The sequence below is a fragment of the Nerophis lumbriciformis genome, linkage group LG36 (assembly GCF_033978685.3).
Source record: "Nerophis lumbriciformis linkage group LG36, RoL_Nlum_v2.1, whole genome shotgun sequence".
In the NCBI taxonomy this organism is placed as follows: Eukaryota; Metazoa; Chordata; class Actinopteri; order Syngnathiformes; family Syngnathidae; genus Nerophis; species Nerophis lumbriciformis.
The window spans coordinates 8,041,544-8,113,632 of record NC_084583.2 but is presented as its reverse complement, the minus strand read 5'-3'; the positions used below and the strand labels follow the sequence as shown (position 1 = coordinate 8,113,632).

General features: G+C 39.4%; 1 protein-coding gene across 2 annotated transcripts; it reads left to right on the top strand.

The window, feature by feature from the left end:
* Positions 1-20,821: 20,821 nt before the first annotated feature.
* On the top strand, positions 20,822-62,142 carry fibpa (fibroblast growth factor (acidic) intracellular binding protein a). 2 transcript variants are annotated; one of them, XM_061930111.1, is made up of 11 exons: positions 20,822-21,104; positions 21,187-21,271; positions 32,727-32,925; positions 40,969-41,095; positions 45,162-45,262; positions 45,377-45,510; positions 57,381-57,489; positions 57,561-57,624; positions 57,808-57,894; positions 58,004-58,101; positions 61,846-62,142. In XM_061930111.1, exons 2-11 carry the CDS (start codon positions 21,187-21,189, stop codon positions 61,913-61,915), a joined length of 1,074 nt encoding a protein of 357 aa, XP_061786095.1. In that variant the 5' UTR covers positions 20,822-21,104; the 3' UTR covers positions 61,916-62,142. The 2 variants fall into 2 exon arrangements, with proteins under 2 accessions (XP_061786095.1, XP_061786093.1); XM_061930109.1 differs by lacking the exon at positions 20,822-21,104 and having other exon boundaries at positions 21,181-21,271.
* The last annotated feature ends 9,947 nt before the right edge of the window (positions 62,143-72,089 follow it).

Below are 72,089 nucleotides of genomic sequence, written 5' to 3'. Positions count from 1 at the left end.
TTATTTTGAGTAACTTCTACATTTCTAAAAGGGGAGGAATGTAATAGAGTGATCTATGTTTGTCTGTTGCCATCTCCTGGTGAATGTTGGCTATAGCGTACTGGGGTTACTTTTTGGTTGGTCAACGATTTACGTGGTGTTGCGCACCTGACGTCAAGTGTGCGAGTCTGTTCTGAAGTCTACAGTAAAGAGACGTACTTCATCACCTCGCCTGGTTATTGCCTCCAACTCAATATATTACAACAACATTGCTGTTTACGGCAGACGAACTGCTTTACGGTAGAATAAAACATGACTGCTGTTGTTGTGTGTTGTTACCGCGCTGGGAGGACGTTAATGAAACTGCCTAACAATAAACCCACATAAGAAACCAATTGTGGGAAAGCGGACGTGAATACAGGCTGTTGACACGTCACTCAGGTCCGCATGGAGCTGGAGGGGGCGTGGCTTCCAGCTCCGCCTGAATTTCGGGAGAAAATTTCTCCCGGAAGGTTTTCGGGAGAGTTGGCAAGTATGGCTTACGGACTGTATCCCTTGCAGACTGTATTGATATATATGGATATATAATGTAAGAACCAGAATATTAATAACAGAAAGAAACAACCCTTTTGTGTGAATGAGTGTGAATGGGGGAGGGAGTTTTTTTGGGTTGGTGTACTAATTGTAAGTGTATCTTGTGTTTTTTATGTGGATTTAATTAAAAAAAACAAAAAAAGATACCGATAATGAAAAAAACGATACCGATAATTTCCGATATTACATTTTAACGCATTTATCGGCCAATACGGACATCTCTAATCACAACCACTGAAGGGAAACACAGGCCCATTTCCAAGGAAATGCCTCTGAAACCACTTCCTCTAATAAGGATCTTGCAAATGGAGGCAATAACATGCAATGTGCTTTTTAAGGTTATCAGTAAGTAAAAGGCATCATGTTTGTAGGGCTGCTAGTTTATTGCATGGAAAGAGTGGCATACAATGAAAAAACAAGCACATTTCCAAGGAAACATCTCTGCAATCACTCAATTCCTCTATAAAGATCTTCCTGATGGAGGCAAGTGTGCTTTTTAGGGTAAGTAAAATGCATCAACTTTTTGTAGGACTGCTACAGTTTATTTTCAATCATAACAATAGTGCATGGAAAGAGTGCCATACGATGAAGAAAGACGCACATTTCTGTAACCACTTCCTCTATAAGGATCTTCCTTGCAGAGGAATAATGGAGGCGATAACATGCAGTGTGCTATTTGAGGTCATCAGGAAGGTAAATGCATCATGTCTGTAGGGCTGCTGTGGTTTATTTGCAATAATAACAATAGTGCATGGAAAGCCCAGCAGGCACAAGACATTAAAATAACCTTGAGAACTTGTAGAATTAGGTCATGACGTTGAGCAACTCAAGCATAACGTTGAAACAACATGCTTTTTGACAACCTTTAATCAACGTCGGGCTCTGAAGTTGATTTGACCATTTAGTTTTGGTCATTTCCCAACCAATATTCTACAACAAAAATACAACGTTGAAACAACATACTTTTTGACGACATTTAATCAACGTTGGCTCTGAATTTGGTTTAACCATTGAATTTTGGCCATTTCCCAACCTATATTGTACAAAACAAATACAATGTTGTGTGAATGTGTGTGTGAATGGGTAAATGTGGAAGTAGTGTCAAAGCGCTTTGAGTACCTTGAAGGTAGAAAAGCGCTATACAAGTACAACCCATTTATCATTTATTTATAATGTTGAAACAACATGCTTTTTGACGACGTTTATTCAATGTCAGGTTTTGCTGTTGATTTGACCATTGAATTTTGGTTATTTCCCAACCATTATTCTACAACACAAATACAACAATGAAACAACATGCTTTTGACGACGTTTAATCAATGTCAGGTTCTGACGTTGATTTGACCATTGAATTTTGGTCATTTTCCAATCAGTATGCTACAACACAAATACAACGTTGAAACGACATACTTTTTGACAACGTTTAATCAATGTTGAGTTCTGGCGTTGATTTGATCATTGAATTTTGGTCAATTCCCAACCAATATTCTACAACACAAACACAACGTTGAAACGACATGTTTTTTGACAACGTTTAATCAATGTTGGGTTGTGACGTTGATTTAACATTGAATTTTAGCCATTTCCCAACCAATATTCTACAACAAAAATATAACGTTAAAACAACATGCTTTTTGACAATGTTTATTCAATGTTGGGTTCTGACGTTGATTTGACCATTGAATTTTGGTCAATTCCCAACCAATATTCTACAACACAAATACAACATTGAAACAACATACTTTTTGATGATGTTTATTCAATGTCAGATTGGGAGGTGGATTCGACCATTGAATTTTGGTCATTTCCCAACCAACATTCTACAACACAAATAAAACATTGAAACAACATGCTTTTTGACGACGTTTATTAAATGTCAGGTTTTGACGTTGATTTGACCATTGAAATTGGGTCATTTCACAACCATCATTCTACAACACAAATACAACAATGAAACAACATGCTTTTGACGACGTTTAATCAATGTCAGGTTCTGATGTTGATTTGACCATTGAATTTTGGTCATTTTCCAATCAGTATGCTACAACACAAATACAACGTTGAAACGACATGCTTTTTGACGACGTTTAATCAATGTCAGTTTCTAAAGTTGATTTGAACATTGACATTTGGTAATTTCCCAACCAATATTTAACATGCTTTTTGGTGACGTTTATTCAATGTCAGGTTGAGACGTTGATTTAACCATTGAAATTTGGTCATTTCCCAACCATTATTCTACAACACAAATACAACATTGAAACAACATACTTTTTGAAGACGTTTAATCAAAGTTGGGCTCTGAATTTGGTTCGACCATTGAATTTTGGCCATTTCCCAACCTATATTGTACAAAACAAATACAATGTTGTGTGAATGTGTGTGTGAATGGGTAAATGTGGAAGTAGTGTCAAAGCGCTTTGAGTACCTTGAAGGTAGAAAAGCGCTATACAAGTACAACCCATTTATCATTTATTTATAATGTTGAAACAACATGCTTTTTGACGACGTTTATTCAATGTCAGGTTTTGCTGTTGATTTGACCATTGAATTTTGGTTATTTCCCAACCATTATTCTACAACACAAATACAACAATGAAACAACATGCTTTTGACGACGTTTAATCAATGTCAGGTTCTGACGTTGATTTGACCATTGAATTTTGGTCATTTTCCAATCAGTATGCTACAACACAAATACAACGTTGAAACGACATACTTTTTGACAACGTTTAATCAATGTTGAGTTCTGGCGTTGATTTGATCATTGAATTTTGGTCAATTCCCAACCAATATTCTACAACACAAACACAACGTTGAAACGACATGTTTTTTGACAACGTTTAATCAATGTTGGGTTGTGACGTTGATTTAACATTGAATTTTAGCCATTTCCCAACCAATATTCTACAACAAAAATATAACGTTAAAACAACATGCTTTTTGACAATGTTTATTCAATGTTGGGTTCTGACGTTGATTTGACCATTGAATTTTGGTCAATTCCCAACCAATATTCTACAACACAAATACAACATTGAAACAACATACTTTTTGATGATGTTTATTCAATGTCAGATTGGGAGGTGGATTCGACCATTGAATTTTGGTCATTTCCCAACCAACATTCTACAACACAAATAAAACATTGAAACAACATGCTTTTTGACGACGTTTATTAAATGTCAGGTTTTGACGTTGATTTGACCATTGAAATTGGGTCATTTCACAACCATCATTCTACAACACAAATACAACAATGAAACAACATGCTTTTGACGACGTTTAATCAATGTCAGGTTCTGATGTTGATTTGACCATTGAATTTTGGTCATTTTCCAATCAGTATGCTACAACACAAATACAACGTTGAAACGACATGCTTTTTGACGACGTTTAATCAATGTCAGTTTCTAAAGTTGATTTGAACATTGACATTTGGTAATTTCCCAACCAATATTTAACATGCTTTTTGGTGACGTTTATTCAATGTCAGGTTGAGACGTTGATTTAACCATTGAAATTTGGTCATTTCCCAACCATTATTCTACAACACAAATACAACATTGAAACAACATGCTTTTTGAAGACGTTTAATCAAAGTTGGGCTCTGAATTTGGTTCGACCATTGAATTTTGGTCATTTCCCAACCAATATTCTACAACACAAATACAACGTTGAAACAACATACTTTTTGACAACGTTTAATCAATGTTGGGTTGTGACGTTGTTTTAACATTGAATTTTAGCCATTTCCCAACCAATATTCAACAACAAAAATATAACGTTAAAACAACATGCTTTTTGACAATGTTTATTCAATGTCAAGTTCTGACGTTGATTTGACCATTGAATTTTGGTCAATTCCCAACCAATATTCTACAACACAAATACAACATTGAAAAACATACTTTTTGATGACGTTTATTCAATGTCAGATTGTGAGGTGGATTCGACCATTGAATTTTGGTCGTTTCCCAACCAACATTCTACAACACAAATACAACGTTGAAACAACATACTTTTTGACGACGTTTAATCAATGTCAGGTTCTAAAGTTGATTTGACCATTGAAATTTGGTAATTTCCCAACCAATATTCTACAACACAAATACAACGTTGAAACAACATGCTTTTTGATGACGTTTATTCAGTGTCAGGTTTTGACGTTGATTTAACCATTGAAATTTGGTCATTTCACAACCATTATTCTACAACACAAATACAACATTGAAACAACATACTTTTTGACAATGTTTAATCAACGTTGGGCTCTGAATTTGGTTCGACCATTGACTTTTGGTCATTTCCCAAACCAATAATCTACAACACAAATACAACGTTGAATTAAAGTGCTTTTAGACAACGTTTGTTCAATGTCAGGTTGAGACGTTGATTTGACCATTGAAATTTGGTTATTTCCCAACCAATATTCTACAACACAAATACAACGTTGAAACAATATACTTTTTGACCACGTTTAGTCAACGTTGGGCTCTGAATTTGGTTTGACCATTGAATTTTGGTCATTTCCCAACCAATATTCTACAACACAAATACAATGTTGAAACAACATACTTTTTGGCAAGGTTTAATCAATATCAGGTTGGGACATTGATTTAACATTGAATTGTGGTAATTTCCCAACCAATATTCTACAACAAAAATATAACGTTAAAACAAAATGCTTTTTGACAATGTTTATTCAATGTTGGGTTCTGACGTTGATTTGACCATTGAATTTTGGTCAATTCCCAACCAATATTCTACAACACAAATACAACATTGAAACAACATACTTTTTGATGATGTTTATTCAATGTCAGATTGGGAGGTGGATTCGACCATTGAATTTTGGTCATTTCCCAACCAACATTCTACAACACAAATAAAACATTGAAACAACATGCTTTTTGACGACGTTTATTAAATGTCAGGTTTTGACGTTGTTTTGACCATTGAAATTGGGTCATTTCACAACCATCATTCTACAACACAAATACAACAATGAAACAACATGCTTTTGACGACGTTTAATCAATGTCAGGTTCTGATGTTGATTTGACCATTGAATTTTGGTCATTTTCCAATCAGTATGCTACAACACAAATACAACGTTGAAACGACATGCTTTTTGACAACGTTTAATCAATGTCAGGTTGTGACGTTGATTTAACATTGAATTTTAGCCATTTCCCAACCAATATTCTACAACACAAATACAACGTTGAAACAACATACTTTTTGACAACGTTTATTCAATGTCAGATTGTGAGGTGGATTCGACCATTGAATTTTGGTCGTTTCCCAACCAACATTCTCCAACACAAATACAACGTTAAAACAACATGCTTTTTGACGACGTTTAATCAATGTCAGTTTCTAAAGTTGATTTGAACATTGACATTTGGTAATTTCCCAACCAATATTTAACATGCTTTTTGGTGACGTTTATTCAATGTCAGGTTGAGACGTTGATTTAACCATTGAAATTTGGTCATTTCCCAACCATTATTCTACAACACAAATACAACATTGAAACAACATGCTTTTTGAAGACGTTTAATCAAAGTTGGGCTCTGAATTTGGTTCGACCATTGAATTTTGGTCATTTCCCAACTAATATTCTACAACACAAATACAACGTTGAAACAACATACTTTTTGACAACGTTTAATCAATGTTGGGTTGTGACGTTGTTTTAACATTGAATTTTAGCCATTTCCCAACCAATATTCAACAACAAAAATATAACGTTAAAACAACATGCTTTTTGACAATGTTTATTCAATGTCAAGTTCTGACGTTGATTTGACCATTGAATTTTGGTCAATTCCCAACCAATATTCTACAACACAAATACAACATTGAAAAACATACTTTTTGATGACGTTTATTCAATGTCAGATTGTGAGGTGGATTCGACCATTGAATTTTGGTCGTTTCCCAACCAACATTCTACAACACAAATACAACGTTGAAACAACATACTTTTTGACGACGTTTAATCAATGTCAGGTTCTAAAGTTGATTTGACCATTGAAATTTGGTAATTTCCCAACCAATATTCTACAACACAAATACAACGTTGAAACAACATGCTTTTTGATGACGTTTATTCAGTGTCAGGTTTTGACGTTGATTTAACCATTGAAATTTGGTCATTTCACAACCATTATTCTACAACACAAATACAACATTGAAACAACATACTTTTTGACAATGTTTAATCAACGTTGGGCTCTGAATTTGGTTCGACCATTGACTTTTGGTCATTTCCCAAACCAATAATCTACAACACAAATACAACGTTGAATTAAAGTGCTTTTAGACAACGTTTGTTCAATGTCAGGTTGAGACGTTGATTTGACCATTGAAATTTGGTTATTTCCCAACCAATATTCTACAACACAAATACAACGTTGAAACAATATACTTTTTGACCACGTTTAGTCAACGTTGGGCTCTGAATTTGGTTTGACCATTGAATTTTGGTCATTTCCCAACAAATATTCTACAACACAAATACAATGTTGAAACAACATACTTTTTGGCAAGGTTGAATCAATATCAGGTTGGGACATTGATTTAACATTGAATTGTGGTCATTTCCCAACCAATATTCTACAACAAAAATATAACGTTAAAACAAAATGCTTTTTGACAATGTTTATTCAATGTTGGGTTCTGACGTTGATTTGACCATTGAATTTTGGTCAATTCCCAACCAATATTCTACAACACAAATACAACATTGAAACAACATACTTTTTGATGATGTTTATTCAATGTCAGATTGGGAGGTGGATTCGACCATTGAATTTTGGTCATTTCCCAACCAACATTCTACAACACAAATAAAACATTGAAACAACATGCTTTTTGACGACGTTTATTAAATGTCAGGTTTTGACGTTGATTTGACCATTGAAATTGGGTCATTTCACAACCATCATTCTACAACACAAATACAACAATGAAACAACATGCTTTTGACGACGTTTAATCAATGTCAGGTTCTGATGTTGATTTGACCATTGAATTTTGGTCATTTTCCAATCAGTATGCTACAACACAAATACAACGTTGAAACGACATGCTTTTTGACAACGTTTAATCAATGTCAGGTTGTGACGTTGATTTAACATTGAATTTTAGCCATTTCCCAACCAATATTCTACAACACAAATACAACGTTGAAACAACATACTTTTTGACAACGTTTATTCAATGTCAGATTGTGAGGTGGATTCGACCATTGAATTTTGGTCGTTTCCCAACCAACATTCTCCAACACAAATACAACGTTAAAACAACATGCTTTTTGACGACGTTTAATCAATGTCAGTTTCTAAAGTTGATTTGAACATTGACATTTGGTAATTTCCCAACCAATATTTAACATGCTTTTTGGTGACGTTTATTCAATGTCAGGTTGAGACGTTGATTTAACCATTGAAATTTGGTCATTTCCCAACCATTATTCTACAACACAAATACAACATTGAAACAACATGCTTTTTGAAGACGTTTAATCAAAGTTGGGCTCTGAATTTGGTTCGACCATTGAATTTTGGTCATTTCCCAACCAATATTCTACAACACAAATACAACGTTGAAACAACATACTTTTTGACAACGTTTAATCAATGTTGGGTTGTGACGTTGTTTTAACATTGAATTTTAGCCATTTCCCAACCAATATTCAACAACAAAAATATAACGTTAAAACAACATGCTTTTTGACAATGTTTATTCAATGTCAAGTTCTGACGTTGATTTGACCATTGCATTTTGGTCAATTCCCAACCAATATTCTACAACACAAATACAACATTGAAAAACATACTTTTTGATGACGTTTATTCAATGTCAGATTGTAAGGTGGATTCGACCATTGAATTTTGGTCGTTTCCCAACCAACATTCTACAACACAAATACAACGTTGAAACAACATACTTTTTGACGACGTTTAATCAATGTCAGGTTCTAAAGTTGATTTGAACATTGAAATTTGGTAATTTCCCAACCAATATTCTACAACACAAATACAACGTTGAAACAACATGCTTTTTGATGACGTTTATTCAGTGTCAGGTTTTGACGTTGATTTTAACCATTGAAATTTGGTCATTTCACAACCATTATTCTACAACACAAATACAACATTGAAACAACATACTTTTTGACAATGTTTAATCAACGTTGGGCTCTGAATTTGGTTCGACCATTGACTTTTGGTCATTTCCCAAACCAATAATCTACAACACAAATACAACGTTGAATTAAAGTGCTTTTAGACAACGTTTGTTCAATGTCAGGTTGAGACGTTGATTTGACCATTGAAATTTGGTTATTTCCCAACCAATATTCTACAACACAAATACAACGTTGAAACAATATACTTTTTGACCACGTTTAGTCAACGTTGGGCTCTGAATTTGGTTTGACCATTGAATTTTGGTCATTTCCCAACCAATATTCTACAACACAAATACAATGTTGAAACAACATACTTTTTGGCAAGGTTTAATCAATATCAGGTTGGGACATTGATTTAACATTGAATTGTGGTCATTTCCCAACCAACAACGTGGATCCTACGTTGGCATCAACAGTGTCTCAATTTACAAATACATTTATTTTGCAATTTTGTTTCAGAGTCAGTTTTAAAGGACATGTATGTACAAACCCCGTTTCCATATGAGTTGGGAAATTGTGTTAGATGTAAATATAAATGGAATATAATGATTTGCAAATCATTTTCAACCCATATTCAATTGAATATGCTACAAAGACAACATATTTGATGTTCAAACTGATAAACTTTTTTTTTTTTTTGCAAATAATCATTAACTTTAGAATTTGATGCCAGCAACACGTGACAAAGAAGTTGGGAAAGGTGGCAATAAATACTGATAAAGGTGAGGAATGCTCATCAAACACTTATTTGGAACATCCCACAGATGTGCAGGCTAATTGGGAACAGGTGGGTGCCATGATTGGGTATAAAAGTAGATTCCATGAAATGCTCAGTCATTCACAAACAAGGATGGGGCGAGGGTCACCACTTTGTCAACAAATGCGTGAGCAAATTGTTGAACAGTTTAAGAAAAACCTTTCTCAACCAGCTATTGCAAGGAATTTAGATTTCACCATCTACGGTCCGTAAAATCATCAAAGGGTTCAGAGAATCTGGAGAAATCACTGCACGTAAGCAGCTAAGCCCGTGACCTTCGATCCCTCAGGCTATACTGCATCAACAAGGGACATCAGTGTGTAAAGGATATCACCACATGGGCTCAGGAACACTTCAGAAACCCACTGTCAGTAACTACAGCTGGTCGCTACATCTGTAAGTGCAAGTTAAAACTCTCCTATGCAAGGCGAAAACCGTTTATCAACAACACCCAGAAACGCCGTCGGCTTCGCTGGGCTTGAGCTCATCTAAGATGGACTGATACAAAGTGGAAAAGGGTTCTGTGGTCTGACGAGTCCACATTTCAAATTGTTTTTGGAAACTGTGGACGTCGTGTCCTCCGGACCAAAGAGGAAAAGAACCATCCGGATTGTTATAGGCGCAAAGTTGAAAAGCCAGCATCTGTGATGGTATGGGGGTGTATTAGTGTCCAAGACATGGGTAACTTACACATCTGTGAAGGCGCCATTAATGCTGAAAGGTACATACAGGTTTTGGAGCAACATATGTTGCCATCCAAGCAACGTTACCATGGACGCCCCTGCTTATTTCAGCAAGACAATGCCAAGCTACGTGTTACATCACCGTGGCTTCATAATAAAAGAGTGCGGGTACTAGACTGGCCTGCCTGTAGTCCAGACCTGTCTCCCATTGAAAATGTGTGGCGCATTATGAAGCCTAAAATACCACAACGGACACCCCCGAACTGTTGAACAACTTAAGCTGTACATCAAGCAAGAATGGGAAAGAATTCTACCTGAGAAGCTTAAAAAATGTGTCTCCTCAGTTCCCAAACATTTACTGAGTGTTGTTAAAAGGAAAGGCCATGTAACACAGTGGTGAACATGCCCTTTCCCAACTACTTTGGCACGTGTTGCAGCCATGAAATTCTGAGTTAATTATTATTTGCAAAAAAAAATAAAGTTTATGAGTTTGAACATCAAATATGTTGTCTTTGTAGTGCATTCAATTGAATATGGGTTGAAAAGGATTTGCAAATCATTGTATTCCGTTTATATTTACATCTAACACAATTTCCCAACTCATATGGAAACGGGGTTTGTATTTTAAAATAAGAAAACAATCTGAAGTTGTCTTTATTTTGAAGTTGTCATGCCATGATTTTACCAGTCCGGCCCACTTGGGAATAGATATTCCTCCACGTGGCCCCCGAGCTAAAATGAGTTTGACACCTCTGCTCTGTTAGGATCTTCCTTGCAGGCAGTTTGAAGGAAAATGCCACACACCATCGCAGGGCCGCCGCTTTCTTTTCAACAACAACAATGGTGGAAAGTGTGACTGCAGGCCCTTTTTTTTTTTTCCCCAATAGTGCTGAGGCATTGACACACATCCTTCCGCCCTATTGTTACGCCGGGACCAGAACAATGCGGGGTGTTAACCCGCCAAAGGGGGTTGGCCGGTGACATAATCGAGAGATTGTCATGTGAGTTTAGCGATCAAATGTGCATGCGGCCGAGGGATATCCGACAAGCGAGAGCGTTCACCCCTCTCCATGTCGTCGCTCTGAAGGACACATGCAGAAAAGGGAGGGTGAGACCAGGGATTTGCAGGGATTTATTTAGATTAATCGCCGGCGGAAAAGGGAGCAGATTGTGTATTTCATGCGGCGTGCCGGAGTGTCCCAGCTGGCAGGCGGATGTGCTGTGAATATTTGAAGGAACTGGCAAATAATGCATAGGCGTCGACGTTTGAACATACTGCAGGAATGCAGGGGGACGTGGTCATTTATAATAATGACATTTCCACTACAATATTCAATATCTTGCAGGAGTTTGTGAACACACCTTCTTGTACATGCTGAGAAACATCACATTTGAACATGGTGCTTATGATAGATAAGCTCTTAAAAGAGCCGTCTGGAGCAAAAATCCCGGCAGTAGACATGATTATGTAAAGTACTTTGGACTTATATAAGGGACACACATTTAGCGGAAAGAACCTATTCATTTTTTTTTTTCAACACAAATGCTATTTTTATAACGTGGTTTGGACATTACATTGCGCATGCTGCTGGTTTTATTTATTTTATTTTATTTTTTTTTAAATTTTATAAACCTTTATTTATAAATTGCAACATTTGCAAACAATTGAGAAATAATAATATTCAAAAACAGTAAAAAAACTAACAAAATAACAGTGCAAAACAGAGCCAGGGGGTTGTAAACTCAATAAAGTAACTCAAATAAAATGTGTATGCTAATGGTGTGTTGCATAGACATCTTATAAGTAGACGCAGCATTGGCTGCTGTGACGCGACAAATTGGGCCGCCATCTTGAAGTGGTGATGAGGAGCCGGCGAGCAGCCTAAACCATACTTGCCAACCCTCCTGAATTTTCCGGGAGACTCCCGGATTTCAGTGCCTCTCCCGAAAATCTCCCGGGACAACCATTCTCCCGATTTTCTCCCAATTTCCAGCCTGTAGTCACGTCCACTTTTCCTCCATATAAACAGCGTGCCGGCCCAGTCACGTTATAACATCTACAGCTTTTGGAGGTCAGTGCGCAACTGCACACACAACAAGAAGGAGACTATTATATATGTATGTCTCCGTTATCCGAACCTATTCATTTTTTTTTTTAACACAAATGCTATTTTTATAACGTGGTTTGGACATTACATTGCGTACGCTGCTGGTTTTATTTATTTTATTTTTTGAATTTTATAAACCTTTATTTATAAATTGCAACATTTACAAACAATTGAGAAATAATAATATTCAAAATAAGTACAAAAACAGTAAAAAACTAACAAAAAAACAGTGCAAAACAGAGCCAGGGGGTTGTAAACTCAATAAAGTAACTCAAATAGAATGTGTATGCTGCTGGTGTGTAGCATAGACATCTTATAAGTAGACGCAGCGTTGGCTGCTGTGACGCGAGAAATTGGGCCGCCATCTTGAAGTGGTGATGAGGAGCCGGCGAGCAGCCTAAACCATACTTGCCAACCCTCTCGAATTTTCCGGGAGACTCCCGGATTTCAGTGCCTCTCCCGAAAATCTCCCGGGACAACCATTCTCCCGATTTTCTCCCGATTTCCAGCCGGACCTGAGTGAGAACAGCCTGTCGTCACGTCCACTTTTCCTCCATATAAACAGCGTGCCAGCCCAGTCACATTATAACATCTACAGCTTTTGGAGCTCGATGCGCAACTGCACACACAACAAGAAGGAGACTATTATATATGTATGTCTCCGTTATCCGAACCTATTCATTTTTTTTAACACAAATGCTATTTTTATAACATGGTTTGGACATTACATTGCGTATGCTGCTGGTTTTATTTATTTTATTTTTTTATTTTTTGAATTTTATAAACCTTTATTTATAAATTGCAACATTTACAAACAATTGAGAAATAATAACAATCAAAATAAGTACAAAAACAGTAAAAAACAACAACAAAAAAACTGTACGAAACAGAGCCAGGGGGTTGTAAACTTAATAAAGTAATTAAAATAGAATGTGTATGCTGCTGGTGTGTAGCATAGACATCTTATAAGTAGACGCAGCGTTGGCTGCTGTGACGCGAGAAATTGGGCCGCCATCTTGAAGTGGTGATGAGGAGCCGGCGAGCAGCCTAAACCATACTTGCCAACCCTCCCGAATTTTCCGGGAGACTCCCGGATTTCAGTGCCTCTCCCGAAAATCTCCCAGGACAACCATTCTCCCGATTTTCTCCCGATTTCCAGCCGGACCTGAGTGAGAACAGCCTGTGGTCACATCCACTTTTCCTCCATATAAACAGCGTGCCGGCCCAGTCACGTTATAACATCTACAGCTTTTGGAGGTCAGTGCGCAACTGCACACACAATAAGAAGGAGACTATTATATATGTATGTCTCCGTTATCCGTACCTATTCATTTTTTTTTAACACAAATGCTATTTTTATAACGTGGTTTGGACATTACATTGCGTATGCTGCTGGTTTTATTTAATTCATTTTTTTATTTTTTTGAATTTTATAAACCTTTATTTATAAATTGCAACATTTGCAAACAATTGAGAAATAATAATAATCAAAATAAGTACAAAAACAGTAAAAAAAACAAAACAAAAAAAACAGTGCAAAACAGAGCCAGAAGGTTGTAAACTCAATAAAGTAACTAAAATAGAATGTGTATGCTGTTGGTGTGTTGCATAGACATCTTATAAGTAGACGCAGCATTGGCTGTTGTGACGCGAGAAATTGGGCCGCCATCTTGAAGTGGTGATGAGGAGCCGGCGAGCAGCCTAAACCATACTTGCCAACACTCCCGAATTTTCCGGGAGACTCCTTGATTTCAGTGCCTCTCCCGAAAATCTCCCGGGACAACCATTCTCCCGATTTTCTCCCGATTTCCAGCCGGACCTGAATGAGAACAGCCTGTCGTCACGTCCACTTTTCCTCCATATAAACAGCGTGCCGGCCCAGTCACGTTATAACATCTACAGCTTTTGGAGGTCAGTGCGCAACTGCACACACAACAAGAAGGAGACTATTATATATGTATGTCTCCGTTATCCATACACTGTAAAAAAAAAAAAATGTAAAAAAACGGTCATCTGCTGGCAGCTACGGCTGCCAAACGAAAACCATGAAATTAAAGTAAAACATTGTAAACCAAATAATGATCAAAACATTATATTTACAGAAATGTTCATGAAACGTTTTGTGTAAAAATATCGTAATTTTACAGATTTTTACAAAATTATTAAGATGCAAACAGTTCTACAGAAAAATACCTTTATTCTACAGAGTTTTTCCCAAATTATTACGATCAAACACCTTTAATGAAGTGACAATGCTGGCAGTTCCACAGAAAAATACCATTATTTTACAGATTTTTTCTGAATTGTTAAGATCAACCACCTTTAATAAAGTGACGATGCAAACAGTTCTGCAGAAAAATACCTTTATTCTACAGAGTTTTTCCAAATTATTACGATCAAACACCTTTAATGAAGGGACAATGCTGGCAGTTCCACAGAAAAATACCATTATTTTACAGATTTCTTCTGAAGTGTTAAGATCAACCACCTTTAATAAAGTGACGATGCAAACAGTTCTGCAGAAAAATACCTTTATTCTACAGCACGGGTGTCAAACTCTGGCCCGCGGGCCAAATTTAGCCCGCCGTGTAATTTCACTTGGCCCTTGAGGCGATATCAAATTAACACTAAAGCTGGCCCACAGATCCTCTTGGTAGTCTTCCAAACGCCTGCCCGCCCGCCCTTGGCCCGCGGCTTTGTTCAGTTTTAAATATTGGCCCACTCTGTATTTGAGTTTGACACCCCTGTGTTAGATTGTTAGTATGGACATATAATTTTATATAACAAGCTACATATTTAATGAAAGATAATTACTGTAATTTTACATGAATTTGAAAGTAATTTAAGAAAACAGAAAATGCCATGTATAATTAATTTGGTATTTTTCTGTAAAAAAAAAAAAGAAATATACATACTTTGTCATTACTGGCATATTACTTAAAATAACAGGCGGGTTGTTTATTTACAGATAATGTCTTAAATTTTACAGTTTTATAAACTATTTAAAAAAAAAAAAAAAAATTACAGTAGACATTTAGAGTAAATTAACCATAAAAATAGGATTTTTTTTTTACAGTCTAGGACTATCTATAACCCATAAAGTAGGCAAGCACGGAGCTGTTGCTCAGCGTGTGTTTATTCCAGCTGGCACGCTAATACACTGACACACAACATCCGGATTCCCATCATGCATTGCTTCAAAACTACGGCAAGTAGTAGAAAGGAGTGCTATGTGTGTGTATATGTGTAAATAAATTAACACTGAAATTCAGTGAATTCTAGCTATAAATATACTCCCCCCCTCCCCACCCCCACGCCCCATCTCCCGAATTCGGAGGTCTCAAGGTTGGCAAGTATGGCCTAAACTGACAGTTGACAGATAGAAAACAAAGATGCTAAACTGACAGTTGACAGGTAGAAAACAAATATGCTAAACTGACAGTTGACAGGTAGAAAACAAAGATGCTAAACTTACAGTTGACAGGTAGAAAACAAATATGCTAAACTGACAGTTGACAGGTAGAAAACAAAGATGCTAAACTGACAGTTGACAGGTAGAAAACAAAGATGCTAAACTGACAGTTGACAGGTAGAAAACAAAGATGCCAAACTGACAGTTGACAGGTAGAAAACAAAGATGCTAAACTGACAGTTGACAGGTAGAAAACAAAAATGCTAAACTGACAGTTGACAGGTAGAAAACAAAGATGCTAAACTGACAGTTGACAGGTAGAAAACAAAGATGCCAAACTGACAGTTGACAGGTAGAAAACAAAGATGCTAAACTGACAGTTGACAGGTAGAAAACAAAGATGCTAAACTGATAGTTGACAGGTAGAAAACAAAGATGCTAAACTGACAGTTGACAGGTAGAAAACAAAGATGCTAAACTGACAGTTGACAGGTAGAAAACAAAGATGCTAAACTGACAGTTGACAGGTAGAAAACAAAGATGCTAAACTGACAGTTGACAGGTAGAAAACAAAGATGCTAAACTGACAGTTGACAGGTAGAAAACAAAGATGCTAAACTGACAGTTGACAGGTAGAAAACAAAGATGCTAAACTGACAGTTGACAGGTAGAAAACAAAGATGCTAAACTGACAGTTGACAGGTAGAAAACAAAGATGCTAAACTGACAGTTGACAGGTAGAAAACAAAAATGGTGTTCAGCGTTTTCCTGCTCAAACGAGCGGACTGTTGAAAATTGGAATCGGGGAGATTACTTTTCACAAGTAAGATTTAACATTAACGTACTATTGGTTGTATTTTGTGAAGAGAACATTACCACAGAGTTGAGAAGGAGCAAAGATCTTCAATAGTACTGAAATCGTAGCCGCTAGCAAACAAGAGTATGACCATAATAGAATTGCTTGTCAATGAAATTAATTACATTTAAAAATGTCATACTTCATAAATGATGAAGATAAAGATTGTAAAAGCCAACAGGGGTAAAAGTTAGGACCACAGTCCAGATTGTGTAGGGGGGGTAATATGTTAGCTAACTAGACAATCAGATGGACAATGGCTATACAGTATTATACAAGTCTAAATTTAAATAATTTGTTTACATAAAAAATACATATAAAACAATCAATGTATACATGATCATTTAAGGGAAGAATGTAATACAAAATATAAATGCAAAGTGTCAAGACAGAATAAACTCTCTGCTGCTGCAGCAACAGAGATACAGTCTGTAAGATATATAGATATCTAATGTATTCATACATTGTTTATGTAGCATGTATATATAACCTAATCATATTCTTCAACTTCAAAATAGCTGACCGTTTTTTCCCCCTTCTCTGGGATTATATTCCCAGTTTTGATCTCGGACGTCTGGTCACTTATAGCATATAAGAATATTCTATTACTGTTAAGCAAACTATGAATAACAAAACATGTGTCCTTTATCATAGCTACACGTATGACAAAAAAGCGTGTGAAAATCAGTGGTATTCAGTGAGGTAAGATGATATAAATGCGCTGACAGTTCATTGCTCCTGCCAAATGAATTGCACTGAGTGGAGAAGGATCACCACTCCAAGATGGCGGCACCGCGTCTCGTCAGCGCCAGTAGGCAGTAGCGCTCCATGCTGCGTACCCTTAGAAGATGTCTATGATGTGAACTGTCAACATCAACAATAGCCACTCATCTACTTCCGGGTTTATATATATTATTATTTAAACTTTTTTTTGATTGATTGAGAGTTTTATTAGTAGATTGCACAGTACAGTACATATTCTGTACAATTGACCACTAAATGGTAACACCCCAATAAGTTTTTCAACATGTTAAAGACGGGGTCCACGTGAATCAATTCATGGTAAAGCATGGTCTAGCAGCGTCTTTACGCTACACAACAGCAGTTTTAGTGAAAGAATATTTTCACAGTTCATAGACAATATATCCTGAAGGAGTTTACAAAAGTTGAGCTAAGGAAAATAAGGACAAGATATATTACATACCCAATTCTTCACAAAATTAAAGAAATACAATTTAAAATTATTAATGGATATTAATGGAAAATGTGATACTGTGCATGTGTGAGTGGAATGTGAGACTGTACGTGTGTGTGTGTGTGTGTGTGTGTGTGTGGAATGTGAGAGTGTACGTGTGTGTGGAATGTGAGAGTGTACATGTGTGTGTGGAATGTGAGAGTGTACGTGTGTGTGGAATGTGAGAGTGTACATGTGTGTGTGGAATGTGAGAGTGTACGTGTGTGTGGAATGTGAGAGTGTACATGTGTGTGTGGAATGTGAGAGTGTACGTGTGTGTGGAATGTGAGAGTGTACATGTGTGTGTGGAATGTGAGAGTGTACATGTGTGTGTGTGATACTGTACGTGTGTGTGTGGAATGTGAGAATGTACAAGTGTGTGTTTGAGAGTGTACGTGTGTGGAATGTGAGAGTGTACATGTGTGTGTGTGAGAGTGTACATGTGTGTGTAGAATGTGAGAGTGTACATGTGTGGAATGTGAGAGTGTACGTGTGTGTGGGGAATGTGAGAGTGTACATGTGTGTGTGTGTGAGAGTGTGCATGTGTGTGTGGAATGTGAGAGTGTACATTTGTGTGTGGAATGTGAGAGTGTACATGTGTGTGTGGAATGTGAGAGTGTACATGTGTGTGTGGAATGTGAGAGTGTACATGTGCGCGTGTGAGACTGTATGTGTGTGTGTGGAATGTGAGAGTGTACATGTGTGTGTGTGAGAGTGTATGTGTGTGTGTGGAATGTGAGAGAGTGTACATGTGTGTGTGAGAGTGTACATGTGTGTGTGGAATGTGAGAGTGTACATGTGTGGAATGTGAGAGTGTACATGTGTGTGTGGAATGTGAAAGTGTACATGTGCGTGTGGAATGTGAGAGTGTACACGTGTGTGTGTGTGAGAGAGTGTACATGCGTGTGTGTGAGAGTGTACATGTGTGTGTGGAATGTGAGAGTGTGCATGTGTGTGTGGAATGTGAGAGTGTACAGGTGTGTTTGTGTGAGAGTGTACATGTGTGTGTGTGAGAGTGTACATGTGTGTGTGGAATGTGAGAGTGTACATGTGTGTGTGGAATGTGAGAGTGTACATGTGTGTGTGTGAGAGTGTACATGTGTGTGTGGAATGTGAGGGTGTACATGTGTGTGTGGAATGTGAGAGTGTACATTTGTGTGTGGAATGTGAGAGTGTACATGTGTGTGTGGAATGTGAGAGTGTACATGTGTGTGTGGAATGTGAGAGTGTACATGTGTGTGTGTGAGAGTGTGCGTGTGTGTGTGGAATGTGAGAGTGTACATGTGTGGAATGTGAGAGTGTACATGTGTGTGTGGAATGTGAGAGTGTACATGTTTGTGTGTGAGAGTGTACATGTGTGTGTGTGAGAGTGTACATGTGTGTGTGGAATGTGAGAGTGTACATTTGTGTGTGGAATGTGAGAGTGTACGTGTGTGTGGAATGTGAGAGTGTACATGTGTGTGTGGAATGTGAGAGTGTACATGTGTGTGTGTGTGAGAGTGTACATGTGTGTGTGGAATGTGAGCGTGTACATGTGCGCGTGTGAGACTGTACGTGTGTGTGTGGAATGTGAGAGTGTACATGTGTGTGTGTGAGAGTGTACGTGTGTGTGTGGAATGTGAGAGTGTACATGTGTGTGTGGAATGTGAGAGTGTGTGTGTGTGTGGAATGTGAGCGTGTACATGTGTGTGTGGAATGTGAGAGCGTACGTGTGTGTGTGTGAGAGTGTACATGTGTGTGTGTGAGAGTGTACATGTTTGTGTGGAATGTGAGAGTGTACATGTGCGCGTGTGAGAGTGTATGTGTGTGTGTGGAATGTGAGAGTGTACATGTGTGTGTGAGAGAGTGTACATGTGTGTGTGGAATGTGAGAGTGTACATGTGTGTGTGTGTGAGTGTGTGTGTGAGAGTGTACATGTGTGTGTGTGAGAGTGTACATGTGTGTGCGTGAGAGTGTACATGTGTGTGTGTGAGAGTGTACATGTGTGTGCGTGAGAGTGTACATGTGTGTGTGTGAGCGTGTGTGTGTGTGTGTGAGAGTGTACATGTGTGTGTGTGAGAGTGTACATGTGTGTGCGTGAGAGTGTACATGTGTGTGTGTGAGAGTGTACATGTGTGTGCGTGAGAGTGTACATGTGTGTGTGTGAGCGTGTGTGTGTGTGTGTGAGAGTGTACATGTGTGTGCGTGAGAGTGTACATGTGTGTGTGTGAGCGTGTGTGTGTGTGTGTGAGAGTGTACATGTGTGTGTGTGAGAGTGTACATGTGTGTGCGTGAGAGTGTACATGTGTGTGTGTGAGAGTGTACATGTGTGTGCGTGAGAGTGTACATGTGTGTGTGTGAGCGTGTGTGTGTGTGTGTGAGAGTGTACATGTGTGTGCGTGAGAGTGTACATGTGTGTGTGTGAGAGTGTACATGTGTGTGCGTGAGAGTGTACATGTGTGTGTGTGAGCGTGTGTGTGTGTGTGAGAGTGTACATGTGTGTGTGTGAGAGTGTACGTGTGTGCGTGTGAGAGTGTACATGTGTTTTGGGAGGACATGAGAGATTGGCAGAGAAACAAGGGTGTGGAGATGTCCCCATTCTCTAGAGAAGAGATCACATTTGGTATTTTTTATAAACGACTGTGACATTGTTTGTCAACATTATTATGCTCCAGGCAACACATTTTCTACATAAATGTCAATTTATGAAAGTAAGGCCCATATTTTCTAATTGGTTTAATGGTTTACAATTTTCAATCAAATCTTGGAGAATGATTAAGAGTACAAAAGCCCTTAAATGTATATCTTTTTTAAACATTTTTTTTAAATGTATTTTATCATTATTTTTATTTATCAATATTTATTACTCCATCTGTATTTGCTTTTGTTTTCTTTCCTTGATGTTGAAAGTGCCTTGACTGTTGAGTGAGTTATAAATGTATGTTTGTTGTTCAATTAAAAAAAAATAAAAAAAATAAAAAGACGCTGGTAAAAAAACTATTTTCGGTGACGTCATAAACCCGGAAGTAGATGAGTGGCTCCCGCTGTTGTTGACAGTTCACATCCCCAACATTGACAAACATCGACCTAAAGCAAAGTAGTTTTTATTTAAAGCTTATTGTCGCACCGTACATCTCCTGTTGTACTGGTGCAGTTGTTTGGTGTGCGTTTATTGCCATTGACGCGACAAACTTTGCGACGTAGCATGGGAAGCTAGCATGTAGCAAACAGTTGAGCTAACTAGAGAGTTAGCATCGTGGTTTGCCGCCTCAAAGTGTGCGTGAGGACATTATAACAAGGTAGTGTGTCACCGTTACTAAATGTGTAACACTGTAACATACACAACTCTTTATTGTTGCTTTTGGCGTGTTCTCAATGCAGATGGCGGTCGAGCTGGATGTGTTTGTGGGTAACACCACTATCATGGATGAGGAGGTTTATCAGCTCTGGTTGGATGGATACACAGGTAATGTATGACGTCATCCATTGGCCGGTTACAGGTGAGCTGGGGCCTTTCCCCATACTGCACATGTAAATGTGCAGTATGCATTAGGACTGCAATGAACAACTATTTTGATATTCGACTAGTCATCGACTATCTTAACAATTAGTCAGATTATAGAATAGAAAGTACTTTATTGATCCCTGGGGGAGATTCAGCACCAGAGTTCGCTCACAATAAACAATAAACACTTAGGTATTTTTCACATGTGAATAATATAAATACAGTCTATTATACAGCATTATTCACATGTGAATAATATAAATACAGTCTATTATACAGCATTATTCACATGTGAATAACATAAATACAGTCTATTATACAGCATTATTCACATGTGAATAATATAAATACAGTCTATTATAGAGCATTATTCACATTTTGAATAATATAAATACACTCCATTATACGGCATTATTCACATGTGAATAATATAAATACAGTCTATGATACAGCAATATTCACATGTGAGTAATATGAATACAGTCTATTATACAGCAGTGAATAATATAATTGCAGTCTATTATACAGCATTATTCACATGTGAATAATATAAATACAGTCCATTATACAGCATTATTCACATGTGAATAATATAAATACAGTCTATTATACAGCATTATTCACATGTGAATAATATAAATACAGTCCATTATACAGCATTATTCACATGTGAATAATATCAATCAATGTTTATTTATATGGCCCTAAATCACAAGTGTCTCAAAGGGCTGCACAAGCCACAACGACATCCTCGGTTCAGAGCCCACATAAGGGCAAGGAAAAACTCACAACCCAGTGGGATGTCAATATGAATGACTATGAGAAACCTTGGAGACGACCGCAGATGTGGGTGACCCCGCACCCCCCAAACCCCTCTAGGGGAGACCGGATGCAATGGACGTCGAGTGGGTCTAAGCATAATTTTGTGAAAGTCCAGTCCATAGTGAATAAATAAATGGGTTATACTTGTATAGCGCTTTTCTACCTTCAAGGTACTCAAAGCGCTTTGACAGTATTTCCACATTTACCCATTCACACACACATTCACACACTGATGGCGAGAGCTGCCATGCAAGGCGCTAACCAACAGCCATCAGGAGCAAGGGGTGAAGTGTCTTGCCCAAGGACACAACGGTCGTGACTAGGATGGTAGAAGGTGGGGATTGAACCCCAGTAACCAGCAACCCTCCGATTGCTGGCACGGCCACTCGACCAACTTCGCCACGCCGTCCCCATAATAGTGAGAGTCCAGTCCATAGTGGGGACAACAGGAGACCATCCCGAGCGGAGACGAGTCAGCAGCGCAGAGATGTCCCCAACCGATGCACAGGCGAGCGGTCCACCCCGGGTCCTGACTCTGGACAGCCAGCACTTCATCCATGGCCACCGGACCTGTGCCCCCCCCTTCCCTCCCACAAGGGAGAGGGGGGCAGAGGAGAAAAGAAATAAACGGCAGATCAACTGGTCTAAAAAGGGAGTCTATTTAAAGGCTAGAGTATATAAATAAGTTTTAAGATGGGACTTAAATGCTTCTACTGAGGTAGCATCTCTAACTGTTACCGGGAGGGCATTCCAGAGTACTGGAGCCCCAATAGAAAACGCTCTATAGCCCGCAGACTTTTTTTTAAATACAGTCTATTATACAGCATTATTCACATGTGAATAATATAAATACAGTCTATTATACAGCATTATTCACATGTGAATAATATAAATACAGTCTATTATACATTCAAGTACAGTCAAAAAGGAACATATGCATTATACAGTCTGATGGCTGTCGGTATGAAGGACTTCCTGTGTCGTACCGTGTTGCATTTTGAATGACCGTGCTCATTCTCTCCGCCAGGTGTAGTGGGTGGGAGGTGTTGTCCATAATGGCTAGGCGCTTTGCTAGACTTCTTCTCTCTGACAGAGAGTCTAGCTCCACTCCCACCACGTTACTGGCCTTCCTTACCAGCTTGTCCAGCCTGTTTGCGTCTCCAAGCTCTCAGTCAGCTGCTCCAGCAGGCCACGGCGTGCAAGAAGGCGCCCGCCACCACCGACTCGTAGAACATCTTCATCATCTTTGTACAGACGTTGAAGGATCCTAGCCTCCTGAGGCCTCTTGTAGAGTGCCTCAGCGTGTTTTGACCCATTCAGCTTGTTGTCGATGTGTACTCCCAAGTATTTATAATCCTCAACCATGTCCACATCGACCCCCCTGATGGAAACAGGGGTCGCTGGAGTACTCCTTCTCCTTCCCAGGTCCACAACCAGATCCTTTGTCTTCGTCACATTGAGCTGGAGGTGGTTCTTTCCACACCATGTGACAAAGTCCTCCACCAGTGCCCTGTATTCCTTCTCAACACCATCTTTAATACACCCCACTATCGCAGAGTCATCAGAAAACTTCTGAAGGTGGCAAGACTCTGACTGATAGTGGAAATCGGTGGTGTAGATGGTGAAGAGGAAGGGGGAGAGGCCTGTGCCCTGCGGGGCCCCGGTGTTGCTGACCAGTCTGTCAGACACACAGTCCTGCAGTCGCACGTACTGTGGTCTGTGAGTCAGGTAATCAACAACCCAGGACACCAAGGGGGCCTCCACCTGCATCGTCTCCAACTTCACACCCAGTAGCCCGGGCAGTATGGTATCGAAAGCACTGGAGAAGTAAAAAAACATGACCCTCACACACTGCTCGCAGGCTTGTCTAGGTGGGTGTGGGCTCGGTTCAGCAGGTACTGTAGATCAGTGTTTTTCAACCACTGTGCCGTGGCACACTAGTGTGCCGTGAGTTACAGTTTGGTGTGCCATGGGAGATTGAGTGTCTGTACTGTCTAGAGCTTGGCAAAGTAACCGTGTAATACTCTTCCATATCAGTAGGTGGCATCAGGTAGCTAATTGCTTTGTAGATGTCAGGAACATGGTTTGTCTTGATCACAATATGCGGGAGGCAGCGTGTAGGTAAAAAGGTATCTGACATTTCAACCAAAAATAAATAAAAGGCGAGTGCCGCTAAGAAAAGGCATTGAAGCTCAGGGATGGCTATGCAAACGAAACTAAAACTGAACTGGCTGCAAAGTAAACAAAAACAGAACGCTGGACGACAGCAAAGACTTACAGCGTTTGGAGCAGACGGTGTCCAAAAAGTGTACCCGTACATGACATGACAATCAACAATGTCCCCACAAAGAAGGACAGCGTCCGCACAACTTAAATAAACTTGATTGCTAAAACAAAGCAGGTGCGGGGAATAGCGTTCAAGGAAGACATCAAACTGCTACAGGAAAATGCCAACAAAAGAGGAAAAACCACCAAAATAGGAGCGCAAGACAAGAACTAAATCACGACACAGGAAAACAGCAAAACACTCAAAATAAGTCATGGCGTGATGTGACAGGTGGTGACAGTACACCTACTTTGAGACAAGAGCTATAGTGATGCATGCTTGGTTATGGTTTAAAGTCATATCCAACAATTGCGAGAACGACTTTTTATTGTCAATATCGAGTTTCAGTGTGCCTTGGGATTTTTTCAACGAAAAAAATGTGCCTTGGCTCAGAAAAGGTTGAAAAGCATTGCTGTAGATGACCGCGTCCTCCACTTCCAGTCGGGGCTGGTAGGCGAACTACGGTGGGGCTTGATAAAGCATACACATATTCAGTGGCTCTAATTTAGCCATCAACTTTTAAATTCAGCTTGAGATACTTTTAAGCATGTGCTTACGAACAACAAAGATGGATAATTCATTCATAAATATAATTGTATACTGTAACTACAGTCGTGATCAAAAGTTTACATACACTTGTAAAGAACATAATGTCATGGCTGTCTTGAGTTTCCACTACTTTCTACAACTCTTATTTTTTTTGTGATAGAGTGATTGGAGCACATACTTGTTGGTCACAAATAGGGATGTCCCGATCCAGGTTTTTGCACTTCCGATACCGATATTGTTTTTGCACTTCCGATCCGATACTGACCGATACCGATACTGACCGATACTGGCCTATCCGAGCATGTATTGAAGTTTAAAGTTATTTAGCCTACTTAGTTGTCAGAATCATGTTGAAAAGGGTTTTAGTACTCTTGATAACAACTAGCCAGCTGAATTAGGGGAGTTTGAATAATACACAATGGTTGGTAACAAGAAACTGACCTGTTTATTCATGGATAAACACAAAATAGACAAAATTATACATGACAAACAGAAATGGCATCATTGAACTAGGGCTGGGCGATATGGCCTTTTTTTAATATTGCGATATTTTAAGGCCATGATACACCATATATATGTGGATATGTTTAGTCCATGTCACGATACACCATATATATGTGGATATGTTTAGTCCATGTCACGATACACCATATATATGTGGATATTTTGCCTTAGCCTTGAATGAACACTTGATGCATATAATCACAGCAGTATGATGATTCTATGTGTCTACATTAAAACATTCTTCTTCATACTGCATTAATATATGCTACTTTTAAACTTTCATGCAGAGAAGGAAATCACAACTAAAAAAATCACTAATTTTTTCATATGGTGTTGATCTGGAAATGTTTGCCTCTGCATTTTGATGGTGTGGACGTGTGGCACCGAATGGAGATAAGCGTCTCGACGTCACAATATTTGAACAATGATGACGAAAACTGTTTTCTCTGTCGTGTCCGTGTGTCGAAAATTGTTATGCGCTTATTTTTAGGGCCCGCATGGCCCATTGTATAAGGACTCACAAAGGGAGTCCTTCTGCAATGGGACATAAGGACCTATTGAATTTCTAAGGTTTTATTATTTTATTTTATTTTGTGCGTGGCATAGATTTGCCGTGCGCAATTGCACAGGCGCGCACCTTAGAGGGAGCGTTGCTAGCACGGCTGCGCTAGCATCACAGCTAACGTTAGCCATGCTACCTCTCTGCTCGGGGAGGGCGTATACGTATGTGACGTATGTCGTGACAGTATGTGACATGTGTAAGAAGGTGCGCTTTATGTCTGTGAGAGGAAGACACAGGAAAGAGTGAGAAGAGCCTATCGTGTAATGCCAGCAGCTAAAAGCAACTGCGTGAGAATCCACATACCTGTGGATGTGTTGAAGGTGTGCTGGAAAATGCGGAACGGAAAGTAGGGCGCAGCAGAAAAGTGGAATGTATTATTTAGATAGGTGTGTTGGAAAACACGGACCGGAGTTTTTTTAAAAACTGGATCTGGATCGGCATTTTCCCATGCCTTGCCGATACGCATTTTTTGGCAAATATCGGCGGCTGATCCGATACAAATATCAGATCGGGACATCCCTAGTCACAAATAACATTCATGAAGTTTGCTTCTTTTATAAATTTATTATGGGTCTACTGAAAATGTGAGCAAATCTGCTGGGTCAAAAGTATACATACAGCAATGTTAATATTTGCTTACATGTCCCTTAGCAAGTTTTTGGTAGCCATCCACAAGCTTCTGGCAAGATTCTGCTCTAATTTTTGACCACTCCTCTTGACAAAATTGGTGCAGTTCAGCTAAATGTGTTGGTTTTCTGACATGGACTTGTTTCTTCAGCATTGTCCACACATTTAAGTCAGGGCTTTGGGAAGGTCATTCTAAAACCTTCATTCTAGCCTGAATTAGCCATTCCTTTACCATTTTTGACGTGTGTTTGGAGTAGGGCTGGGCGATATGGCCTTCTATTAATTTCTCGATATTTTTAGGCCATGTCACGATACACGATATATATCTGGATATTTTGCCTTAGCCTTGAATGAACACTTGATGCATATAATCACAGCAGTATGATGATTCTATGTGTCTACATTAAAACATTCTTCTTCATACTGCATTAATATATGCTACTTTTAAACTTTCATGCAGAGAGGGAAATCACAACTAAGTCAATTTAGCAAAAGTGTATTTATTAAACAGTTATTAAGCAGTGGCACAAACATTCATGTCATTTCCAAAACAGAAAGTGCAAGATTGTCAGAGACATTTTAAAACAAGCTATGAGTGCACTTTTGTGCATGATGTCACTAAGATGACATATCAAAACAACACTAAATTAAAGTGCACTTTTTGTACAGAACGCCACTACAATAGTTTAAAACAAATAAAGTGCACTTTTGTGCATGATGTCACACAAGATATTTCAATAAGTGTCAAATAAAAATGAGCTGTATAATAGGAAATCAAATAGTGTATGTCCTTCGCTATGTGGTAGGTTCCTCCGGACGTTATCTCCTTCTGTTGTTGACTATTTTTTTCATACGGTGTTGATGTGGAAATGGTTGCTTGGGCATTTTGTGGGTGTGGCATGCGGAGTTTCAAGCACTCTTCATTCTCTAGCGGGTGACTTTTCAAATGATGCTACACATTAGCAGTCGTGCTACATTTTATAGCAATGCTTTTGCCGCATACTTGACATATTACAGATGTCTGTTCAACATTTTCCCGCTTGAAGCCAAACCACCGCCAGACAATGGACCCCGTGCTGTTTTTCTTGGGAATTAATTATTCCTTCATTAGCACCACTGCTAATGTTACCATGCCGCTACCTCTCTGCTCCGTGAGGGCGTATGACGTTGCACGCGCGACAGTATGTGACGTATGTAAGAAGGTGCGCTTGTTTTATGTCTCTGTGAGAAGGAGAGACAAGAAAGAGTGGGAAAAGCCTGTAGTGTAATGCCCGCAGCTAAAAGAAACTGCGTGAGAACGTATACTCCAATATCACCATATAGTAATTTTCTATATCGCACAGAGACAAACCCGCGATATATAGAGTATATCCCATATATCGAGTATATTTGATATATCGCCCAGCCCTAGTTTGGGGTCATTGTCCTGTTGGAACACCCAACTGCGCCCAAGACCCAACCTCCGGGCTGATGATTTTAGGTTGACCTGAAGAATTTGGAGGTAATCCTCCTTTTTCATTGTCCCATTTACTCTCTGTAAAGCACCAGTTCCATTGGCAGCAAAACAGGCCCAGAGCATAATATTACTACCACCATGCTTGGCGGTAGGTATGGTGTTCCTGGGATTAAAGGCCTCACATTTTCCCCTCCAAACATATTGCTGGGTATTTTGGCCAAACAGCTCCATTTTTGTTTCATCTGACATCACATGGACAAAGATAAGACCTTCTGGAGGAAAGTTCTGTGGTCAGATGACACAAAAAATGAGCTGTTTGGCCACAATACCAAGCAATATGTCGGGTATTGTGACCAACAAGTATGTGCTCCAATCACTCTATCACAAAAAAATAAGACTTGTAGAAATGATTGGAAACTCAAGACAGCCATGATATTATGTTCTTTACAAGTGTATGTCAACTTTTGACCGCGACTATATGCTGCTCATTCGGCAGTTACAAAGGTTTTAATAACTGTTTAACTTCTGTCAATTTAAAACTAAGGACAGGAAAAGTGCTAAATAAAACAAGTATATTTTTTTATCTAAAAAAATGACAGTTAAAATAATGACAACAAACGATAAGACAACAAAACTAACTTGCTCAAAAAAGAAACAAGTATTTTGTGATGATGTGTTTAAAAAAGCTGCACACTGATATATTATTGTTTAGTGATTATCTCCTGGAATTTTTAGCTATCTAACAGACTCAATGCATATCATTGATTAATTGTAAACAGTTTATCTACCTAACACATTGTATGTTTAATCTTACGATACCAGCGCATTGGCGCTTTATTTTAAGTGTGTGTAAGTAAGTCAGTAAGTACATTTTATTTATAAAGCGCTTTTCACAGATAAACTCACAAATTGCTGTACAAAACATAGGTGAATTAAAACAATTCAATCAAAACAACATCATGTAAAGTGGATTAAAAATTATAGTTAAAAGCTTTACTAAAAAGAGAAGTCTTCAAATGGCGGACTTTGGCTAAAATGATAGTTACATCCATCGACCTTTTATAAGTAGACGCAGCATTGGCTTCTGTGACGCGAGAAATTCGTCCGCCATCTAGAAGTGGTGTTGAGGAGCCGGCGAGCAGTCTAAATTGACAGTTGACAGGTAGAAAACAAAGATGGTGTTCAGCGTTTTCCTGCTCAAATGAGCGGACTGTTGAAAATAGGAATCGGGGGATTACTTTTCACAAGTAAAATTTAACATTAACGTACTATTGGTTGTATTTCTATCCATCCATCCATCTATCCATCTTCTTCCGCTTATCCGAGGTCGGGTCGCAAGGGCAGCAGCCTAAGCAGGGAAGCCCAGACTTCCCTAGGATCCCGAGGCGTTCCCAGGCCAGCCGGGAGACATAGTCTTCCCAACGTGTCCTGGGTCTTCCCCATGGCCTCCTACCGGTCGGACGTGCTCTAAACACCTCCCTAGGGAGGCGTTCGGGTGGCATCCTGACCAGATGCCCGAACCACCTCATCTGGCTCCTCTCGATGTGGAGGAGCAGCGGCTTTACTTTGAGCTCCCCCTGGATGGCAGCGCTTCTCACCCTATCTCTAAGGCAAAGCCCCGCCACCCGGCGGAGTAAACTCATTTCGGCCGCTTGTACCCGTGATCTTGTCCTTTCGGTCATAACCCAAATCTCATGACCATTGGTGACTCACGGGTGGGAACGTAGATCGACGGGTAAATTGAGAGTTTTGCCTTCCGGCTCAGCTCCTTCTTCACCACAACGGATCGATACAGCGTCCGCATTACTGAAGAAGCCGCACCGATCCGCCTGTCGATCTCACTATCCACTCTTCCCTCACTCGTGAACAAGACTCCGAGATACTTGAACTCCTCCACTTGGGGCAGGGTCTCCTCCGCAACCCGGGTTGTATTTTGTGAAAAGAATATTACCACAGAGTTGAGAAGGAGCAAATATCTTCAATAGTACTGAAATCGTAGCCGCTAGCAAACAAAAGTATGACCATAATAGAATTGCTTGTCAATTAAATAAATTACATGTAAAAATGTCATACTTGAATACAGAATTTGGTTTTATTCTGAATCCAGTGAAACAGATTGGTGGTTTTAGCTGATATAAAGACTTCCAGGTGTTTATGTATGTTTATGTTTAAGTATTTGGCAGATGCTTTTATCCAAAGCGACATACATAAAAATACATATCAAACTATCACTGTACACATGATCATTTAAGGGAAGAATGTAATACAAAATATAAATACAAAGTGTCAAGACAGAATAAACTCTCTGCTGCTGCAGCAACAGAGATACAGTCTATAGATGTATAGATATCTAATGTATTCATACATTGTTTATGTAGGATATACGCATGTATATATAACCTAATCATATTGTTTCTTCAATTTAAAAATAGCTGACCATTTTTTTCCCCCTTCTCTGGGATTATATTCCCAGTTTTGATCTCGGACGTCTGGTCACTTATAGCATATAAGAATATTCTATTACTGTTAAGCAAACTATGAATAATAAAACATGTGTCCTTTATCATAGCTACACGTATGACAAAAAAACGCGTGAAAATCAGTGGTTTTCAGTGAGGTAAGATAAATGAAATGCACTGACAGTTCATTGCTCCTACCAAATGAATTGCACTGAATGGAGCAGATCACCACTCCAAGATGGCGGCCCCGCGTCTCGTCAACGCCAGTAGGCAGTAGCGCTCCATGCTGCGTACCCTTAGAAGATGTCTATAGTTACATCTATTTTTCACGCAACTTCGTCTCACACTTGTTAGCTAGCTAGCAAGGTACAGGCTAACTATCTTACCGAGTTGAGACCGCATCCTCCAGATGTTCGATATTCCTCCGCTTTTAATACTCCCGTATCATTGATATTGCGTCATTAATTCAAGACTTGCTTTGCAAAATGAGCAAGTTATTCATCTTTTTCACCAGAATAGGAGAAAATATTCCCACACTTTACATGTTTTACATGGTGATGCGAGCGGCGGTGCTGACTGGAAAAACACGAGTGATGACGTCACGACTATGTCGACAAATTTATTAGTCGCCGACAAATTTTATAGTCGACGAATCATTGCACTCCTAGTATGTATAGATGTATATGCCCTATATACTGTAAATATGAATATGTTTGTTAAAGGCCTACTGAAACCCACTACTACCGACCACGCAGTCTGATAGTTTATACATCAATGATGAAATCTTAACATTGCAACACATGCCAATACGGCTGGGTTAGTTTACTAAAGTGCAATTTTAAATTTCGCGCAACATATCCTGCTGAAAACGTCTCGGTATGATGACGTCAGCGCGTGACGTCGCGGATTGTAGAGGACATTTTGAGAAAGCATGGTGGCCAGCTATTAAGTTGTCTGTTTTCATCGCAAAATTCCACAGTATTCTGGACATTTGTGTTGGTGAATCTTTTGCAATTTGTTCAATGAACAATGGAGACAGCAAAGAAGAAAGCTGTAGGAGGGAAGCGGTGTATTGCGGCCGACTTCAGCAACACAAACACGGCCGGTGTTTCATTGTTTACATTCCCGAAAGATGACAGTCAATCTTTACCATTGGCCTGTGGAGAACTGGGACAACAGAGACTCTTACCAGGAGGACTTTGAGTTGGATGCGCAGACGCGGTACCGTGAGTACGCATGCAGCTGCGGCTTCCAAACATTTGATCGCTTGCCCGTACGTGCGTGCCGCTATGTGCATGTCACGTACGTAACTTTGGGGACTTTGGGGAAATATATGTGCTGTATGAACTTTGGGGAGTTGAACGGTACTTTGGGCTGTGGGATTGAGTGTGTTGTGCAGGTGTTTGAGTTGTATTGGCGGGTTATATGGACGGGAGGGGGGAGGTGTTTGTTATGCGGGATTAATTTGTGGCATATTAAATATAAGCCTGGTTGTGTTGTGGCTAATAGAGTAAATATATATCTTGTGTTTATTTACTGTTTTAGTCATTCCCAGCTGAATATCAGGTCCCACCCGCCTCTCACAGCATCTTCTCTATCTGAATCGCTCCCACTGCCCTCTAGTCCTTCACTCTCACTTTCCTCATCCACAAATCTTTCATCCTCGCTCAAATTAATGGGGAAATCGTCGCTTTCTCGGTCCGAATCGCTCTCGCTGCTGGTGGCCATGATTGTAAACAATGTGCAAATGTGAGGAGCTCCACAACCTGTGACGTCACGCTACTCGTCTGCTACTTCCGGTACAGGCAAGGCTTTTTTATCAGCGACCAAAAGTTGCAAACTTTATCGTCGATGTTCTCTACTAAATCCTTTCAGCAAAAATATGGCAGTATCGCGAAATGATCAAGTATGACACATAGAATGGACCTGCTATCCCCGTTTAAATAAGAAAATCGCATTTCAGTAGGCCTTTAAGGTAGAGAACCTTTGGCGACCGGTTGAGGTTGTCGTCGACCTGTCATCCAAGTCAACTGGGATAGGCTCCAGCTCCCTGCAACCAGCGATACAGAAAATGAATTAAGTATTCACGACTGATTTGTTCACTTTCACAGTGAATGATGCGGTAAAGGTGAGAATGGAGGGCGGAGTGCTGGAAGAGTGTGAAGCCAGTGCGGAGGTTCTGCTGAGTGACACTATGGACCAGTACAGAACTTTCCAGATGTGCGAGCGTCTTCTGCACAGTCCAGCCAAACTGGCCAACCAGCTGCTGTTCCAGATCCCACCTCATCGACAAGCCATGCTCATAGAGAGGTGAAGAAACACAAAGTTACAGTGGAACGTTTGAGGTTTTTCCATTTTTTTTATTGGATTTGGAAACTTTTTTTTTTCACACTCTTGCCATCCTAAAAACTTTAATAGCGTTTATAAAGGGGCTGTTTGCAACTTGCTCACGGTTACATTTTTTAAACCCAAAAATATAACAAGAACATCACTGGCTAGCTTATTATACCATGAGTGGTTTAACAGAATATTTTTTTAAATGCCTGTATTCAGGATTTTCCACAGGTCATTAAAAAGCATTAAAAGTTATGAAATGGATTTGGTTAAAATTGAGGCCTTAAATGGCTGTAAAAAGCATTAAAGACAGATGTGCCAGATGCATTATTGTATTTTCCGGACCATAGGGCGCACCAGATTATAAGGCACACTGTCGATGAGCGGGTCTATTCAGGTCTTTTTTCATACAAAAGGCGCACCGGAATATAAGGCGCATTAAAGGGGTCATATTATGATTATTTTCTAAATTTAAAATACTTCCTTGTGGTCTACATAAGATGTAATGGCGGTTTTGTGGGCGGTCTTATTTACGTGGCTCACCTTCGACAGCGTCTTCTCCCCGTCATCTTTGTTGTAGCGGTGTAGCGTGCAAGGACGGGGGTGGAAGAAGTGTCAAAAGATGGCGCTAACTGTTTTAATGACATTCAGACTTTACTTCAATCAATAACAGAGCAGCATCTCCTCATCCGTGGCTCACTAGTACAACGACAATGCCGGAAGTGTGTCCCGTGAAAAACCGTCCGACCGGAACTCTAGTAACTAAAGTTCCTTGGGTGAATAATGTAAACCCACTACACCGGTATGTTTTAACGCTTTCGTGGTGAGTCTACTGACTAGAACTTTATACTACTTTATATTAGAAATGGCAACAGCAGACGATGAATGTCCCATAACAAGAAGATAGAGAAAAATAAGGAGTTTATCGACTGCGGCATCGGTACGGACTACAAAGGCAAAGGTGCGCAAATTTTCAGGACTTATGCAGATCTCAAATACACATCAGCACGTACCAGAAGGTAAGAAAAGTTGCTATTGCATAGTATTGTGAAACAAAACGCCAGATAATGTCTGCTAATGGAGGCCATTTTGCTGTCCTTATACACACACCATAGTAATACTTGTATCTCTGACTACAGTAGCGGCAATGGGCCGACAATCCATCAAGCGGTGCGGCTTCAAAGTCGTACTAATACATTTTGACAGATTTTTGAGTGCCGTGTGTAATGTTCTTTATTTTCAATGGAACATTTAAAGTTTTGGTGTTGTTTACTGCCATACAAGTATCTCTTATGCGTGACTGTCATCATACTGCAGTCTACACTTATCTCTTATGTGTGACTGCCATCTACTGGTCACACTTATCATTACACCGTGTACCAAATAAAATTGCTTCGAGGTCGGTAAGCACAACCAGAATTATTCCGTACATTAGGCGCATCGGTTTAAAAGGCGCACTGTCGATTTTTGAGAAAATTAAAAGATTTTAAGTGCGCCTTATAGTCAGACAAATACAGTACTTTAAAGAATTCATACAATGGTTAGCAATAGTCAATAAGTCAATTAATGCAAGGATAAATGTAAATGAACTTGATATTGTGTTTTTGGCTTTCAAAATGGAAAATAAACGGTCTCACTGTGTGCTTGCACCTGAGCATGATAAATTCTTTCTTTCTTTTTTTTAGTTTATTTCAAACATGAACACACTTACAGTATAATACATCACACAATTTCATGTTATTTCACTTTACATCATGTCTGAAAAGGAGTAGGAAGAAGCAAAAGCTTATTTAATCCTACCCCTTTCCCACTTCAGAGCGCTTACAATTATATAAAATAATTTACTGACCTTTTTATATAATAAAATAACATCTGTGGATTAGTATACACAACAGTTTTGTAATTAATAATTAATTAATTCAGTCATTATTAACATACTGAGATGAAGAATATCTTACTTTCAATAAGGTTGAAAGTATTTCTCATAATTCTTCTTTGTACTTTGTAAGCACTATTATTTTGAACAACCTCTTAAACTGGATCATATCAGTACAATGTTTAACTTCTTTACTCAATCCATTCCATAATTTAATTCCACATACAGATATGCTAAAGGTTTTAAGTGTTGTACGTGCATACAAATGTTTTGAATTATTTTTTCCTCTAAGGTTATATTTCTCCTCTTTAGTTGAGAAGAATTGTTGTACATTCTTTGGTAGCAGGTTATATAGTTTGCTTTGTACATCATTTTAGCTGTTTGCAATTTTACCAAATCACCGAACTTTAATATTTTTGACTCAATAAATAAAGGGTTTGTATGTTCTCTATATCCAACATTATCTATTACTCTAACTGATCTTTTTTGTAACACGGTTAACGAATGTAGTGCACATTTGTAGTTATTTCCCCATATTTCTACACAATAACTCAGATATGGTAACACTAGCGAGCAGTAGAGAATATGAAGTGATTTTTGGCCCTGGACGTATTTTGCTTTATTTATTGAAATGTTTTTTGCCACCTTATGTTGTATGTTTTGTATATGAGATTTCCAGTTCATTTGATCATCTGTTAATACTCCCCAAAATCTTGTTTCTTTTACCCTTTCAATGTCTACTCCGTCTATTTGTATTTGTGTAAGATGCTCTTTTCTACTGTTACCAAATATCATTATTTAAATTGACAGTAGAATCAAATGAACAGGGTGAAGCCTCTTCTTAGTCATCCACAATCTTTGATTCGGTACGAGCAGGCGAGACCGCGAGTTTACACACACAGAAGACACGGACATCGCCTCGCTAGTCGCCACTCACTAGTGACAAGCGCCGCTAAGTCACAAAAATGATGACAAAGTAAATGTCCCTGTGAGGGAATATTTCATCTTCAAACTGAATGAGCAACACGAGCCCATCAGCACGGACAAAGCATGTCGTGATGGCTCTGGCAACAAAAAAGACGACAAAACAAACCAGCCGACCCAGTTTTTCGAATTGAGGAGAAAACTGCACTTCAAGATTTGTTGAAGTGCAGTTTTTGCTGACAGAGATGAGTAGTCTGTCTTATTTTTGTGTTTGTTTACCTATTTATAATCATTAAGTAATGACCTTCCAATTACAATGGTAAAAAATACAACAGTAATGAAAAATATGTTTAGTATGTTTGAAAGAGTTACTTACATCAGGGGTTCTTAATCGTTTGAACCTCAGGGTCCAACGTTTCCACTACAGAGGGGCCCAGGACCCACACTTTAATATTAAATTAGTAATCTTACTCTTGATTTTAATCATTGTCAAAAATGATATCTAACCTACTTACAGTTTACAGCCTGATATGAATGATATGAAAGCATGTGTTAATCACAAAGATGATTATTCATCGAACACATAAACATTAGGCTTATGTCAGGCTGATTAGAAAAATAAGTACTAATCAAATATACAGCATACGAATAAAATAATAAATAACTGACAAAAATAAATGTAGGCTGCATAGTCTACAATTACTGTTCAAGAATAAATCAAGTTTAACAAAATGAATAATAAATATGTTTCTTAAATAAACTGTCAATAAAATTTAAGTGCAAATAAAAATACAGCTTAACCGCTTTAGTCATCATTTTTGCGCTGAAGAATCTTCTCTATGACTTTAGCTCCAGACTTCTGTATTTTGATGTTGTCATTACTGCCACAAGTGGTGGAAAAGTGTATTACAACTGAGTACTGCTGCGGCCCATACGGACCACAGCTGAGAAACATATTTTTTGGTGGCCCTCAAAGCAGGGGTCCCCAAACTACGGCCCTCTTTTGTTTTTTTAAATTATAATTTTTTTTAATCTGTCTTTTCTAATCCATTTTCTACCGCTTGTTACTCTCGGTGTCTCCTAGCCGCTCAGGAAAATCATATTGTCTAAAAATGCATTTTTCCATCGATAACGTGACATCAAGTGCGCACTCTTTCAGTCAATTAGTGCGCGAGGAATATATATATACATGTTTCAACCCAATGCGGGCCCCGAGTGAAAATGTTTGGGGACCCCTGCTCTAGAGGGTGCTCGCGACCCAACAACGGTTAGGAAAACATTGTTACTATTATATATTATGATTACATTAGTGCTTAATTTGTCAATAGTTGATGTAAACTGTTCAGCTATTCAACATTATCATTGTCAAATGCTTACAATTTTGTCTATACAAACAATTGTATGCTTTTGACTGTATATAACGATGATGTGCCATAGGACATGGGCATACAATTTGATTTCAGTTGCATTAAAAAGGCATTAAATTGAATTAAATCAGATTTGCTGATATCTGCAGAAACCCTGATATTTTTCACAACGACTAATTATATTGACGTACACCAGTGCTTCTCTATTATGTTCTGTTACGCTTATCCTAGGAAGAAGAAAACATTTCGCGCCCAGCCCCCCACTCTCCGCCGCAATTATAAATAATTTAGTTTGTCAATGAAATTGTTGTAGGTACACCACACTGCTCCTCAAGAGAGGATGGGTCAAAGGCAGAGACTGCATTTTGCTGTACACACATTATACATGAGACAGTAAAGATTGTATTATTATTAACATTAAAGCAAACAAAAAATACATAATTATAGATCAAATGACAACTTTTTTAACAATGTTTTTTAGTCTGTAACAGAAAATATATTTTTTAAATTCTTACATAAACTATGGACATTTTTTTACCGACTTGAACCATTTGATAAAAGATACAATTAAATAAACTATTGGCCCTGCGATGAGGTGGCGACTTGTCCAGGGTGTACACCGCCTTCCGCCCGAATGCAGCTGAGATAGGCTCCAGGACCCCCGCGATCCCGAACGGGACAAGCGGTAGGAAATGGATGGATGGATGGATGGAAATAAATAATACATTGAAATTAATCAGCAACATTAACTCAGGAGCACCATCCATCCATTCATCTTCTTCCGCTTATCCGAGGTGGGGTCGCGGGGGCAGCAGCCTAAGCAGGGAAGCCCAGACTTCCCTCTCCCCAGCCACTTCTTCCAGCTCCTCCCGGGGGATCCCGAGGCGTTCCCAGGCCAGCCGGGAGAGATAGTCTTCCCAACGTGTCCTGGGTTTTCCCCGTGCCCGAAACACCTCCATAGGGAGGCGTTCGGGTGTCATCCTGACCAGATGCCCGAACCACCTCATCTGGCTCCTCTCCATGTGGAGGAGTAGCGGCTTTACTTTGAGCTCATCCAGGATTGCAGAGCTTCTCACCCTATATCTAAGGGAGAGCCCCGCCACCCGGTGGAGGAAACTCATTTCGGCCGCTTGTACCCGTGATCTTGTCCTTTCGGTCATAACCCAAAGCTCATGACCATAGGTGAGGATGGGAACGTAGGTCGACTGGTAAATTGAGAGCTTTGCCTTCCGGCTCATCTCCTTCTTTGCCACAACGGATCGATACAGCGTCCGCATTACTGAAGACGCCGCACCGATCCGCTTGTCGATCTCACCATCCACTCTTCCCTCACTCATGAACAAGTACTTGAACTCCTCCACTTGGGGCAAGATCTCCTCCCCAACTGGAGATGGCTCTCCACACTTTTCCGGGCGAGAACCATGGACTCGGACATGGAGGTGCTGATTCTCATCCCAGTCGCTTCACACTCGAACCGATCCAGTTGGAGCTGAAGATCCTGGCCAGGTGAAGCCATCAGGACCACATCATCTGCAAAAAGCAGATACCTAATCCTGCAGCCACCAAACCAGATACCCTCAACGCCCTCACTGCACCTAGAAATTCTGTCCATAAAAGTTATGAACAGAATTGGTGACAAAGGGCAGCCTTGGCGGAGTCCAACCCTCACTGGAAACGTGTCCGACTTACTGCCGGCAATGCGGACCAAGCTCTGACACTGATCATACAGGGAGCGGACCGCCACAATCAGACAGTCCGCTACCCCATACTCTCTGAGCACTCTCCACAGGACTTCCCGGGGTACACGGTCGAATGCCTTCTCCAAGTCCACAAAGCACATGTAGACTGGTTGGGCAAACTCCCATTCACCCTCAAGGACCCTACCGAGACTATAGAGCTGGTCCACAGTTCCACGACCAGGACGAAAACCACACTGTTCCTCCTGAATCCGAGGTTCGACTATCCGGCGTAGCCTCCTCTCCAGTACACCTGAATAGATTTTACCAGGAAGGCTGAGGAGTGTGATCCCACAATAGTTGGAACACACCCTCCGGTTCCCCTTCTTTAAGAGAGGAACCACCACCCAGGTCTGCCAATCCAGAGGTACCACCCCCGATGTCCACGCGATGCTGCAGAGTCTTGTCAACCAAGACAGCCCCACATTATCCAGAGCCTTAAGGAACTACCTCGGCAACCTCAGCTCAAGAAATAGGAGAGCCCACCACAGGTTCTTTAGGCACTGCTTCCTCATAGGAAGATGTGTTGGTAGGATTGAGGAGGTCTTTGAAGTATTCCCTCCACCGATCCACAACATCCACAGTCGAGGTCAGCAGAACACCATTCCCACCGTGGTCCCCACATCCCACAACTCAGGAGCACAATATATAAAATGGTTCTGACTTAAAAAAACAAAAATGAATGAAACATTTTTTAAAAATGAAAATAAAGTCAGGATTAATGGCTACCATGCGCACGTTTTGCAATGCATAGCTTTTCACAGCGGGGTTTGAAGCATGATACTGATAAAGCATGTTTGCCGCCATCGCACCGCGCCTCCCCTATTTGCGAAGGACATCCACATCCACAAAAGCAGTTTCAGGAAAAGAAACTAACAATTTGCAGTCATGTTGTTGTTATGATAGAATTTATAAACAACGATAGCTAACACGAACGATCTAAATTGCTATCATTAGCTAACGATACACACAGCCAATGTGCGTGCATGTGATATGTTTGTACGTACCTAGTCTACGTCATTACGTCCTAAAAGCCGTAAGTGGGCGAGACATCAATCAATCAATCAATGTTTATTTATATAGCCCTAAATCACAAGTGTCTCAAAGGGCTGCACAAGCCACAACGACATCCTCGGTACAGAGCCCACATAAGGGGAGACCGAATGCAATGGATGTCGAGTGGGTCTGACATAATATTGTGAGAGTCCAGTCCATAGTGGTTCCAACATAATAGTAAGAGTCCAGTCCATAGTGGGGCCAGCAGGACACCATACCGAGCGGAGACAGGTCAGCAGCGCAGACATGTTCCCAACCGATGCACAGGCGAGCGGTCCACCCCGCCCACTTACGTCCTAAAAGCCGTAAGTGGGCGAGACATCATTCTTAAAACACATAGGAATGCTAAATCATTTTCCAAATTCAATTAAATTCAAAATAGGGATAGCACATATTAATGAGCATATAAATATAATGTAAATATGTCAGATTTGTGTGTACTTATTATCAAATAACAATAAAAACACACCAAAAAGTCAGGATTACCACAACAGACTCAATAAAATGCAGGTAAGTGAATGAGAGTTAAAAAAAAAGGTAATAACTTTAACAATGATAATAAAATGAAATAAAAAAGGGATGTATTGCATTGCACACAGCCCAAATAAAGTGCCATAAAAAGTCATACAAGTGTAAAAAGAAGCTAACCACTGCTTTTAGTTAAGTGGAAAAACAATGAACGTGTTTTTTTAATTTGAGTCATGGATGATGAAGATATCACGTGTGGTGTAATGAGATTTATGCTGCATATGCGCCTTATCCATTTCACAAGTGTAAACTAAGGTAATGTACAAAAGGTAGGGTAATGCTTACTGTGCTGACATCTTGTGAGGTTTGCTTAAGTTTCACATGATGTCCCCTGCATAATATTCTGTGAGAACATACAGGGTGACTTGTCAAAATGACAAATTGAGAAGCTCGAGACTTCAGAGGTTTTCTCATCGCCTCTTTCTAAGAATTTCTGCATTTACAGTCAAATATTTAATTGTTTCTTCCCTGATGTAGTAATTGAGAGTCTAACTTTAGCTGCCTCTTTTTCAATCTGCCTTTCCTGAATTAGATACTACGCCTTTAAAGATCAATTTGTGCGTGAAGTTCTGGGAAAGAAGCTGTCAAAAGGAACCAAGAAAGACCTGGACGACATCAGTGCCAAGACAGGTGTGACTCTGAAAAGCTGCCGACGTCAGGTAAGTCTAATTTTAATTTATGACCGGTTAGTTCAGTTTCATGTGCGTAAGTGATTGATTGACATAGTTGACAGTGTTTTTTCATGCGTTGACCTACTCGTGTGGCTAAATAAGGTCATGAATGTATAGCTACATTTCTGCAGAGCACAGTAATAAACATTGTTTAAAGGGGAACATTATCACAATTTCAGAAGGGTTAAAACCATTAAAAATCAGTTCCCAGTGGCTTTTTTTATTTTTCGAAGTTTTTTTCAAAATTTTACCCATCACGCAATATCCCTAAAAAAAGCTTCAAAGTGCCTGATTTTAACCATCGTTATATACACCCGTCCATTTTCCTGTGACGTCACATAGTGATGCCAATATAAACAAACATGGCGGATAGAACAGCAAGGTATAGCGACATTAGCTCGGATTCAGACTCGGATTTCAGCGGCTTAAGCGATTCAACAGATTACGCATGTATTGAAACGGATGGTTGTAGTGTGGAGGCAGGTAGCGAAAACGAAATTGAAGAAGAAACTGAAGCTATTGAGCCATATCGGTTTGAACCGTATGCAAGCGAAACCGCCGAAAACGACACGACAGCCAGCGACACGGGAGAAAGCGAGGACGAATTTGGCGATCGCCTTCTAACCAACGATTGGTATGTATTTGTTTGGCATTAAAGGAAACTAACAACTATGAACTAGGTTTACAGCATATGAAATACATTTGGCAACAACATGCACTTTGAGAGTGCAGACAGCCCATTTCAAGCGCGCTAAGAACATATATTTTTCCACGATTTCAGCACTCAGGTTAACCATACCTAAATAGACACAAAATACTGCATTACACAAGACTACCCGAATGTACTCGAATGATTGAAAAAAATTAATGTTTTTAAGCTAAATTATTGGTAAACACAGTTTATGTAAAATAATTTACGTAAAATCGCAAGTAATGAATAAGGTTTTCATCAATTAATATATTCTGTAGACATACCTTCATCCGCTCTCTTTTCCTGAAAGCTGATCTGTCCAGTTTTGGAGTTGATGTCAGCATCTGCTTTGAGTGTCGCAGGATATCAACACATTCTTGCCATCTCTGTCGTAGCATAGCTTTCGTCGGTAAAGTGTGCGGAACAAACGACTGACCATTTCGTCGGCTTTCCCCACAGCCTCGTATTTTGAACAAATTTCGTCCAATTTCTTGCCACTTTCGCATCTTTGGGCCACTGGTGCAACTTGAATCCGTCCCTGTTCGTGTTGTTACACCCTCCGACAACACACCGACGAAAGTGAGAAAATGGCGGATTGCTTCCCGTTGTGACGTCATCGCTCCGACAGTGAATAATAGAAAGGCGTTTAATTCGCCAAAATTCACCCATTTAGAATTCTGAAATCGGTTAAAAAAATATATGGTCTTTTTTCTGCAACATCAAGGTATATATTGACGCTTACATAGGTCTGGTGATAATGTTCCCCTTTAAAACAATCTGGTTAGTTCAGTTTCATGTGTGTCAGTGATTGATTGACATAGTTGACAGTGTTTTTTTATGTTGACCTGCTCGTGTAGCTAAATAAGGTCATGCAGAGTAATAAACATTCTTTAAAATAATCTGGTTAGTTCAGTTTCATGTGTCAGTAGTTGATTGTCATAGTTGACAGTGTTTTTTCATCGTTGACCTACTTGTGTAGCTAAATAAGGTCGTGAATGTATTGGCAACATTTCTGCAGTGCACAGTAATAAACACTCTTTGAAATAATCTGGTTAGTTCAGTTTCATGTGCGTCAGTGATTGACTGACATAGCTGACAGAGTTTTTCATGTATTGACCTACTTATGTGGCTAAATAAGGTTGTGAAAGTATTAGCAACAATTCTGCAGTGCAGAGTAATCAACATTGTTTAAAATAATCTGGTTAGTTCAGTTTCATGTGTGTCAGTGGTGGATTGACATAATTGACAGTGATTTTTTATGCGTTGACCTACAAACCCTGTTTCCATATGAGTTGGGAAATTGTGTCAAATGTAAATATAAACGGAATACAATGATTTGCAAATCCTTTTCAACCCATATTCAGTTGAATATGCTACAAAGACAACATATTTGATGTTCAAACTGATAAACATTTTTTTTTGTGCAAATAATCATTAACCAAAGAATTTGATGCCAGCAACACGTGACAAAGAAGTTGGGAAAGGTGGCAATAAATACTGATAAAGTTGAGGAATGCTCATCAAACACTTATTTGGAACATCCCACAGTTGAACAGGCAAATTGGGAACAGGTGGGTGCCATGGTTGGGTATAAAAGTAGATTCCATGAAATGCTCAGTCATTCACAAACAAGGATGGGGCGAGGGTCACCACTTTGTCAACAAATGTGTGAGGAAATTGTTGAACAGTTTAAGAAAAACCTTTCTCAAGCAGCTATTGCAAGGAATTTAGGGATTTCACCATCTACGGTCCGTAAAATCATCAAAGGGTTCAGAGAATCTGGAGAAATCACTGCACGTAAGCAGCTGAGCCCGTGACCTTCGATCCCTCAGGCTGTACTGCATCAACAAGCGACATCAGTGTGTAAAGGATATCACCACATGGGCTCAGGAACACTTCAGAAACCCACTGTCAGTAACTACAGTTGGTCGCTACATCTGTAAGTGCAAGTTAAAACTCTCTTATGCAAGGCGAAAACCGTTTATCAACAACACCCAGAAACGCCGTCGGCTTCGCTGGGCCTGAGCTCATCTAAGATGGACTGATACAAAGTGGAAAAGTGTTCTGTGGTCTGACGAGTCCATATTTCAAATTGTTTTTGGAAACTGTGGACGTTGTGTCCTCCGGACCAAAGAGGAAAAGAACCATCCGAATTGTTATAGGCGCAAAGTTGAAAAGCCAGCATGTGTGATGGTATGGGGGTGTATTAGTGCCCAAGACATGGGTAACTTACACATCTGTGAAGGCGCCATTAATGCTGAAAGGTGCATACAGGTTTTGGAGCGACATATGTTGCCATCCAAGCAACGTTACCATGGACGCCCCTGCTTATTTCAGCAAGACAATGCCAAGCCACGTGTTACATCAACGTGGCTTCATAGTAAAAGAGTACGGGTACTAGACTGGCCTGCCTGTAGTCCAGACCTGTCTCCCATTGAAAATGTGTGGCGCATTATGAAGCCTAAAATACCACAACGGAGAACCCCGGACTGTTGAACAACTTAAGCTGTACATCAAGCAAGAATGGGAAAGAATTCCACCTGAGAAGATTAAAAAATGTGTCTCCTCAGTTACCAAACATTTACTGAGTGTTGTTAAAAGGAAAGGCCATGTAACACAGTGGTGAACATGCCCTTTCCCAACTATTTTGGCACGTGTTGCAGCCATGAAATTCTAAGTTAATTATTATTTGCAAAAAAAAATAAAAAATTATGAGTTTGAACATCAAATATGTTGTCTTTGTAGTGCATTCAATTGAATATGGGTTGAAAAGGATTTGCAAATCATTGTATTCCGTTTATATTTACATCTAACACAATTTCCCAACTCATATAGAAATGGGGTTTGTACTTGTGTAGCTAAATAAGGTCGTGCAGAGTAATAAACATTGTTTAAAATAATCTGGTTAGTTCAGTTTAATGTGTGTCAGTGGTTGATTGACACAGTTGACAGTGATTTTTCATGCCTTGACCTACTTGTGTCGCTAAATAAGGTCGTGAAAGTATTAGCAACATTTCCGCAATGCACAGTAATAAACATTGTTTAAAATAATCAGCTCAATTGACAGCTAGTATGCAGGGCTCTGATTATGTACAGTAGGTGATGCTCACATGTGGGTTCCATTTGATCATTTCTCCACTCCCGTTTTCCAAACTATTCATTCGCGCCATTCCTCTCGTGCTCATTTCCTGTGAGTATACAGCTTTAGGAAAAAATGCCTTGAGTCATCTTAAAGAAAAGTGAGTTTTGATATTGTCACCGTATGTAGCAAAAACAAAATTGGCTCATCTGTTAAATTCTTAATACAATCATCTGATATGTTTTATAGGATAGGAGTTCATTTTCTGTGTTGTTTCTTTTCAGTTTGACAACTTCAAGCGTGTTTTCAAAGTGGTGGAAGAGCTCAAGGGCCCCCTAGTGGAGAACATTCGTCAGCATTTCCTTCTCTCTGACAAGCTCGCGAGGTAAAGAGACTTTTAGGTTTGGACTTTACCACCAAAGTGTTGCTAATTTGAGCTTTATGTATTCTCAGGACGTTAACTAACTATCCAGAATACGCCTTTCTTGGCCTGTTTCAGGGATTATGCTGCCATTGTTTTCTTTGCCAACAATCGTTTTGAGACGGGGAAAAGGAAGCTGCAGTATCTCACCTTCCAGGACTTTGCTTTCTGCGCCGGGCAGCTCATCAACAACTGGACAGTCGGAGCCGTTGGTGAGGTTTTTTTTTTGTTAGCATGAGATGAAAGTGACAATGCGACTCATTTCGGCATCTATGAACGTACGTTTTAAATGTGAGCATTTCTGTGGCGGTGAAGCTGGAGTCATACGTTGTAAAAAAGCACTGAGGGTTCTTTGCAGCTTCACACAAAAATGACAAAAATTGCAATTTTTACACCAAATTGTTCAAATATTAGTTAACAGAGCCATTGTGGCAAGGTTCACTGGTTATCATTAAGTAATTTGACTTGTCTTCAATACATGTATGAATGTACTGTGGAGTGAACGAGTGTGAAGTGAAGTGAATTATATTTATATTTCGCTTTTCTCTATTGACTCAAAGCGCTTTTACATAGTGAAACCCAATATTAGACTTAGACTTCCTTTTTATTGTCATTCAAATTTGAACTTTACAATACAGATAAGAACAGAATTTCGTTGCATTAGCTCATGGTAGTGCAGGATAAAAAAAGCAATAAGGTGCAGATATAAATAAATAGATTACTGTACAGATAAATATATTGCACTTTTGCATATGCATCCAGGTTTATGGATGTACGTTATATTGTTTTTATATTCCAGCCAGTTAATCCATTTTTGGGAGGGAATTGAGGGGATTATTTTAATGCGTTCAAGAGTCTTACGGCCTGAGGGAAGAAGCTGTTACAGAACCTGGAGGTTCTGCTACGGAGGCTGTGGAACTTCTTTCTAGAGTCCAGCAGTGAAAACAGTCCTTGGTGGGGGTGGGGGGAGTCTCTGCAGATATATCTAAGTTACATTTAAACCAGTGTGGGTGGCACGGGGAGCAGGTGGGTAAAGTGTCTTGCCCAAGGACACAACGGCAGTGACTAGGATGGCGGAAGCGGGGATCGAACCTGGAACCCTCAAGTTGCTGGCACGGCCACTCTACCAACCGAGCTATACCGCCCCACAAGCTTGACTATTACCGTATTTTTCAGACTACAAGGCGCACTTAAAATCCTTTCATTTTCTCAAAAATCGACAGTGCCCCTTATAACCTGGTGCGCCTAATGTACGGAATAATCGTGGTTGTGCTTATCGACCTCGAAGCAATTTTATTTGGTACATGGTGTAATGATAAGTGTGACCAGTAGATGGCAGTCACACATAAGAGATACGTGTAGACTGCATTATGACGCCAGTAAACAACACCAAAACTTTAAAATGTTCCATTGAAAATAAAGAACATTACACACGGCACTCAAAAAAATCTGTCAACATGTTTTAGTACGACTTCGCAGCCGCACCGCTTGATGGATTGTCGGCCCATTACGGCTACCGTAGTCAGAGATACAAGTATTACTATGGTGTGTGTATAAAGACTGCAAAATGGCACCCATTAGCAGATATTATCTGGCATTTTGTTTCACAATATTATGCAAAACCAACTTTTCTTACCTTCTGGTACCTGCTGATCTGTATTTGATATCTGCATAAGTCCTGAAAATGTGCGCACGTCCGCCACTCTAGTCCGTGCCGATGCCGTAGTCGATAAGCTTCTTCTTTTTCACTATCTTCTTGTTATGTACATTTTATCCTCTGCTGTTGCCATTTCTAATATAAAAAGTAGTGTAAAGTTCTTACTTATATCTTGCTATGGAAGCGCTAAAAACTACCAGTGTAGTGGGTTTACATTATTCACCCACGAAACTTTAGTTATTAGAGAGTTCCGGTCGGACGGTTTTTCACGGGACACATTTCTGGCGTTGTTGTTGCACTAGTGAGCCACGGATGAGGAGATGCTGCTCCGTTATTGATTGAAGTAAAGTCTGAATGTCATTAAAACAGTTAGCGCCATCTTTTGACACTTCTTCCACTCCCGTCCTTGCACTCTACACCGCTACAACAAAGATGACGGGGAGAAGACGCTGTCGAAGGTGAGCCACGTAAATAAGACCGCCCACAAAACGGCGCATCTTAAAGCGACTGTCAGGAAGTGACTTGAAGATGATGTGTAAAACATCATCTATGCAACATTTTGACCAAAGAACCACCATTACATGTTATGTAGACCACAAGGAAGTCTTTTACATTTAGAAAAAAATCATAATATGACCCTTTTAATGCGCCTTATAATCCGGAGCGCCTTTTGTATGAAAAAAGACCTGACTCGACCCGCTCATCAGCAGTGCGCCTTATAATCTGGTGCGCCCTACGTGAATAATTTGTCCTGTCAATTCTCAGCAAAATTGTGATTCACATTTTTGCAGAACTACTAACCCTGTTTCCAAATGAGTTGGGAAATTGTGTTAGATGTAAATATAAACGGAATACAATGATTTGCAAATCCTTTTCAACCCATATTCAGTTGAATATGCTACAAAGACAACATATTTGATGTTCAAACTGATAAATGTTTTTTTTTTGCAAATAATCATTACCTTTAGAATTTGATGCCAGCAACACGTGACAAAGAAGTTGGGAAAGGTGGCAATAAATACTGATAAAGTTGAGGAATGCTCATCAAACACTTATTTGGAACATCCCACAGGTGAACAGGCAAATTGGGAACAGGTGGGTGCCATGCTTGGGTATAAAAGTAGATTCCATGAAATGCTCAGTCATTCACAAACAAGGATGGGGCGAGGGTCACCACTTTGTCAACAAATGCGTGAGCAAATTGTTGAACAGTTTAAGAAAAACCTTTCTCAAGCAGCTATTGCAAGGAATTTAGGGATTTCACCATCTATGGTCCGTAATATCAAAGGGTTCAGAGAATCTGGAGAAATCACTGCACGTAAGCAGCTAAGCCCGTGACCTTCGATCCCTCAGGCTGTACTGAATCAACAAGCGACATCAGTGTGTTAAGGATATCACCACATGGGCTCAGGAACACTTCAGAAACACACTGTCAGTAACTACAGTTGGTCGCAACATCTGTAAGTGCAAGTTAAAACTCTCCTATGCAAGGCGAAAACCGTTTTATCAACAACACCCAGAAACGCCGTCGGCTTCGCTGGGCCCGAACTCATCTAAGATTGACTGATGCAAAGTGGAAAAGTGTTCTGTGGTCTGACGAGTCCACTTTTCAAATTGTTTTTGGAAACTGCGGACGTCGTGTCCTCCGGACCAAAGAGGAAAAGAACCATCCGGATTGTTATAGGCGCAAAGTTGAAAAGCCAGCATCTGTGATGGTATGGGGGTGTATTAGTGCCCAAGACATGGGTAACTTACACATCAGTGAAGGCGCCATTAATGCTGAAAGGTACATACAGGTTTTGGAGCAACATATGTTGCCATCCAAGCAACGTTACCATGGACGCCCCTGCTTATTTCAGCAAGACAATGCCAAGCCATGTGTTACATCAACGTGGCTTCATAGTAAAAGAGTGCGGGTACTAGACTGGCATGCCTGTAGTCCAGACCTGTCTCCCATTGAAAATGTTTGGCGCATTATGAAGTAAAATACCACAACTGTTGAACAACTTAAGCTGTACATCAAGCAAGAATGGGAAAGAATTCCACCTGAGAAGCTTAAAAAATGTGTCTCCTCACTTCCCAAACGTTTGCTGAGTGTTGTTAAAAGGAAAGGCCATGTAACACAGTGGTGAACATGCCCTTTCCCAACTACTTTGGCACGTGTTGCAGCCATGAAATTCTAAGTTAATTATTATTTGCAAAAAAAAAATAAAGTTTATGAGTTTGAACATTGGAGGGGACCGCAGATGTGGGGACCCCCCCCCCCCCCTGGGCGACCGGTGCAACAAATATCTTGTCTTTGTAGTGCATTCAATTGAATATGGGTTGAAAAGGATTTGCAAATCATTGTATTCCTTTTATATTTACATCTAACACAATTTCCCAACTCATATGGAAACGGGGTTTGTAATACAGGCCGAAATTTTGTCATTAAAATGTACTTAAATTATTCTTGATCATTCTTTTAAGATTAAAACGTGTAAAGGGTGCCTGCACTAAAATGTTAACGACTTGCTAAATAGTTGATCAATTATCTTGGCAATAGAAACACAACATCCTCAAAATGTTGCGTTTCATTGTATGTGCACAATATGTATTATTTAATGGTAATTTTTTGGTCTGTCGTTCTGTTTGACTTATGTAGCTGTATGTAGAAATGGCGCCGTTTGGGTTTTTTAACGTTTTCATGTGTTTTACTTTATTTGTGTGGCTTTTGTGAACCTGCACTGCAACCTCATCATTTCTCCATGGTGGGATAAATCAAGTGTCTATATTAGCTATAATAGCCTACTATCAAAATTACTTTAAAAGTCTTATACAAGTGTTATAATGAAGGCAACACATGATGTAAGTGTCTATATTAGCTATAATAGCCTACTATCAAAATGACTATGTGTCGCAGGCTGCAGCAAATCTTTGTCGACAGAAATGTTGACATGTAATATTTATTCTACACATGTTTACAACATTAGAAACCATTAGTAAATCAGAGGCTACTAAGAAGGTGACATAACTCCTGGAAATGACTGTCTTTTAATGGCCTGAGGTAAAGATGTGTGTGTCCAAGTTAAAGGAAACGGCAGGCTGTCTTCTTTTAATGGATTTATTACAATCTTTGCGAGCGAGGTAACGTTTGTTGTGGTCTGGAACAACATGGCACACAAACAACTATCTAAAATGCAGACAATATTACATACAGATAATGTGTCATGAGACATGCAAAACTAAATTATATACAAAGAGGATAAAAATACAGGAAATAAAATGAGATCAAATATCAATCAATGTTTACTTATGTAGCCCTAAATCACAAGTGTCTCAAAGGGCTGCACAAGCCACAACGACATCCTCGGCTCAGATCCCACATCAGGGCAAGAAAAAACAATGGGATAACAATGAGAAACCTTGGAGGGGACCGCAGATGTGGGGACCCCCCCCCCCCCTGGGCGACCGGTGCAACAAATATCTTGTCTTTGTAGTGCATTCAATTGAATATGGGTTGAAAAGGATTTGCAAATCATTGTATTCCTTTTATATTTACATCTAACACAATTTCCCAACTCATATGGAAACGGGGTTTGTAATACAGGCCGAAATTTTGTCATTAAAATGTACTTAAATTATTCTTGATCATTCTTTTAAGATTAAAACGTGTAAAGGGTGCCTGCACTAAAATGTTAACGACTTGCTAAATAGTTGATCAATTATCTTGGCAATAGAAACACAACATCCTCAAAATGTTGCGTTTCATTGTATGTGCACAATATGTATTATTTAATGGTAATTTTTTGGTCTGTCGTTCTGTTTGACTTATGTAGCTGTATGTAGAAATGGCGCCGTTTGGGTTTTTTAACGTTTTCATGTGTTTTACTTTATTTGTGTGGCTTTTGTGAACCTGCACTGCAACCTCATCATTTCTCCATGGTGGGATAAATCAAGTCCATGCTGTCCTTTTCCCGTGGCACGCTTTGTCAAAAGTGTTCTTCCGTCTGCTGGCCACCAGAGGTCCTCAGGCCCTTGTAGAAGGAATGACGGCTTATTTGGTACAAGAGTAGAACTTGAGTAACAGTGCTTGAATGCATAACAGTGCTCCAAAAGTATTTGGACAGTGACCGACCACAATTGATGTGGTTATAAGTGTATTATGAGGACATTTACTAGATGTCCATTATCTTATACCAGGGGTCGGCAACCCAAAACGTTGAAAGGGCCATATTGGACCAAAAATACAAAAATCTGATCTGTTTGGAGCCGCAAAAAATGAAAAGCCGTATATAAGTCTTATAATGAAGGCAACACATGATGTAAGTGTCTATATTAGCTATAATAGCCTACTATCAAAATTACTTTAAAAGTCTTATACAAGTGTTATAATGAAGGCAACACATGATGTAAGTGTCTATATTAGCTATAATAGCCTACTATCAAAATGACTATGTGTCGCAGGCTGCAGCAAATCTTTGTCGACAGAAATGTTGACATGTAATATTTATTCTACACATGTTTACAACATTAGAAACCATTAGTAAATCAGAGGCTACTAAGAAGGTGACATAACTCCTGGAAATGACTGTCTTTTAATGGCCTGAGGTAAAGATGTGTGTGTCCAAGTTAAAGGAAACGGCAGGCTGTCTTCTTTTAATGGATTTATTACAATCTTTGCGAGCGAGGTAACGTTTGTTGTGGTCTGGAACAACATGGCACACAAACAACTATCTAAAATGCAGACAATATTACATACAGATAATGTGTCATGAGACATGCAAAACTAAATTATATACAAAGAGGATAAAAATACAGGAAATAAAATGAGATCAAATATCAATCAATGTTTACTTATGTAGCCCTAAATCACAAGTGTCTCAAAGGGCTGCACAAGCCACAACGACATCCTCGGCTCAGATCCCACATCAGGGCAAGAAAAAACAATGGGATAACAATGAGAAACCTTGGAGGGGACCGCAGATGTGGGGACCCCCCCCCCCCCTGGGCGACCGGTGCAATGGACGTCGAGTGGATCTAACATAATATTGTGAGAGTCCAGTCCATAGTGGATCTAACATAATAGTGAGAGTCCAGTCCATAGTGGATCTAACATAATAGTGAGAGTCCAGTCCATAGTGGATCTAACATAATAGTGAGAGTCCAGTCCATAGTGGATTTAACATAATAGTGAGAGTCCAGTCCATAGTGGATCTAGTTAATAGTGGGAGAGTCCAGTCCATAGTGGATCTAACATAATAATAATAATAATAATAATAACTGGGATTTATATAGCGCTTTTCTAAGTACACAAAGTCACTTTACATGTAGGACCCATCAATCATTCACACCTGGTGGTGGTAAGCTACTTTCATAGCCACAGCTGCCCTGGGGTAGACTGACGGAAGCGTGGCTGCAATTTGCGCCAACGTTCCCTCCGACCACCACCTATCATTCATCATTCAGTTCACCGGTGTGAGTGGCACCGGGGGCAAAGGGTGAAGTGTCCTGCCCAAGGACACAACGGCAGCGATTTTGGGATGGTAAGAGACGGGGAGCGAACCTGCAACCCTCAGGTTTCTGGCACGGTTGCTCAACATAATAGTGTGAGAGTCCAGTCCATAGTGGATCTAACATAATAGTGAGAGTCCAGTCCACAGTGGATCTAACATAATAGTGAGAGTCCAGTCCATAGTGGATCTAACATAATAGTGTGAGAGTCCAGTCCATAGTGGATCTAACATAATAGTGTGAGAGTCCAGTCCATAGTGGATCTAACAGAATAGTGAGAGTCCAGTCCACAGTGGATCTAACATAATAGTGAGAGTCCAGTCCATAGTGGATCTAACATAATAGTGTGAGAGTCCAGTCCATAGTGGATCTAGCATAATAGTGTGAGAGTCCAGTCCATAGTGGATCTAACAGAATAGTGAGAGTCCAGTCCACAGTGGATCTAACATAATAGTGAGAGTCCAGTCCATAGTGGATCTAACATAATAGTGTGAGAGTCCAGTCCATAGTGGATCTAGCATAATAGTGTGAGAGTCCAGTCCATAGTGGATCTAACATAATAGTGAGAGTCCAGTCCACAGTGGATCTAACATAATAGTGAGAGTCCAGTCCATAGTGGATCTAACATAATAGTGTGAGAGTCCAGTCCATAGTGGATCTAGCATAATATTGTGAGAGTCCAGTCCATAGTGGATTTAACATAATATTGTGAGAGTCCAGTCCATAGTGGATCTACCATAATATTGTGAGAGTCCAGTCCGTAGTGGATCTAACATAATATTGTGAGAGTCCAGTCCATAGTGGATCTAACATAATATTGTGAGAGTCCAGTCCATAGTGGATCCAACATAATAGTGAGAGTCCAGTCCATAGTGGATCTAGTTAATAGTGTGAGAGTCCAGTCAATAGTGAATCTAACATAATAGTGAGAGTCCAGTCCATAGTGGATCTAACATAATAGTGTGAGAGTCCAGTCCATAGTGGATCTAGCATAATATTGTGAGAGTCCAGTCCATAGTGGATCTAACATAATATTGTGAGAGTCCAGTCCATAGTGGATCTACCATAATATTGTGAGAGTCCAGTCCGTAGTGGATCTAACATAATATTGTGAGAGTCCAGTCCATAGTGGATCTAACATAATATTGTGAGAGTCCAGTCCATAGTGGATCTAACATAATAGTGAGAGTCCAGTCCATAGTGGATCTAACATAATAGTGTGAGAGTCCAGTTCATAGTGGATCTAGCATAATAGTGTGAGAGTCCAGTCCATAGTGGATCTAACATAATAGTGAGAGTCCAGTCCACAGTGGATCTAACATAATAGTGAGAATCCAGTCCATAGTGGATCTAACATAATAGTGTGAGAGTCCAGTCCATAGTGGATCTAGCATAATATTGTGAGAGTCCAGTCCATAGTGGATCTAACATAATATTGTGAGAGTCTAGTCCGTAGTGGATCTAACATAATATTGTGAGAGTCCAGTCCAAGTGGATCTAACATAAAATTGTGAGAGTCCAGTCCATAGTGGATCTAACATAATAGTGAGAGTCCAGTCCATAGTGGATCTAGTTAATAGTGTGAGAGTCCAGTCAATAGTGGATCTAACATAATAGTGAGAGTCCAGTCTGCAGTGGATCTAACATAATAGTGAGAGTCCAGTCCATAGTGGATCTAACAAAATAGTGTGAGAGTCCAGTCGATAGTGGATCTAGCATAATATTGTGAGAGTCCAGTCCATAGTGGATCTAGCATAATATTGTGAGAGTCCAGTCCATAGTGGATCTAACATAATATTGTGAGAGTCCAGTCCATAGTGGATCTAGCATAATAGTGAGAGTCCAGTCCATAGTGGATCTAACATAATAGTGTGAGAGTTCAGTCCATAGTGAATCTAACATAATAGTGAGAGAGTGCAGTCCATAGTGGGGCCAGCAGGAGATCATCTTGAGTGGAAACAGCAGCGCAGAGACGTCCCAAACTGATGCACAGATGAGTGGTCCACCCTGGATCCCGACTTTGGACAGCTAGCACGTCATCTGTGGTCACCGAATCTGTGCCCCCCCCCCTCCACGAAGGAGAGGGGGTCAGAGCAGAAAAGAAACGGCAGATCAATTGGTCTAAAAGTGTGGTCTATTTAAAGGCTAGAGTATACAAATGAGTTTTAAGATGGGACTTAAATGCTTCTACTGAGGTAGCATCTCTAACTGTTATCGGGAGGGCATTCCAGAGTACTGGAGCCCCAATAGAAAACGCCCTATAGCCCGCAGACTTTTGTTGGGCTCTGGGAATCACTAATAAGCCGGAGTTCTTTGAACGCAGATTTCTTGCCGGGACATATGGTACAATGCAATCAGCAAGATAGGATGGAGCTAGACCGTGTAGTATTTTATACCTAAGTAGTAAAACCTTAATATAACTACAAATGAGGCGTGATGATGCAATATGTACATACAGCATTGATTAGCTTGCAGTCATGCACTGACCAAATTTGCCTGATTGGCACTCCCAACAAGTCAATAACATCAACAAAGCGCACCTTTGTGCATTCACGCACAGTATAAAACGTTTGGTGGACAAAATGAGACAAAGAAGGAGTGGAAGATTTTACATGTAAACAATCACAGTCCACACTATGGTGAGTTCAAGAACCGCCGAAATAAGTAGGACAAAACGATGTTAACCAAACACTCTCATCAGTGCAGCATACACACAAACATATTAAACAGTGGTAGTTCTAAATAAATAAATGATAAATGGGTTATACTTGTATAGCGCTTTTCTACCTTCATCTAACAGCTGGGAAGGTTTTTGTCATGTTTGTCCTCAAACAAGAAATGTAGTTAATTACTGTAACGTATTATTTTCAGGTCTCCCTATGTCTAGCATTAAAAGATTACAGTTGGTACAAAATGCGACTGCTAGACTTTTGACAAGAACAAGAAAGTTTGATCATATTACGCCTATACTGTATATACCTTTTTATATACATATATATATATATATATATATTTATATATATATATATATATATATATATATATATATATATATATATATATATATATATATATACCTATACTGGCTCACCTGCACTGGCTTCCTGTGCACTTAAGATGTGACTTTAAGGTTTTACTACTTATGTATAAAATACTACACAGTCTAGCTCCATCCTATCTTGCTGATTTATTGTACCATATGTCCCGGCAAGAAATCTGCGTTCAAAGAACTCCGGCTTATTAGTGATTCCCAGAGCCCCCCCAAAAAATAAAAAGTCTGCGGGCTTTCGAGCGTTTTCTATTAGGGCTCCAGTACTCTGGAATGCCTTCCCGGTAACAGTTAGAGATGCTACGTCAGTAGAAGCATTTAAGTCCCATCTTAAAACTCATTTGTATACTCTAGCCTTTAAATAGACCCCCCTTTTAGACCAGTTGATCTGCCGTTTCTTTTCTTTTCTGCTCTGCCCCCCTCTCCCTTGTGGAGGGGGGGGCACTGGTTCGGTGGCCACGGATGAAGCGCTGGCTGTCCAGAGTCGGGACCCGGGGTGGACCACTTGCCTGTGCATCGGTTGGGGACGTCTTTGCGCTGCTAATCCGTCTCCGCTCGAGATGGTCTCCTGCTGGCCCCACTATGGACTGGACTCTTACTATTATGTTAGATCAGGGGTCACCAACCTTTTTGAAACCAAGAGCTACTTCTTGGGTACTGATCAATGCGAAGGGCTACCAGTTTGATACACACTTAAATAGATTGCCAGAAATAGCCAATTTGCTCAATTTACCTTTAACTCTATGTTATTATTAATAATTAATGATATTTATCTTTGTGGAAACACTGATCATCTTAATGATTTCTCACAATAAATATATATAGAAACAGATAAATGTCAATATGCAACACTTTATTTTGATATTTTCTCTAAGTGCACATTTTTCAAATTGAACATTTTCAAATGATCACTTCTAAGACAGTCTTGTGAAATCACAATATCCCATTTTAACTAGCTAGCCACTAACATTTTTTTAACAAATCATGAATTAATTTGCACCATGTTTGTACAAATAATAACTCGTGTAAAATACAAAAGTCAACTCTCAAATTTTTAAATAAATCATGTCACACTTTGAACTGGACACCAAATCTGCTATCTGTTTCTTTGTCAGTTTGTGAAGACCAAGTCTTTAAAATATTTTCTTGGATTTTCAAATTCTATTTGAGTTTTGTCTCTCTTAGAATTAAAAATGTCGAGCAAAGCGAGACCAGCTTGCTAGTAAATAAATACAATTTAAAAAATAGAGGCAGCTCACTGGTAAGTGCTGCTATTTGAGCTATTTTTAGAACAGGCCAGCGGGCTACTCATCTGGTCCTTACGGGCGGCCTGGTGCCCGTGGGCACCACGTTGGTGACCCCTGTGTTAGATCCACTATGGACTGGACTCTCACAATATTATGCTAGATCCACTCAATGTCCATTGCACCGTTCGCCATGGGGGGGTCCCCACGCGGTCCTCTCCAAGGTTTCTCATTGTCCCATTGGGTTGAATTTTTCCTTGCTCTGATGTGGGATCTGAACTGAGGATGTCGTTGTGGCTTGTGCAGCCCTTTGAGACACTTGTGATTTAGGGCTATATAAATAAACATTGATTGATTGATAGTTTTCCCCCATCTTTTTCCATTTTCAATCCTTTTAAAGAAAAAATGCTTCAGGGAGCCACTAGGGCGCCGCTAAAGAGCCGCGGGTTGCTGACCCCCGTGTTATACAGAGTACCTCAGGGGCTCAGAAGTATTTGGAAGCGTCGCTCCGGTAATTGGCGGCGTCCAGCCTAAAGAAATATGAAGCAGACAAACATCTGTATTTTGTAGCAACCAAACAAAACCCTGAGAGGAAACAACACACCTGCCAGATAATGTAAAGTGCCTTGCTCCTTCTAGATAACTTGGTGGAAGACATGGACGTGGATCTTGACAAAGAATTTCTACAAGAGCTGAAAGAGCTGAAGATTTTGATCTCTGACAAAGATCTGCTGGATCAACACAAAAGGTCTGACGTATTCACACACATTTGCTGCTGAACAGGGAAAACAAAAGAGTTTTTTCATTTTCTGTCCACAGTCTTGTCTGCGCAGCCCTCAGGGGGAAAACCAAAGCTTATAATGAGATGGAGGCCAACTTTAAGGTGAGAAACATTGGAGAAGGTTCTGGTCTTGCTGCGACGCTACGTGTCCAACAGGCCGTACGCTTCAGTTGAGCTTGCCAAAGTCTTTTTGGCCCTTGTGCAAGTTTACAACTGTATTTTTTGGTCAAGTGCCAAATTGTTTGACTTTCCACTGTACAAATGACTGACTTGTCATCGTTCCAGAATCTTTCCAGAGGCCTAGTGAACATCGCAGCCAAGCTAACCAACACAAAAGACGTCCGTGATTTCTTCATCGACCTTGTTGAGAAGGTGGGCCCCCCTACCCCTTCTTATTCCTCGAAATGCATTGTCAATCAACAGCAAGGCCAGAAGCTGCTTCGTATTAACTCTCCTCCTCCCTTCCTTGTCCCGCCTCAAGTTTATTGAGCCGTGTCGCTCGGACCGATGGACGGCGTCAGACACCAGGCTTTACTTGACGCACTACACCAACTCCGTGCACATACTGGACACCTTCAAGTGAGTATTACGGGCCCACCAAGGGTGTTTTTATCGCCTCCCACAGGACCGCCCCCTTTTAAAAAAAAAATGTGCTACTTTGGGAAAACCAAACAAAGTCAGATAAACACTCGGGCCATTTGGTGCTCAGTCGTCACGTTGTACGTCTTCCTGTGTCACCCTGTCTCCTTAAGCTGTAGTTACAGTGGAACATCTGTTCAAAAACAAACCATTATTGTCCACCTACAATTTGGTCATAGCGAGTCGTGGGAACTGAAATGATCTGTTCCAAGGTCCCACTGTAGTCATTTTTGGGGTTAAAAGCACAACTTTTTTGGTTCTCAACTAAGCATAAGAATGGCTAAATAAACAAAGTATCTATAGTACAGTGGAAGCCTCAGGAAGCATTACTGTATTTTTGCCTCATCCTTTACTTTAAGCTTGAGTGAAGAGTGCTCTACCGACATGATAAGACCGAAAGAGATGATTAGGGACGGGAATTGGTTCCGATTCCACTCTCGATTCTGCTTAACCATTTGGTTCTTTAACCGATTCTTATTTTGGGAAAAAGATAACAAAAAGATGGATTAGCATCAATTGTGTTTCGTTTAGAGCTAACATGACCTTAAAAAGGTCTTAAGAAACACATAGCATAAAAAAAAAAAAAAAAATTATGAAAATAATAACATTTTTAAATCTGTAGAATTCAACAAAATAAAACATATTCGGAAATTACACAAGAATGTAACTTTTTAAAAACTTTAAAGAATCTTTGTCGTCTGCCGAGACCAGGGGTGCCCAGACTTTTTTCTGCAGGTGAGCTAATTTTCAATTGACCAAGTGGAGGGGATCTACCTCATTCATATATATCATTTATATTGATTTATTTATGAAAGAGAGTTTTTTGTTAACAAGTTAAATGTGTTTAATGATAATACAAGCATGTTTAACATTCCTTTCTTTCATGAAGACAAGAATATAAGTTGGTGTATTACCTGATTCTGATGACTTGCATTGATAGGAATCAGACGGTAGTAGGGATGTCCGATAATATCAGACTGCCGATATTATCGGCCGATAAATGCTTTAAAATGTAATATCGGAAATTAACGCTATCGGTTTCAAAATTATCGCTATCGGTTTCAAAATTATCGCTATCGGTTTCAAAAAGTAAAATGTCTGACTTTTAAAAACGCCGCCGTGTACACGGACTTAGGGATAAGTACAGAGCGCCAATAAACCTTAAAGGCACTGCCTTTGCGTGTCGGCCCAGTCACATAATAGCTACGGCTTTTCACATTCACAAGTGAATGCCCTGCATACTTGGTCAACAGCCATACAGGTCACACTGAGGGTGGCCGTATAAACAACTTTAACACTGTTACAAATATGCGCCACACTGTGAACCCACACCAAACAAGAATGACAAACACATTTCAGGAGAACATCCGCACCGTAACACAACATAAACACAACAGAACAAATACCCAGAACCCCTTGCAGACGCTACAATATACACCCCCCGCTACCCCTATCCACCCCCCCTCCCCCACCTCAACCCCGCCCCCCCCAACCTCCTCATGCTCTCTCAGGGAGAGCATGTCCCAAATTCCAAGCTGCTGTTTTGAGGCATGTTAAAAAAAAGAATGCGCTTTGTGACTTCAATAATAAATAGGGCAGTGCCATGTTGGCATTTTTTTCCATAACTTGAGTTGATTTATTTTGAAAAACCTTGTTACATTGTTTAATGCATCCAGCGGGGCATCACCACAAAATTAGGCATACTAATGTGTTAATTCCACGACTGTATATATCGGTATCGGTTGATATTGGAATCGGTATGTAAGAGTCGGACAATATCGGATATCGGCAAAAAAGCCATTATCGGACATCTCTAGACAGTAGTGATGATAACGTCCACATTTTCAAATGGAGTAGAAAAAAAGTCCTCCTTTCTGTCCAATACCACATGAAAGTCCAGCTTCCGTACTCCTTTTTTTACATTTTACAAGAAATACATTGGCGGTTAACTCCGTAGCTTGCTAGCTTCTGCACGCCAGCTTTCTGAGACTCTTATTTTGTTAGCGCAGGCAGGATGAAGCAGTGCTTTTATTGTAAAGACAGGAACTGTGCAGTCAGTCTTTAGAGTTTTGATGGCAGGTGCGGCGCTAGAGTCTGTTGAGATAAAAAGTGTTTTTCGCCTTCCTGTCGGTCATTTTTTCTTAATAATGATCTGGCAGTAGCCAGCGTCATCTCACAAGACCTGCCCTAGTAAATATACTCTGCAAAGGTTTGTTTAGATTTACAAGATGAAACTAATATAAACTGAAAGAAACCCAATGTATTATACCATTATAATAATATAATAACATAGGCTCATAACTTGCAACACAAGATATTTCAAGCCTTCTTTTGATATAATGTTGATGTTTATGGCTTACAGCTTATGAAAACCATAAATTGAAAATCTCAGAAAGTGTTTTACTTTAAATAACTATAAGCCATGATCATCAAAATTATAATACAGGCTTAACATATCTCACTTTGCATGTAAGGACTTCATATCACATATTGGTTTCATGTTTGAAATTGAATTTTTGACATGAATGGACTTTTACACCATATTCTAATTGTATGAGTTCCACCTGAATAATGTCATGACTGAGTGAAAATGTGGTTGGAGGAAAACATTGCGTAATGATGTCATCCTCTCCCGCAGGAACCGTTTGAAACAAATGGCAAGCGGTTCCAAGGACTTTATACACTGGGAACCGGTTTTCTATTCCCATTCCTAGAGATGATACAGTCTTATCTGCTCACAGATGCTACCTGGTGGTTTTTTGAGCCATAACAGCTAGTCCTGGATAGTCCCACTCCTTAATTCTTCAGTCATATGCAGGTTTCTCACAAGAGTGAGGCAAAAATACAGTGTTACCTACTGTAAATTGTATTAAAAGAGGGTAAAGGTCACTAAAGGGTTTCAATTATGTCTAAATGGCTCTCATAATGTTTAAAAATGTATTTACAAAGTCGTAAACAGTTTTTTTATGCTCCAGTTATGAAAATATTTGATTCCTCCTCCTCGGAAAATTCAATTTATCGCGGTCATGTCCGGAACCAATTAACAGAGATAAACGAGGGATGACTGGACCACGTTCTGAACAGTCATAAAAGTGTAAATAGAAGTGAATCGCTGTTATTAATTAGACCCACATAAGAATAAAACACCCAGGATTGATTATTGATGATAAAAATTAAATAACTAATGATGTTGAATGTCATTTGTAGTTTAGATGCACCTTACACTTTTAAGCATTCTTAATTGTCACACAAGTGTAAAAAGAAGTTAAAGCACTGGTAATAATAAGACCCCTATAACAATAAAACACTCAGGAATAACTAATTAGTTAATGAATGATGATTAAGATTAATTTACTCTTGATGTGAATGTAATCTGTTGTTTTAGATGCGCCTCATATATCAATCTTATAAACATTAACTGTAAAAAGAAGTAATGCAAAACCCCTTGCTACTTACTGAACTTAGTTATTGCCAATTGTGAGTTATGACACAACTTTTTAAGAAGTATTTTCCCCCGAAATGGTTCAACATGCACAGCTTGCACTACATTTAGTTTTTCATGTAAGCACTGTGGAATGGAATCTGCACAGCACAAAGAGATATTCCTCAAAAGAAACCCTTGCCTTTGCTGAGAGAACACTGGCTGACGTTGGATTGTGCTTGTGTCTCTCTCCCCTGCATCAGACATCAAGTTGTGTGGGACAGATACATGGCCGTCATCAAAAGCTGCATCTTCAAAATGTATCACGACTGAACAGGTTTTTTCTCCACTTCTCCTCGCTGTTGTTTTCTTTAAAAAAAAAAAAAAAAAAAAACCATTCCCCTCCGTCCAAGCTGTTATTTTAGCCCCCTTCGGGTTTGTGGTTCCCCTTGCTTGTCTTGTGAGTAATTCTTACGCTCAAGCCCCCTCGTTATTATTTATCCTCCAAACTGCTCGTGCGCTCTCGGTGTCTATGTTTGTAAATAAAAAGAGCAAATGTACGCCAAGGTTTGATGTTGTGCTGTTTTACCTGCCGAGAAACATGGAAAAGTCAGTCCAGACCAGGCCTGGGCAATTATTTTGACTTGGGCGCCAAATTTACAGAAAAAAATGTGTCTGGGGGCCGGTATATCTATTTTTAGGAACACTAATACAAAACCTCACAATAATGTTTGATTGAATGCTAAAAACGTTATGACAGACCGCCTTAAAAAACGGAATTACATTTGACATTTTTTTACTGAATGAGACACCCAGAATGTACATGAAAATAAAGAATGTTACAATATTAACTATGAAGGATAAAACACTGAATATTGACAACATATGAACGTCACACCCCCTCTCCATCCACATATTTTGCAATCAAGCGAAACACAACACAAATGCAACAAACACAGCCAAATATGAATGAGAAGAGTAAAAAAACCCACCTACAATCTGATATATGTGATATATCACTAAGCTTTAGAACTTTGTTGTAAAAATCTCATTCCGCGTCTGTCCCTAACACCCACATTTCAGGCTCTGGAAACACTCTGTGGAAACGCTCCCCACCCACACTGCTTGGTGCCTCATCTGAGCTGCTGTGACTTACATTACCATAGTAACTATTTAGATGACCATAGTAACTAATTAAATGACCATAATAACTAGTTAGATGCCCATAGTAACTAATTAGATGCCCATAGTAACTAATTAAATTATCATAGTAAGTAATTAGATGACCATAGTAACTAATTAGATGACCATAGTAACTAGATGACCATAGTAACTAATTAAATTACCATAGTAACTAATTAGATGCCCATAGTAACTAATTAGATGACCATAGTAAGTAGATGACCATAGTAACTAATTAAATTACCATAGTAACTAATTAGATGCCCATAGTAACTAATAAGATGACCATAGTAACTAATTAAATTACCATAGTAACTATTTAGATGACCATATTAACTAATTAGAGGCCCATAGTAACTAATTAGATGCTCTAAGTAACTCATTAGATGACCATGGTAACTAATTAGATTACTATAGTAACTAATTAGATGACCATAGTAACTAATTAGATGACCATAGTAACTAGATGACCATAGTAACTAATTAAATTACCATAGTAACTAATTAGATGCCCATAGTAACTAATAAGATGACCATAGTAACTAATTAAATGACCATAGTAACTATTTAGATGACCATATTAACTAATTAGAGGCCCATAGTAACTAATTAGATGCTCTAAGTAACTCATTAGATGACCATGGTAACTAATTAGATTACTATAGTAACTAATTAGATGACCATAGTAACTAATTCAATTACCATAGTAACTAATTAGATGCCCATAGTAACCAATTAGATGCCCATAGTAACTAATTAAATTACCATAGTAACTAATTAGATGACCATAGTAACTAGATGACCATAGTAACTAATTAAATTACCATAGTAACTAATGAGATGCCCATAGTAACTAATTAGATGACCATAGTAACTAGATGACCATAGTAACTATTTAAATTACCATAGTAACTAATTAGATGCCCATATTAACTAATAAGATGACCATAGTAACTAATTAAATTACCATAGTAACTAATTAGATGCCCATAGTAACTATTTAGATGACTATAGTAACTAGATGATCATAGTAACTAATTAAATTACCTTAGCAACTAATTCGATGCTCTAAGTAACTCATTAGATGACCATAGTAACTAATTCAATTACCATAGTAACTAATTAGATGCCCATAGTAACTATTTAGATGACCATAGTAACTAATTAGAGGCCCATAGTAACTAATTAGATGACCATAGTAACTAATTAAATTACAATAGTAACTAACTAGATGACCATAGTAACTAATTACATTACCATAGTAACTAATTAGATGCCCATAGTAACTAATAAGATGACCATATTAACTAGATGACCATAGTAACTATTTAAATTACCATAGTAACTAATTAGATGCCCATATTAACTAATAAGATGACCATAGTAACTAATTAAATTACCATAGTAACTAATTAGATGCCCATAGTAACCAATTAGATGCCCATAGTAACTAATTAAATTACCATAGTAACTAATTAGATGACCATAGTAACTAGATGACCATAGTAACTAATTTAATTACCATAGTAACTAATGAGATGCCCATAGTAACTAATTAGATGACCATAGTAACTAGATGACCATAGTAACTATTTAAATTACCATAGTAACTAATTAGATGTCCATATTAACTAATAAGATGACCATAGTAACTAATTAAATTACCATAGTAACTAATTAGATGCCCATAGTAACTATTTAGATGACTATAGTAACTAGATGATCATAGTAACTAATTAAATTACCTTAGCAACTAATTCGATGCTCTAAGTAACTCATTAGATGACCATAGTAACTAATTCAATTACCATAGTAACTCATTAGATGACCATGGTAACTAATTCAATTACCATAGTAACTAATTAGATGCCCATAGTAACTAATTAAATTACAATAGTAACTAACTAGATGACCATAGTAACTAATTACATTACCATAGTAACTAATTAGATGCCCATAGTAACTAATAAGATGACCATATTAACTAGATGACCATAGTAACTATTTAAATTACCATAGTAACTAATTAGATGCCCATATTAACTAATAAGATGACCATAGTAACTAATTAAATTACCATAGTAACTAATTAGATGCCCATAGTAACTATTTAGATGACTATAGTAACTAGATGATCATAGTAACTAATTAAATTACCATAGTAACTAATTCGATGCCCATAGTAACTATTTAGATGACCATAGTAACTAGATGACCATAGTAACTATTTAAATTACCATAGTAACTAATTAGATGCCCATATTAACTAATAAGATGACCATAGTAACTAATTAAATTACCATAGTAACTAATTAGATGCCCATAGTAACTATTTAGATGACTATAGTAACTAGATGATCATAGTAACTAATTAAATTACCATAGCAATTAATTCGATGCCCATAGTAACTATTTAGATGACCATAGTAACTAGATGACCATAGTAACTAATTAGATTACCATAGTAACTAATTAGATGCCCATAGTAACTAATTTGATGACCATGGTAACTTATTAGATTACCATAGTAACTAATTAGATGACCATAGTAACTAGTATATCATGCAGATTCCAACCATTGAAAGACTTAGTATAGTTGAAGACTTACGGTCATTAGAAAACATCACTGCACATCATAATGGCAGCTACACATAATCCTTAAGATCTAAAAAAATTATTGGGGAATGTCCGGCGGGCCAGATTGAAAAGCTTAACGGGCCGCATGTGGCCCCCGGGCCTTCATTTGCCCAGGTTTGATCCAGACGGAGAGAACATTCAAGCTGCCAGGGGTGTTTAACGGGCCCTCGCCCACGTTGCACCACAAGTTTACGCACGCGTGACGCTCGTGGTCAAGTCCTTCCCCACCCCCAAAAATGTTGGGACTCCCAAAATATAAAATGTTTCTCCATACTTGACGCGCTTGCAAAATATGGGGATTTTTCGTGCATGTTGAGGGCCTCAAAAAGGCCTCCAAATGTATGAAAGAAAGAACACAGCAGTTTCAATCGGGCCTAAAATAAAGTCAAATAAAGCCACTTCAGACTGCCATCATCGTTTGTAGCAATTAGCATCAACATCTGAACTTGTGAAACCGAGTTCTTAACGTTTTGTGTTTTGTGGCGAACCATCACATCAATGTTTGGCGCCATGCCACGCCCACATCCTATCATACGCAAAATGTGCTTTGCAATCCCTCATAAGCCATCAGTTTAGTCTCTGGTCACCCAAAGTGCAGAAGTGACGGTTTGATTGGGCCGTTTTTGTCGCTAGGCTCCGCCCACTACGACTAGGGTGGAACAGGAAGTGACCCACTTCAGGGTGTCATCATTTCTACCACAGGATCTGAATTTGTGGAGCCCAGTTATTAAAGTTTCCTGTTTTGTGGCGAATCATCGGCGCAATGTTTGGCGCCATGCCACGCCCACATCTTGTGTCGTAGGTAAAATTTGTTCACAATTTATGGTCACCTATATGTGTAGTATTTGTCATTTCAACTGCAACTCATGTGGTCAAAGTCCCTAGGAGGAGTTGGTTAAAGTACGGCCACTTTTTTTTCATCAGATTTTTTCCAGCTGAGTGTTTACACTGCAAGTAAAATGAATTTGATCAGACTCCAGTGTAAACGTGGACAGGCCCCAATGTGGCCCCAATGTGGCCTCGACGTCACTTGCAAGTGCAGTTGACCTCGAGGAAGTCGCTACTACTACTACAAAATAAAATAAGAGTCGCCACACCTTAAAAATTAGTGTTTTTAGGTGAAAGTAAAGTAATATGAAAGGATGTATTTAGTGTAATATATTTGGGAGGGTTGTAATCTTTTTATGTCTGTTAAGTAGAGGAGACTTCAGAGTGGATCTATGTTAGATTTATTTTTCAACTCACATGTAAACAAATACACCACAGCATCAATTCCGGTCTTTCAACTATCGCTATTTCTTCAGAATGAAAATATATATTCATATATTACATATAGACTATTATTTGTGCACTACTGACTAGTCATGCACTGAAAATGTGGTCGCCTTAAATAGAAACCAAAACCAAATGTGATGAAATATCCACTTCCACTTCCACTGGCAGATTGTACGAGTGACGTACTTTTCCCAAAGCTGACGTAAAAAGTCACATTCAGGTCACCTTGCGTTTGGACTTAAGTCACATTTAAAAGATCAGATTCAGGACTACCTCCTGATGACTACATTTACACTGCAGGCCAAAGTGTTTTTTTTTCATCAGATTTTTTCCAGTTGAGTGTTGACACTGCAAGTAAAATTAATTTGATCAGACTCCAGTGTAAACATGCACAGGCCCCAATGTGGCCCCAATGTGGCCCCAATGTGGCCTCGACGTCACTTGCATGCGCAGTTGGCCGGGAGGAAGTCGCTACTACTACTACAAAATAAAATAAGAGTCGCCACACCTTAAAAATGAGTGTTTTTAGGTGAAAGTAAAGTAATATAAAGTATGAATGGATGTATATAGTGTAATATATTTGGGAGGGTTGTAATCTTTTTATGTCTGTTAAGTAGAGGAGACATCAGAGTGGATCAATATTCTTCAACTCACATGTAAACAAATACACCACAGCGTCAATTGCGGTCTTTCAACTATCGCTATTTCTTCAGAATGAAAATATATATTCATATATTACATATAGACTATTATTTGTGCACTATTGACTAGTCATGCACCGAAAATTTGGTCGCGTTAAAACCAAATGTGATGAAATATACACTTCCACTGGCGACCGTGTCTTTCCGGCGCACACGAGTGACGTAGTTTTCCCAAAGCTGACGTAAAAAGTCACATTCAGGTCCCATCGCCATTTACCGTATTTTTCTGACTATAAGTCGCAGTTTCTTTTCCATAGTTTGGCCGGGGGTGCGACTTATACTCAGGAGCGACTTATGTGTGAAATTGTTAACACATTACCGTAAAATATCAAATAATATTATTTAGCTCATTCACGTAAGAGACTAGACCAGGGGTCGGCAACCCAAAATGTTGAAAGAGCCATATTGGACCAAAAATACAAAAACAAATCTGTCTAGAGCCGCAAAAAATTAAAAGCCATATTACATACAGATAGTGTGTCATGAGATATAAATTGAATTAAGAGGACTTAAAGGAAACTAAATGACCTCAAATATACCTACAAATGAGGCATAAAGATGCAATATGTACATATAGCTAGCCTAAATAGCATGTTAGCATCGATTAGCTTGCAGTGACCAAATATGTCCGATTAGCACTCCACACAAGTCAATAACATCAACAAAACTCACCTTTGTGCATTCATGCACAACGTTAAAAGTTTGGTGGACAAAATGAGACAGAAAAAGAAGTGGCATAAAACACGTCCTAGAACGTCGGAGAAAGTTATACATGTAAACAAACTAAGGTGAGTTCAAGGACCGCCAAAATTAGTAGGACAAAACGGCGCTCGCCAAATACTCGAATCAGTGAAGCTGACAGTGTGCTTTATAACAATTAGGGAGGTTTGTGTCATGTCAGGCTAATCGCACCACTAGTTATGCGAATATAGTTGTACACGTTGGCTCCAATGACACTAGAATGAGACAGTCAGAGATTACAAAGAGAAACATAGCCAGGACTTGTGATCTCGCTAGAAAGATGTCCAGGCATCGAGTAATTGTCTCTGGCCCCCTGCCTGCGAGAGGCAATGATGAGAGATATAGCAGATTAGTCTCGCTTAACAAGTGGCTGGCTAGCTTCTGTAGACAACAGGGACTAACGTTTATTGATAATTGGCCCTCTTTCTGGGGCAAACCAGGCTTGCTGATGAGGGACGGCCTTCACCCTAACCAGGAAGGCGCCATCATCCTGTCTAAAAACATAGACTACTGTTTAAGTCACATTTGACTAACTACACTAGAGCAAGCCCGGTCACAGGCAATTACAGAGCCTGCTAGTCCGGGTGAGGAGTCAGTTAAGCTAGAACTAGCCAGCGCCAGGCTGGATAATTCCTGTACGCATAGCAATTTTCTTAGAATAACACACAACTCACATAATGTGTTTTCTGTTGTGAATGTGTCAGGGGTAGATATGCATTCTACTGAGGTGGCAAATCATGATGCGTTCAGTCGATCGCTGCATCAAGCAAACAATCTGAAAATTCCCGTTGTATCAATTCCTAGATATGGTCGAAACTATTTAAAGTGCACTACGTATAATAAACGCAACATTATTAATATTTCTACTACGGATAATTTAAACAAAAACTCGTCAAAACAGCCCAATACTTATAATCTGGGCTTTTTAAACATAAGATCATTGTCTCCCAAAACGTTATTAGTTAATGAGGTCATTAGAGACAACAATCTTAACGTCATTGGTCTTAGCGAAACCTGGCTCAAACCAGACAAATTTTTTGCGCTAAATGAGGCATCTCCTCCTAACTATACGAATGCGCATATTGCCCGTCCCCTTAAAAGGGGTGGGGGGGTCGCACTAATATACAATGAAAACTTTAACCTTACCCCTAACCTAAATAATAAATACAAATCGTTTGAGGTGCTTACTATGAGGTCTGTCGCACCGCTGCCTCTCGATATGGCTGTTATCTACCGCCCCCCAGGGCCCTACTCGGACTTTATTAATGAATTCTCAGAGTTCGTTGCTGATCTAGTGACGCACGCAGACAATATAATCATAATGGGGGACTTTAATATCCATATGAATACCCCATCGGACCCTCAGTGCGTGGCGCTCCAGACTATAATTGATAGCTGTGGTCTTACACAAATAATAAATGAACCTACGCATCGCAACGGCAATACGATAGATCTAGTGCTGGTCAGGGGTGTCACCACCTCCAAAGTTATGGTACTCCCGTATACTAAAGTAATGTCCGATCATTACCTTATAAAATTCGAAGTTCTGACTCATTGTCAACAAACTAATAATAATAATAACTGCTATAGCAGCCGCAACATTAATGCTGCCACAACGATGACTCTTGCTGACCTACTGCCTTCGGTAATGGCATCATTCCCAAATTATGTCGGCTCTATTGATAACCTCACTAACAACTTTGACAATGCCCTGCGCAAAACCATTGATAGTATAGCACCGCTAAAACAAAAAAGGGCCCCTAAAAGGCGCACCCCATGGTTTACAGAAGAAACCAGAGCTCATAAATTATCATGTAGAAAGTTGGAACGCAAATGGCGCGCGACCAAGCTTGAGGTTTTCCATCAAGCATGGAGTGATAGTTTAATATCGTATAAACGCATGCTTACCTTAGCTAAAGCTAAATATTACTCAAATCTCATCCGCCTCAACAAAAACGACCCTAAATTTTTGTTTAGTACAGTAGCATCGCTAACCCAACAAGGGACTCCTCCCAATAGCTCCACCCACTCGGCAGATGACTTTATGAATTTCTTTAATAAGAAAATTGAACTCATTAGAAAGGAGATTAAAGACAACGCATCCCAGCTACAACTGGGTTCTATGAACACAGATACAACTGTATCTACGACGGATACTGCAATACAAAATAGTCTCTCTCTTTTTGATGAAATAACATTAGAGGAACTATTACAGCGTGTAAGTGGGATAAAACAAACAACATGTTTACTCGACCCACTTCCTGGGAAACTTATCAAGGAGCTTTTTGTATTATTAGGTCCATCAGTGCTAAATATTATAAACTTATCACTTTCCTCTGGCACTGTTCCCCTAGCATTCAAGAAAGCGGTTATTCATCCTCTGCTCAAAAGACCTAACCTTGATCCTGACCTCATGGTAAACTACCGACCGGTGTCCCACCTTCCCTTTATTTCGAAAATCCTCGAAAAAATTGTCGCACAGCAGCTAAATGAACACTTGGTGTCTAACAATCTCTGTGAACCTTTTCAATCCGGTTTCAGGGCAAATCACTCTACGGAGACAGCCCTCGCAAAAATGACTAATGATCTACTGCTAACGATGGATTCTGATGCGTCATCTATGTTGCTGCTTCTTGATCTTAGCGCTGCTTTCGATACCGTCGATCATAATATTTTATTAGAGCGTATCAAAACACGTATTGGTATGTCAGACTTAGCTTTGTCGTGGTTTAACTCTTATCTTACTGACAGGATGCAATGCGTCTCCCATAATAATGTGACCTCGGACTATGTTAAGGTAACGTGCGGAGTTCCTCAGGGTTCGGTTCTTGGCCCTGCACTCTTTAGTATTTACATGCTGCCGCTAGGCGACATCATACGCAAATACGGTGTTAGCTTTCATTGTTATGCTGATGACACCCAACTCTACATGCCCCTAAAGCTGACCAACACGCCGGATTGTAGTCAGCTGGAGGCGTGTCTTAATGAAATTAAACAATGGATGTCCGCTAACTTCTTGCAACTCAACGCCAAGAAAACGGAAATGCTGATTATCGGTCCTGCTAAACACCGACATTTATTTAATAATACAACCTTAACATTTGACAACCAAACAATTACACAAGGCGAATCAGTAAAGAATCTGGGTATTATCTTCGACCCAACTCTCTCGTTTGAATCACACATTAAGAGTGTTACTAAAACGGCCTTCTTTCATCTCCGTAATATCGCTAAAATTCGTTCTATTTTATCCACTAGCGACGCTGAGATCATTATTCATGCGTTCGTTACGTCTCGTCTCGACTACTGTAACGTATTATTTTCGGGTCTCCCTATGTCTAGCATTAAAAAATTACAGTTGGTACAAAATGCGGCTGCTAGACTTTTGACAAGAACAAGAAAGTTTGATCATATTACGCCTATACTGGCTCACCTGCACTGGCTTCCTGTGCACTTAAGATGTGACTTTAAGGTTTTACTACTTACGTATAAAATACTACACGGTCTAGCTCCGTCCTATCTTGTCGATTGCATTGTACCATATGTCCCGGCAAGAAATCTGCGTTCAAAGAACTCCGGCTTATTAGTGATTCCCAGAGCCCAAAAAAAGTCTGCGGGCTATAGAGCGTTTTCTATTCGGGCTCCAGTACTATGGAATGCCCTCCCGGTAACAATTAGAGATGCTACCTCAGTAGAAGCATTTAAGTCCCATCTTAAAACTCATTTGTATACTCTAGCCTTTAAATAGCCCCCCCGTTAGACCAGTTGATCTGCCGTTTCTTTTCTTTTCTCCTCTGCTCCCCTTTTCCTTGAGGGGGGGGGCACAGGTCCGGTGGCCATGGATGAAGTGCTGGCTGTCCAGAGTCGGGACCCGGGGTGGACCGCTCGCCTGTGCATCGGCTGGGAACATCTCTGCGCTGCTGACCCGTCTCCGCTCGGGATGGTGTCCTGCTGGCCCCACTATGGACTGG

What these genes read in the sequence shown, in the direction of transcription:
- fibpa (XM_061930109.1), top strand. Translation starts at nt 21,181, where the DNA reads ATGCAGATGGCGGTCGAGCTGGATGTGTTTGTGGGTAACACCACTATC. An exon ending in CTGGTTGGATGGATACACAG is followed by an intron (nt 21,272 to 32,726) that starts GTAATGTATGAC and finishes TCACTTTCACAG; the next exon opens with TGAATGATGCGGTAAAGGTG. An exon ending in CTGCTGGATCAACACAAAAG is followed by an intron (nt 57,490 to 57,560) that starts GTCTGACGTATT and finishes TTCTGTCCACAG; the next exon opens with TCTTGTCTGCGCAGCCCTCA.